This window comes from Theropithecus gelada, chromosome 15 (assembly GCF_003255815.1).
Source record: "Theropithecus gelada isolate Dixy chromosome 15, Tgel_1.0, whole genome shotgun sequence".
NCBI classification, from domain to species: domain Eukaryota; kingdom Metazoa; phylum Chordata; class Mammalia; order Primates; family Cercopithecidae; genus Theropithecus; species Theropithecus gelada.
Window position 1 is genome coordinate 49383992 of NC_037683.1, and position 61293 is coordinate 49445284.

Genomic DNA, 61293 nt, shown 5'->3' on the forward strand with positions numbered 1-61293 from the left:
CCATCAAACACATTGTTGGCATGTATGAGATGTCAAAGGATGTTTCCGTGGACTGGTTGCATATACCCTTCCTTAGTCCTCCAAGGAAGCATATACATAAACCTCTCCCTAGCCAAATGGAATGAAGGGTTTGTTCATCAAACTCATTTTGTTCTTTTCCTGAAAACATAGCTAAATTACATTTTCCAGCATTTCCTGCAGTTAGGTGGGGCCGTGTGACTGAGTTCTGGCAAATGGAATGGGGATGGAAGACTTGCAGTCCTAGCTCCTAAAATATCCGACATTATCCCCCATTTTTTTTGTCTCTCCTCCCCACCCACATCTGGTGGATGTCGTTGCTCAGGCAGACCATGGGACCCTTTATCATTCTGCATCGTTGAATGTCTGAGAAGAGCCTAATCCTCCACCCTAATCCCCATAACCTGCAATAGACTGTGATGGGGATATGAAATACACTTTTATCATTCTAGGCCAATGAAAATTTGGAGTTATTTGTTAATTACCCTGATCAAGACAGGAGAGAAGAAACTGGGAGAAGGAAAGATGATAATAGGAAAGGCAATGATTTTCTTCAGAGACACATGTGAGCATTCAAACTCTTTTCTTCAAGTTTTGAGAGCAAGTACATGGTTTATAAATACTGAAAACATCCAGCAGAACAGCTATAAGTAAAACCATAACATTCTGTCTGACAGAATTTACTCTTGTGGAGTCAGAGGCAGTCTGCAGCTGAAAATGATGAGGCTTGGAAAGAGGTGCTTCCCACAGCTTTAGCCATGGTGAGTGCAGTGTGAGGTGTTCACCACCTGGGAAGTTTGGAAACAGGGCCTTGTCAGTTTAGCCCCCAGATGTTTACTAATGTTATCATACATCGTTTCCTGCTAATCAAGCTTCTTAATGAACTCTATTCCAAGATGTCCTGCAAAGATATGGATGTGCCTGTTTCCAATAACAGATATTTCAGGTATATTCAAGCTATGCAGAGTGGGATGTTGTGTAAATTTTTCAACTGAGCCATTTGTGAAAGCAAATATTGGCATAGGTTTAACAGACAAAGAAGCCTCTAGATGGGCAAAAGAAGCAAAAATCACTGAGCCATGGAGGTCAAAGTTTACAGAGGCAGTAGGACTTGGGTAAGACTGTCTGCTAGCAGATAGGAAGAAGTCAAGGAGATGGTAGTGAATACGGTGATATTGTTGGGGGACAGAAATGCAATTGCTCCATAATGTAGGGTTGAGGTAGGGGGAGAGGGTGAAATTAGGTGGTATAGGCAAAATAAAGGCAGGTGACTAAAAGCCTTGAAAACTATCGGTGGGATTTTTCATCTGTTTGTTTGTTTGTTTTGAGACAGTCTTGCTCTGTCACCCAGGCTAAAGTACAGTGGCACAATCTAGGTTCACTGCAACCTCCCCCTCCTGGGTTCAAGCGATTCTCTTGCCTCAGCCTCCCAAGTAGCTGGGATTACAGGTGCACACCACCATGCCCAGCTAAGTTTTGTGGTTTTAGTAGAGACGAGGTTTCGCCATGTTGGCCAGGCTGGTCTCAAACTCCTGACCTCAAGTGATCCACCCGCCTCAGCCTCCCAAAGTTTGGGATTACAGGTATGAGCCATTGTCTAGCCTGGGATTATGATTTGAAGCTAGAGGCCAGAGTTCCTGGGTCAGTCAAATGCAGGCATACCTTGTTGTATTGTGCTTCACTTTATGACACTTCACATAAGTTGCATGTTTTACAAATTAATGGTTTGTGGCAATTGTATGGCAAGCAAGTCTTATCTGCACCATTTTTTCCAAGAGCATGTGCTCACTTCATGTCTATGTGTCACCTGTTGGTGATTCTTTCAATGTTTCAATCTATATCAGTATTATATCTGGTATGGTGATCTTTCATCAGTAATCTTTGTTGTTACTATTCTAATTGTTTTATGGTGCAATGAACCACACCCATAGAAGACAGCAAACTTAATTGATAAATGTTCTATGGGTTTTGATTGCTCCACCAACTGGCTGTTTCTCCACTGGTTCATGAGGTTTAAGGAAAGAAGCCTTCTCCATAACAAAAGTGCAAGGTGAAGCAGCAAGTGTTGATGTAGATGCTGCAGCAAGTTAACCAGAAGATGTAGATAAGATCTGTGATGAAGGTGGCTACACTGAACGACAGATTTTCAATGTAGACCAGACAGTTTTATATTAGAAGAAGATGCCATCTAGGACTTTTATAGCTAGAGGGAAGTCAATGCCTGGCTTCAAATCTTCAAAGGATAGGCTGACTCTCTTGTTAGGGGCAAATGTAACTGGATACTTTAAGTTGAAGCCATTGCTAATTACCATTCTGAAAATCCGTAAAGAGCCGTTAAGAATTTTGCTCAGTCTACTCTGCTTGTGATCTATAAATGGCACAACAAAGCCTGGATGATAGCACATCTGTTTACAGCATCATTTACTGAATATTTTAAACCCACTTTGAGAACCACTGCTTAGAAAAGGAGACTTCTTTCAAAACATTACTGCTCATTGACAATGCACCTTGTCACCCAAGAGCTCTGATGGAGATGTACAAAGAAATGAATATTGTATTTATGCCTTCAAACACAGCATCCATTCTGCAGCCCATGGATCAAGGAGTAATTTCAACTTTCAAGTCTTATTCTTTAAGAAATACATTTCGTAAGGCTACAGCTGCCACAGATAGTGATTCCTCTGATGGATCTGGGCAAAGTAAATTGAAAACCTTCTGGGAAGGAATTTACTGTCCTATATGCCATTAAAAAGATTTGTGATTCATGGGAGGAAGTCAAAGTATCAATATGATCAGGAGTTTGGAAGAAGTTGATTTCAACTCTCATGGATGACTTTGAGGGGTTCAAGACTTCAGTGGAGAAAGTAACTGCAGATGTGGTGGATATAGCAAGAGAACTAGAATTAGAAACTGGAGCCTGAAGATGTGACTGAGTGCCTCAATCTCATGATAAAGCTTGATAGATGAGAAGTTGCTTCTTCTGGATAAGCAAAGAAAGTGGTTTCTTGAGATGGAAACTGTTCCTGGTGAAGATGCTTTGAACATTGTTGAAATGACAACAAAGGATGTCAAGTGTTACATAAACTTAGTTGATAAAGCAGCAGCATGGTTTGAGAGGATTGACTCCAATTTTGAAAGATGTTATTTTGGACGCATAAACAGAAGACAGCCGCATTTATATACAATGCTCAAAAATACTTTTTATAAATAGTAAAGACTTTTAAGACTCTTAAGTCACATCTATGAAGTAAAAAATGAGGGTCAAATTGTATCAATTACTATGTAAATTTGTATTATAATCAGTTGAAATTATTCAGACCCCACTTTTTTTTCCCTCCAAAAGCCATCTATCACCCAAGAAAATCAACTAAAACTAAGGAGAAAAAAGACAAAATTAGTTACTCATGGTGGGAAAAGAGAAAAGAAGGAAAGTAAGAACAAAAATAGAACATATCTTTCTGGAAGATTTTAGAAAACTTTAGGCTTAAACACTTGGCCTCTGAGGTTCCATGAGATGCATCATTTATGAAATGTAATTTACTAGGTTGAAATTAAAGAATAATCTCTTATCTAAGAATACTAGATCTTTCCTCAAAAAACTAAAAATAGAACTACCTTATGATCTAGCAATTCTACTTCTAGATATATATCCAAAGGAATTGAAATCAATATGTTGAAAAGATTTTTATCTGCGCTCCCATGTTCATTGCAGCACTATTCACAATAGCCAAGATACGAATCAACCTAAGTGTTCATCAGTGGATGAACAGATAAAGACAATATGGTATGTATACACAATGGAATGCTATTCAGCCTTAAAAAAATACGGAAATCTTGTCATTTGCAACAGCATGAATGAATTAGAGGACGTTATACTACATGAAATAAACCAGGCAATCAAGACAAATACTACATGATCTCACATATATGTGGAATCTAAAAAAAGTTGAACTCATGAAAGTAAACAGTAAAATGGTAGTTACCAGAGGCTGGGAGTATGGGGGAGTGGGTGGACAGAGAGATGTTGATCAAAGGGTACAAAATTTAAGTTAGGCGAGAGGAATAAATTTGTGGGATCTGTTACACAGCAGGGTGCCTATAGTTAAAATAGCATATACATCAAAATTGCTAAAAGAATCAATTTTTTCTTTCTTTTTTTTTTTTTTTTTTTTTTTTGACAGAGTCTCACTCTGTCACCCAGGCTGGAGTGCAGTGGCATAATTGTGGCTCACTTTAGCCTCGGCCTTCCAGACTCAAGTGATCCTCTCATCCCAGCCTCCCAAATAGCTAGGACCATGGGCATACACCACCATGCTGGGCTAATTTTTTAATTTTTGTAGAGATGGGGGTCTCACTATGTTGCCCAGGCTGGTCTTGAACGCCTGGGTTCAAGTGATCCTCTTGCCTCAACCTCCCAAAATGCTGGGATTACAGGTGTGAGCCACTGTGCCCAGCCAAAGAGAGTAAATTTCTAATGTCTCACCACAGAAAATTAGTAAGCGATGGATATATTAATTAGCTTGATTTAATCATTCTGCAGTGTATTCAAAACATTACATTGTTCCCCATAAATGTATATACTTATTACAATTATTATTTTCTAGAGACAGGGTCTCACTGTATTGCCCAGGCTGGTCTCAAACTCCTGACCTCAAGCAATCTTCCTGCCTTGGCCTCCCAAAGTGCTGGGATTACAAGCGTAAGCCACCATACTAATAAAGTGTTTTGAAAAAGATATTCGATCCTACAAAGTTAGTTGTCATTCGAGTCCCTAAAAGGCAGTGCAGCTGAGCTTTTGATTATATGCCTACTCTGGCTTTCTTTAGTTTATTCCCTGTTGATTATTAATAGCTTTATAGAAAAAAATAAACTTGTATGATGTTATAATAACAGTGTTTTTCAAAGTTAAATAATGTAACAATCCCTTTTAGAGGAGCAAAAAATTATTGAATATCTTGTGTTAAATTATTTTTATTCCTTCAAGTGTTCATAAGCATCAAATTACATATACACTCAGTGTATAGTTTGTTTCAACCATAAAACTGAAATTAATTTGCAAGCTAAATGCAAACAAAAACATAAAACTAGTAAAATTCAATGAATAATATTTTCATAAAACAAAAACAATGGTTTGGGTTGAATAGTGGAAAGATGCATTTGGAGATTTTATGCTTCATTGTGTATTACATTGACTTTGAACACTCCAGAACATTATTTGAGTCACGGGCATTGTTTTTATTTTTCCTTTTAAATAATGACAATTTTTAAACTAATTTTTGAACCAATTCATTGTTTTGAAGAGCTGATCTGCTTCATAGCACCCTCCAAGTTGCAATAGTAATAAAATACTTGAACAATTAAAAGTCATAATAAATGCTTTTCCATTTGGCCTATTTATTACCTCACTTACTAAAGGAAGTGTCCTGTGAAGGGTGCTATGAGGTGACTCTCTTCACCACCTCCCTACATCTGGACGACTATGAAACCTTTATTCATATAAAGTGCCAGAACATTACAGGGCCTCCTCTTGGCTCCTACACAATTGTAAACACTCATACGGTTTGGGTGTTTGGTTATAAGGTGGTTATCCAAGTGATCTAGAATATACTCATGCCAGAGTTTTAAAATGATCATTGAAATGAAAACACAAAGTTCAGAAACTCTTGCAGAGAACTCGAGGGCTCCTGTGTTACAAAGTTAGTGATTTTAATCAGTTGCTCTTTCTTTTGTTTTGCTTTGTTTTGTTTGTTTTTGTTTTTGAGATGGAGTCTTGCTCTATCGCCCAGGCTAGAGTGCTGTGGCGCAATCTCAGCTCACTGCCATCTCCGCCTCCCGGGTTCGCGCCATTCTCCTGCCTCAGCCTCCTGAGTAGCTGGGACTATAGATGCCTGCCACCACGCCCGGCTAATTTTTTTGTATTTTTAGTAGAGATGGGGTTTCACCGTGTTAGCCAGGATGGTCTCCATCTCCTGACTTCGTGATCCGCCTGCCTCGGCCTCCCAAAATGCTGGGATTACAGGAGTAAGCCACCGCGCCTGGCCAATCAGTTGCTCTTCCTGAGAGTTTCACTGGCACCGCACCACTTGCCACTGAGAGTGCGGGGGTCCAACTAGAAGTCAAATTTGAGCAAATGAATATTGTTTTCGACTACTAAATGTTGCAGACGTCAGACAAGTGATTCGGCTCTACTAATATAAGAAGGATATGAAGACAGTGGTAGTCAAGCCCATTGTGCTTCCCGGATGAAAACTAATATTCAACTAAAGGTGCAGCTCACAACTCTGTCTCTGGTACACTGTGTGTGACCGTCTGCCCTATAAGTAGCAAATTTCACCATGAATTGCTGATGCCGTTAGTTTCTGTGTATCTGCAAAACACTGACCAGAAAAGTTCCACAGTAGGGATTTGTAGGAGAATGCCCTCGCTTATGCATCTTCACAGATTTTTCTGATCAACATGAGCAAGTTTGCCTCCTTGTCCCCTTGAAAATAATAATGTCTTGTATGGTTGGATGAAACTTTTTTTTTTTTTGGCTTAAAAAAAAAAAAGAGCCGGGCGCGGTGGCTCAAGCCTGTAATCCCAGCACTTTGGGAGGCCGAGACGGGCGGATCACGAGGTCAGGAGATCGAGACCATCCTGGCGAACACAGTGAAACCCCGTCTCTACTAAAAAGTACAAAAAAAAAAAAAAAAAAAAACTAGCCGGGCGAGGTGGCGGGCGCCTGTAGTCCCAGCTGCTCGGGAGGCTGAGGCAGGAGAATGGTGTAAACCCGGGAGGCGGAGCTTGCAGCGAGCTGAGATCCGGCCACTGCACTCCAGCCTGGGCGACAGAGCAAGACTCCGTCTCAAAAAAAAAAAAAAAAAATCTTACAGGGAGATAAAGGAATTTCTGGATAAATTAATTTTTTTTTTCAATTATGTGGGACAAGTGGTACTTAAAATGAAGATAGGACCAAGGCCCTTAAACTTTTGACTGAATGATGGAAAGGGAACTTGGATGTGGAACTTCCATCTCCATTCCTGATTGCAGACTCAGTCTGACGGGGAGGTCTTGCACTCAAACCTGCCTTCTCTCCACAGCCTCTGAAATCCACGGCCTGTGTGCCCCTATTAGTACACTCTGCCAGGGGGCAAATGAAGCCCCCTACTGGCTTGTAAAAACATAGATGGAGGTTAGACCCTTATTAGATGGATCCAAAGTTGAAGAGGTAATCTTATTGACAGAAGACACCTCCTCATCTTATTTCCTGGCCCTCTCTCTTCCCTGCCCACTGTGCTTTAGCTCCTTTGAGTTTTGTGGACTGGTTACTGAGGCCTGAGATAAAATGGGATTTACTTGTATTTATAATTTTTCAGCAAGTTAGAGTGCCCTCTGGTGGGAATGTCTCCAGTAGTTACCCAGGTCTTGCAGACCATTTGAATTCCTGAGTCCACATTTTCTGCTTGTGCTAAGCTGAACACGGTCTCTCACTGCTCCCTTTTTATTCAACAGCCTCATGAGTTTCACAGCCAGAGATAAGTGAGAAAGGACGGAAATGCGGTCGGCAATAGCCAGTGATATATTTTTCTAAGCAATATTGATTTTATGTTTCTTTTCAAATGTGGTAGTGGTGGGGAGTGGGGGGAATGTAGTGATTTCCCAGAGTAAGCCAGAATGATGGTTCCAAACTCAAGAAATACTAAATGTATTTAACTCCACTCGCAAAGGAAACATTTGGGTTATCAAATGACTCATTGTGTAACTGAGAGTCCTGTTTAAAGTTTTTTTCTCTTTCCTTCCCGTTCCTTGTCTTGCCTTTAACAATGAGATAATAGTCTTTACTCTCACTCTTTCTGCCAGGCACCACCTTGCACAGTGTTTCCCTTATCTAATTACGTGTTTGCTTAGAAGTTCCAGAGACTAAATCTTGAAGCAATTCAGCTACTATGGGATTCTCCCCCACCTAGAGGTTACTTCATGGCTGCAGTTAATTTGCAACCTGGCTGTCCCAGAGATGGCACCAGCCCACACACCAGATGGGGCAACAGCTCAAGATAGTCATTAGAGCAAGTCACATAGGCTGACACCTATCACCACTCCTGCATGCCCATCATACCAAACTCCCCTTTAGCCTTTACTCCTGATCTAGAAAGCTGAAACGGTTTCTTTAAGGCACTAGCTTTGGCCACTTTTCCACTGCTAGCTCTGAAATAAAGTAACTTTTCTTTAGCTGTAGTTCATCCTTGTTATTGGCTTTGCAAGTGGTGAGCAACTGAGCCTGCACCTGGTAACAACTGGGGACCTAAATATAGTATTTCCTGGGATGTTTAAGCACTCAGGGGCTTACTTTCCCTTGAGTATCAATTGTTCAGATCTCACCATAACAAAGTTGAGAGTTCCAGTCTAAGTAGGTTGCAAAATTTTAGTCCAAAATGTAATAAGACAGACTGAGAATTAGTAATAGTTTAAATACACAATTTAGTTACTACTTCAAGGCATTTTTTTTTTTTTTTTTGGTAGAGACGGGGTGGGGGGGGGTCTCAGTATGTTGCCTAGGCTGGTCTCGAACTCCTGGGCTTACACATTCCTCCTGTCTCAGCCTCCCAATGCAATGGAATTATAGGCTTGAGCCACTGTGCCCAGCCTCAAGGCATAATTTTTTAAAAATTTTATTTAGAATATTTTTAAACATTTACAAAATAGTATATGAGAGACTATAAAAAGCCCCCATTTGCCTATCAGATAGCTTCAGCAGTTGCCAACTTATTACTAGTCTTATTTCTCTATGCCCTCTTCCTCCTTTCTCAAATATTCAGATGTAAACTTCAGACCTCATACCCTTTCATCTGTAAATATTTCAGAAGATATCTCTAAGAGATTAGAACTTCCTTTGAAAAATATAACCACAAATCATCATATACAAAAACTTAATGACAATTCCCTAATACCACATCGAGTAATGTTTAAATTTCCCTCTGTCCTTTTAATCTATGGATTCTCCTCTCTCTCCTTTCTTTTTACTCAATATATTTTTTAAGAAACCGAGTCACTTATATGCAGTTCCTACAATCTAGATTTATCTCAGTGTATCATTTTGGTGTTGTTTAAGGAGCTCTGTTATTAAATAACTAGTTAGATCTAGGAACTTGATCAGATTCAGGTTCAATTTTTGTTTGGCAAGGCAACTTCACAGGCTAATGAGGCAGCTTTCCACCAGGAGGTGCAGTAGGTCCCTTTTTGAGATGTCTGCAGTTATTGATGGATAAACTACTGCATTGATTTCTTAATAAATGAACAGTTGCAAAATGGTGATATTCTAACTGTGCCATCCTGTTTTCTTTCATTAGCTTTTTAATGATTCTTTGAAGAAATTTCCCCTCATGAATCATTTTGTTACTTTAAGATGCAATTTGTATAGGGAGCCTGGAAAAATGCTTGGGTTTTTTCCTTACCAGTTTTCAAAATGAGTTGGTTCTTCTGAAGAATAGAGAGGAAAAACAAATCCAGTTTCTCTCACTATAGTCTCACAACCCACTTCTGACACTAGAAGTAGGGGTGTTCTCCTCTCCTCTCCTCCTCGCCCCCTGACCTGCCGACCTCAAGCAAGCAATCAATTCTGCCGGAGACACCAGCTGGGTGTCCTCTAATTCAATTCGGTTCTGACACTATCTACCTGGAGACAGTGTTACAGGACAGAGAAATATGTTACAGGAAAGGGCTCCCAATCCAGACACCGAGAGAGGGTTCTTGGATCTCGTGCAAGAAAGAATTCAGGGCGAGTTCACAGAGCAAAGTGAAAGCAAGTTTATTAAGAAAGTAAAGGAATGAAAGAATGGCTATTCCATAGTCAGAGCAACCCTGAGGGCTGCTGGTTGCCCATTTTTAATGGCTATTTTTTGATGATATGCTAAACAAGAGGTGGATTATTCATGCCTCCCCTTTTTAGACCATATAGGGTAACTTCCTGACGTTGCCATGGCATTTGTCAACTGTCATGGCGCTGGTGGGAGTGTCCGGTGAGGATGACCAGAGGTCAGTCTCATCACTATTTTGGTTTGGATGGATTTTGGCTGGCTCCTTTACTGCAACCTGTTTTATCACCAAGGTCTTTATGACATGTATTTTGTGCTGATCTTCTATCTCATCCTGTGACTTAGAATGCCTTAACTGTCTGGGAATGCAGCCCAGTAGGTTTCAGCCTCGTTTTACCCAGCTCCTATTTGAGATGGAGTTGCTTTGATTCACACACCTTTGACAATAGCATCAGAACCCACAGGTTGAGGGCTCAGCCCCACAAGAGCTCTTCCCGCTTCAGATCTGAAGTAATAAGTTGTCACCAATTTTTCTGTCCAATTGGCTATAAATTGGGGTTTCTATGACCGCCTGCTCTGGCTTTATTAATTTGTTAGGACAATTCACAGAACTCAGGGAAACACATTTCTGGCTTACTGTTGTAAAAGATATTACAAAGGCTACAGATGAACAGTCAGATGGAAGAGGTGCACACAGTAAGATATGTGGGAAGGGGTGTGGAGTTCCTGCCACCCTCCAGGAACCTCCATATGTTCAGCTATCCAGTCTTTTTGGATTTTTATGGAAGCTTCATTACACAGGCATGACTGATTAAATTATTGGCCATTGGTAATCAACTCAACCTTCAGACCCTCTCTCCTCACCAAAAGTTGAGGCAGTGGGGCTGGAAGTCCCAACGCTCTAATCATGCCTTATTCTTTCCAGTGACCAATTCTCATCCTGAGGCTATCCAGGGAGAGCCAGTCATGAATCATTAGCATACAAAAAGACACATCACTTTGGAGATTCCAAGGATTTTAGAAGCTGTGTGCCAGGAAATGGGAAGAAGACCAAATATATATTTTACAATATCACAGTTCCCTAACATCATCCAAAGGTGACGAGTGAGGTTTTAAAAAATCATTATGAATTCATGTATGTGAATATATTTGATATTTTTCAGTCCACTGAAGTTATTATACTTGTTGATGCTCAAATTTTCCTATCTTTAACCAGTGGGAACCTATTTAAGTTGGCTACCAAATCATTTTGACATAACCCTACCGGCCTTTAAAACTTCCCTGCTTTCTGACATGACGAGATGTTCCAGGCTTTCTTTACATTTCCTAATCCAACCCAGGCCTGGGGTTAGCCATTTTTCCAAGGCAGAGGTTCTCAAAGCTTGGCCTAGGGCCTCTTGTGATTCCTTGTGATCCTTTTATGGGGTCCATGATGTCAAGATTATTTCATAATAAGAGTTACCGCTCATACCCATGGCCCCAAGGATACTGAGGGTCCCAGGACCCCTCTCAGATACCCAAATCCACAGATGCTCATCTACCTCGTTAAAAGAAAAACTGTAGACAAATTAAGTTTAACAAAGTTTAATTGATCAAGGAAAAAGCAATTCACAAATTGGGTCCTCAGAATCACAGCAAATTCAGAGAGTTATCTCTGCACAGTTGGAGAGATTTTAAGAATAGAAAAAGGAAAGTAAAATACAAAAAAACAGAAGAGGTACAGAAACAGCCAGATTGGTTACAGCTTGGCGTTTGCCTTATTTGGTCCTGGTTTGGACAGTTGGCCACCTGTGAGTGGCTGAAGTATGGCTGCAGTGATTAACTGAGATGCAGTTATTGTTACAGAAGTATGTCTCCATTAGATTTTTCAGTTTGCTTATCTATTAAGTTAGGTTGCAATCCCTAAGTAAAAACTCAAGTATGCAAGTATGGAGACTTTCTCGGGCTAGATTTTAGTTTGGTTTAGCACCCTCATATAAAATGGGGGAGTATTTGCATATAACCTATGCACATCCTCACATATACTTTAAGTCATCTGTAGGTTATGTAACTGGGTACCCCAATTTTTCTAAGAAAAAGATAATGAGTTATTATTATTTTTTTATTATTTTTCTTCTTTTCTCTTCTGTTTCTTGCTATTCTCCACTTCCTACTAGCCCGTTTGAAATGCAATTATAACCTTTTACCTCCCCTTCCCCAGACACTCCCTACAGGGAAAGTTCATCTAACAATGTACTTAGAAGCTCCAGAACAAACTCTCACCTACCAGACAATTGCCTCAAGCGGTAACAGTTGATTTACAACCCGAAGTATACCTGATGAGAAACCCTCTCCCACCAGGAAAGTTTTTGGCCATTTTTATAACTTATGTCTGCGCATAAAGATGCCAACTTGACTGACTAGTAGATAAGGTACCAAGCTACCATGTGGACTTCCCACCCACTTGCTGTCTCCCCTGCCTTTCAAAAGTACCCACTTTCTGCTCCAAAAGTGAAGCAGTACCTTTGAGGCTGGAAGCCCATACTTCTTCCCCTAAGCTATCTTTGGAATACAAAGTCACTTTCTTTATACCAGACCTCGCTCTTGTTAACTGGACTCTACAAGTATTGAGTGACTAAACCTGTGTTTCAGTTACAATTACTTATAATACCTAATACAATGTCAATACTCTGTCAATAGTTGTTATGCTGTATTGTTTAAAATTCATATTACTTTTTATTGGTTTTTTTTTTCCTGAATAGTTTCTATCTGTGGTTGGCTGAATATGTAATTGTGGAACCCACAGATACAGAGGACTGACTATTTGCCCTTTTTATTTTACCCTTATAAAGTCTCATTCTCTCACAAATATACATGGGGATTTTCAGAGGCTATACGATGTGTTACATTATGATGGAATGCAGAGCAGTTATAACAATTCTGCTGTCATTTATGAAGCAAGACATTAAAGACATTTACAAAAATGTAAAACAATGGCATTCTTCTCACTAATTTTTTAATAAGTACATTGTTACTTTAAAATTTTTAATTTCTAATGCAGTAAACATCAATAGATTTAACCCACATAAACAAAAGCTCTTTGGGATCTCCAACAATTTTTAAGAATTTGAAGATTTCTTGGAAGCAAAACTTTTGAGAACTGCTGCTTCAAGCAGTCCTAGTCCCTTTCAATGGAAAATGTACATGAGAGATCACAATCTAAGAACAAAAGATGCTCATGATTACTGGTTTGGCAATTTCTTCTAGGCCATTATCAACAGGCAGAGCTAAGACAAAAGGATATACATTTTTTAAGATAACATACAATATGAGTTCATACTGATTCTTTCTGTTCATAATTTAAGACTATAGGATTTTTACTTAAACACATATAATTTATATACATATCTCCTTTCTCCCATACCAAAAAATACCAGTTTTTAGAGTACTCATGTAAACAGTGATTTTCAGTGTCAGATTAACAATACCATGATCAACACCACTATCCCCAATATGATTACTTAAAACAGGTTAAGATTTTTTAAAGTTTTTCTTTGTCTTTGCAGGTTATCTCACTGTAGATTTACAATAATTCAATGGTTTAAATTTATAATTGATCTTTGAAAAAAACAGGTTGAACTTCAAGGGTCCATCATATGTGGATTTTCTTCTGTCTCTGGCACCCCAAGACAGCAAAACCAACCCCTCTCTTTGCCTCCTTATGATTTTCTTAATAACAGTTTATTTTTTCTGGCTTATTTTATTGTAATAATATAGTATATAGTACATATACAAAATGTGTGTTAGTTGACTGTATGTTATCAGTAAGACTTCTGGTCAACAGTAGGCTATTAAGTTTTCGGACAGTTGAAAGTTATATGTGGATGTTTGAGTGTGCCGAGTGGAGGGGACTGGCACTTCTAACCCCATAATTGTTACAAGGGCTATTGTATTTAGAATGATGTGTACCTTTGAGATTATGCCACCAAGTGGACCAGTTAGAGCTACTGGTTTTTACTTGATTTTTTTATGGACTGCTTTTTGTAAATTTAATTTTGTTTTATAATGATATTGCTAAAATTAAAACTTTAGAAAAATTAAATTTAGCAGAAATTAATTGAGCAATGACTAATTTGAGAATCAGACAGCCCTCAGAACCACAGGAGGTTCAGAAAGTATCGTTCCACAAAGAGGCCAGGCAGCACTCATAGAAAAAAAACAGAAATGAGATACGGAAACAGCTTGATTGGCTACAGGTTGGCCTTTGCCTTATTTGAACATGGGCTGATCAGTCGACCACCTGTGATGATTGACTGAGACTCAGTTATTTGTTACAGAAGTATATTCCTAAGTTAAGCTGTGAGTTAAATTGCATACTAAGTTGGGTTGCAGTTCATTATATAAGGGCTCAAAATAGGGAGACATCTTTAAGCTAAATTTAGTTTCACAATGTGAAATATTTACTTGGTTCTAAAGTCAAATGTATGAAGTAAGATGTTTCCAGAGATGTCTAGATTCTATCCCTGTCTCCTCTATCCTATTTATTTCCTCCACCATAGGTAACATCTTAAAAAACCTCAATTGTTTTCTTTCCCATTATTTTGAAATTTTAAGAAAATATGTATATATATTGAAATTACCACCATCTTTTTCTTTTTGGGTAAAAGCATACTGTATAAATTCCTATCCATTTTTTTTTTCACTTTATAATGTATCCTGGAAATCACACCACAGATGTATATAGAGTTCTTCCCCATTACTTTTCTCAATTATATTAGCATTTCATTGCTTTGTTGTGTGAAAGTTTTTGGGAAGCCACTGTTTTGGACTAGCCTCATGCACTAGGCCCCAGCAGACCAGACCAAATCAGAATGGAGTCGTTTGTGCTAAGTACAACGTAACCAAACTGAACTTTGAAATGGGCCAGTTTTCCAAAAAATGGGAAATTCCCCTAAGCCTGAGTCAGTGAAACAAGGAAGTTCCTTCTGCTTTAACTCTAAGAGAAAAATAACTTTGAAACGACGAGTCTGCTTTTTGTTCTGTTTCTGCTTTCTTCAGCCCCTGTTTGCCAATAAAACCAACCACCTCTGCTCAGCTGATCAGAACACTCATTCTACTTTATAGAATGGGGTGTTTTCTGAGTCTAGAATCACAAATAAGAGTCAATTAAGATTTTTAAACTAATTCATTGTAACGCTGTCTTTCGACTGTTGTACTATAATTTATTCAAGCATTCCTTTATTTAGGAATTTGGGGGTAATTTCCAATATTTTGGTATTACGAATCATGCTGAATAGTCGTGCATGCCCTTTCATATTTTCACCACACTTATTTTTGGGTGAAAGCATGAATGCATCCATGCAATTTTGCTAGATATTAAGCTACTCTTTTCACTATTTCTGTACAGATGGAGGGACAGATGAGACAGCTGCCTGGGGCACTTCAGCAGTTACTGGCACAGCTGGGATTTGAACTTGGATGTTAACTATTTTCATACACTCTCTAGGTCATTCCAAGGTGGCAGAGACAAGCAAATAATTTCGTATCTGGACAGCATATTCACTGAAACACTTATGCTTATCCTTCCTGCTCCCAGGATACAAGTTCTTCCTTAGCAAAACCTCCAGTCCTCTAATTTAGCATACTTTCGTCTAATCTGTCACTTTCCTCAGGCCTCACAACTAAGAGCACTCCTCGTCCCCACCCGGTAATAATCTGGTGGGGTATAGCGGCGGTGGGCGGAGAGACAATTGAAGGTGGAGAGCTTTGCGCATGCCCGGACACTTAGGACTCTGGGGCCCCTGCAGAGGCAGGACCAGGATGTGACGTAATAACCGCGCGCGGCGCCCGGCGTTCCTACAAGGTCGCTTTGCAGAGCAGGAGGGAGCTTAAGTAACTAGTCCCTAGTTCGAGGGTGGGTCGTGTCCTTTTGCCCTGGTACCAGCGGAGACATGACGGGGTATACTCCGGATGAGAAACTGCGGCTGCAACAGCTGCGAGAGCTGAGAAGGCGATGGCTGAAGGACCAGGAGCTGAGCCCTCGGGAGCCGGTGCTGCCCCCACAGAAGATGTGGCCTATGGAGAAATTCTGGAATAAGTTTTTGGAGAATAAATCCCCTTGGAGGAGAACGGTGAGTGACAGACCTCTCCGGTCCCCCCTCAACACACCTCACCGCGGCCAGCAGCCCGGACACTGAACGTCCGCTCCCTGCAGCCACACCAAGGACTGATAACCGCTCCGTGCTGGGAAACACTGGCCAGTCCCGAGAGCGCTCCTGGAGTCCCGGGAGGCAGGAGTCCGGGAATATGTATGGCTTTGAGAGAATCATGCCTTTTATTGTCAAGTACAGTGAGACGGGGGCGAATTTTAATACTTAGGATTTCCAGGACGCTGCACATTTGGTTCTCTTTTGACTGTAGAAATCTTCCTTCAGAATAATAGCCAAGGACTCGCTAGAATTAAAATTCTGTGATTTAAGTATTTGAGGACACTTGTCTAACTTTTAAGTGTGACGTTCTAGAGATCAAGTAACACAGTATCCAACTACCAGAGGGCACAGCCAGCCCCTAGCTGGTAGTACAGCCCCATGTGATCCCCGTAAAAGACAGGGTCCTGTTGGTATGCCTTGTGAGTCACATTCAAGAGCTACCTTTCTAAACTACCGTTCTGTACTTTTAACACAGGGTTTCGTTAAAAAATGACATTTTGGACTTTGAAGAAAGTCACTCATTCAAGAAATTTATTTTCAAGGCCTCTGGGTATTTTCTTGAGGTCTGTTATGGGTGATAAACATCTCAGAATTGCTTTCAGTTACCTACAACACTTACTGATAGTAGTAATAATACTAAGTAACACCTGGGTGCTTGCTGTGTACTTGGCACTCTACTGAGGGTTTTACAAGTGTTACTTCATTTCTTTATTCCTGCAAGGTAGATATTCCTAATCCTCACTTTAAATGTGAAGAAACTGAGGCCTATAAAGATTCAGTGATTTGCCGGTGGTCAGGGAGCTAGGAATTGAAGGAGTTCATATTGAAATCAACATGTACCTATTTCTTACTGTGCTACAAAGTCTAGTGCAATAGAATTGTTGAAAATTTTTTCTGAGAAAGTGGTATTGGATACTTATTTATGGTGGTAAAATTAAACTCTTCTCTCACCCTTTGTATCCCTGACATTATCGGGATATTGGCAGTCACTGATTTAAGTTGACATCCCATCCATCAGCCAGTGATAAAAGGAAGTAAATAAATTATCATGTGTTGAAATTCACCTTACCTTAATGTATTCTTTTATAATCATATCTGTTATAATTCTTAGATTCTTGATTGTCCCTTCCTTGAATGGATAGGTGTTTTGTAATCAAATTGGAGGACATGGGAAAGTTCCATTTTTAGTTCTTTTTTAAAATAGTGTTGCAGAGGGCATTTTGGAGTGAGTTTGGGACACCCATCTTAGTATGTAAAATGTCCTTTTTCCAGCATTGGTGTTGTCAAGGTTTTCTGCCTTATACTTAAAATAATGTGAGTGCCATTGATCGATAAATAAGGGAGATGACTATACCTGAAAAATTATGAGGTTTGATTACTCTGGTTAAATACATTAAAATTATTATTTCATTAATTTGCTCTATTTTATCTTTAACAAACTTATAATAAGGGTATTTTTTTAAGTCTTTAAAAAATCTATAAATGCCTTGCTATAGTCTTGCAAAATACTACTTAAGCATTTTGGTCTGGACTTTGTAGGTATCTTCTAGTGGACTCTGCATTTACTAAGAATATTTGAGTAGATGAGGTTACCTACAAACTATAAGAAAATATGTACCATTTAGAGTTTTGTAAAATAATAATGACATTGTTACATCATTGATGCCTTTTGTTCTGCCATAAATATGAAAAATGGGATATGTTTATTTTGTGTATGTGTTTTTTCCGCCAGGTCCATGGGGTATACCAAAAGGGTATCTTTATTTTCACTCATATACTTGTACCTGTCTGGATTATTCATTATTACCTGAAGTATCATGTGTCTGTAAGTATGTCCTCTTCAGAATTTATTTTTATATTGTCCAAAATTATTTTCTATGTGGATATCTTACCCTACTTAGTGGAAATAATCTGCCACTTATAAATGGATTTTGAAGTACTTTGAATTCTCTTAGGTAAAAGGTTTAATGAAAGTTACGTAATTGGATATGGTTTTTTAAAAAAATATTGTGACTAGTTTACAACTTGGAATGGATTTCCTCATAGAAATTGGTATTTAAGAGATAAGAATGTAGTGACCTAATAATACTAGGGTAAATTTGGGGTCATGAATAGGAAAGGAGAAAAGAATTTCTGCTCCTTTTAAAAAACCTATATCTGGTATAAGATGAAAATTCAAAATAGACAAAGCTTATCTTTGTCATCATCCCATTTCTGTTTCCTTCATTTTTTCTGATTCTTCACAACTTTTATTTATTTAGAACTCAGGATGTCCAGATGCCTGCACTTTTTCAATGATACAGATCTTGCATGGGCTGATTGAACTGAGCCAGTCATGGTATTTTAAATGCTCAGTCTGGTGCAGGGTGTTGGATCCCAGGCAGAATGAGAAGGGCGTGCATTTTGGGAAGTGGCGTGGCAGAGGGAGCAGTGGAGTGTTGGAACACAAAAGAGTGAGGAGGGCATTTGTATACCAAGAGAGGGGTGTTAGATCCTGAGTGGGTTGCAGGGGAGAAGGGTGAGCACGTCTGTTCGGGGGGCAACAGTGGCAACAACCTAGTATGGGATATTAGTACCTGAGCAGAGGGAGGAGGACATCTGGAAGAAGGATGGTATGAGGCAGTGAGGCAAGTGGTAACTTAGAGTAAGATGTCAGAACCTGAATGAGGTGAGGCAGGTATTCATGCTGGGATGTGGTTGTGGTGACAGGAGATGGGTTATATATAGGGAGATTGGTCAGATACAGGCATACCTCAGAGATACTACAGAATTGGTTCTAGACCACTGCAGTTCCAAAAGTATTCTTTGGTTCTAGACCACCAAAATGAGTTACACAAATTTTTTGGCTTCCTAGTGCATATAAAAGTTATGTTTACACTGTGCTGTAGTCTAAGTGTGTAATAGCAGTATGTGTAAAAGAACAATGTATATGCTTTAATTTAAAAATACTTTATTGCTGGGCCATGTGCGGCGGCTCCCACCTGTAGCCCTAGCACTTTGAGAGGCCAAGGCAGGAAGACTGCTTGAGGCCAGAAGTTCGACCAGCCTGGGCAACATAGTGAGACTCCATCTCTACAAAAAAAAAAAAAAAAAAGAGCTGGATGTGATGGTCCACACCTGTAATCCCAGCTACTCAAGAGGCTGAAATGGGAGGATTGCTTGAGCCCAGGAGGTCAAGGCTACAATAAACTGTGATTGCGCCACTGCACTCCAGCCTAGTGCCAGGGTGATATCCTGCCTTAAAAAAGCAGGCCGGGCACGGTGGCTCACACCTGTAATCCCAGCACTTTGCGAGGCCGAGGCGGGTAGATCACGAGGTCAAGAGGTAGAGACCATCCTGGCCAACGTGGTGAAACCCTACCTCTACTAAAAATAAAAAAAAATAGCTAGGCATGGTAGTGCATGCCTGTAGCCCCAGCTACTCGGGAGATTGAGGCAGAAGAATCACTTGACCCTGGGAGGCGGAGGTTGCAGTGAGCTGAGATTGTGCCTTTGCACTCCAGCCTGGCGACAGAGCGAGACTCCGTCTAAAAAAAAAAAAAAAAAAGAAAAAAAAACTTCATTGCTAAAAAATGCTAACGGTCATCTGAGTATGATCTTTTTGCTAGTGGAAAGTCTTGCTTCGATGTTGATAACTGCTGACTGATCAGGGTGATAGTTGTTGCAGGCTGGAGTGGCTGTGGCAATTTCTTAGTATAAGACAACAGGTTGGGCACGGTGGCTCACGCCTGTAATCCCACCACTTTGGGAGGCCAAGGCAGGTAGATCACGAGGTGAGGAGTTCAAGACCGGCCTGGCCAAGATGGTGAAACCCTGTCTCTACTAAAAATACAAAAATTAGCTGGGCGTAGTGGTGGGTGCCTGTAATCCCAGCTACTCAGGAGGCTGAGGCAGGAGAATCACTTGAACCGGGGAGGCAGAGGTTGCAGTGAGCTGAGATTGCACCACTGCACTCCAGCCTGGGCAACAGAGCAAGACTCCGTCTCAAAAAAAAGAAATTTTATATATATAGATATATTTGACAACACTGCTGAGGTTTGCCACATCTATTGACTTTTATTTTCATGAAAGATATCTCTGTAGCATGAGATGCTGTTTGATAGCATTTTACCCACAGTAGAACTTTTGGAGTCAGGCCTTTGAAACCATGCCGCTGCTTTATCAACTAAGTTTATGTAATATTTGAAATATTTTGTTGTCATTTCAACAATGTTCATAGCATCTTCACCTGGAGCAGATTCCATCTCAAGAAACCACTTTGTTTGCTCATCCAAAAGGAGCAACTTCTCATCTATCAAGCTTTATTATGTGATTGAGGCACTTCAGTCACATCTTCAGGCTCCACTTCTAATTCTAGTTCTTTTGCTATATCCACTACATTGAGAGTTCCTTCCTGCACCGGTCTTGAACCCCTCAAAGTCATCCACGAGAGTTGAAATCAACTTCTTCCAAACTCCTGTTCATGTTGATGATACTTTGACCTCCTCCTATTAATCACAAATCTTCTTAATGGCATATAGGATGGTAAATTCTTTCCCAGAAGATTTTCCATTTACTTTGCTTTGATCCATCAGAGGAATCACTATCTTTTTTTTTTTTTTTCTTTTTGAGACAAGGTCTTGCTGTGTCACCCAGGCTGGAGTGCAGTGGTGCCATCTTGGCTCACTGCAACCTCCGCCTCCCAGGTTCAAGCAATTCTCCTGCCTTAGCCTACCAAGTAGCTTTTGAAAGAAAGTGAGAAACATGCAGCTCTTCCTTTTATTTGAACAGTTGGAGGTCATTGTGGTATTATTATTTGGCCTAATTTCAATCTTGTTGTGTCTCAGGGAATAGGACGGTCCAAGGAGAGGGAGAGAGGTGGGGAATGACCAGTTGGTGGAACAGTCACAACATACAACATTTACTGATTAAATTCACTATCTTATATGGGTGTGATTTGTGTTGCCCCTAAAATTTATAGTAGTAACATCAAGAATCACTGAGTGCAGATTACCATAACAAATATTAATATAACAATAATGACAAAGTTTGAAGCCAGGCGCGGTGGCTCACACCTGTAATCCCAGCACTTTGGGAGGCTGAGGCGGGCAGATCAGCTGAGGTCAGGAGTTCGAGATCAGCCTGGCCAACATGGTGAAACCGCATCTCTACTGAAAATACAAAAATTAGCCGGGCGTGGTGGTGCACGTCTGTAGTCCCAGCCACTCGGGAGGCTGAGGCAGGAGAATACCTTGAACCTGGGAGAATGAGGTTGCAGTGAGCCAAGATCCTGCCACTGCACTCCAGCCTGGGTGACAGAGCGAGACTCCATCTGAAAAAGTTTGAAATATTGGGAGAATTACCAAAATATTGCACAGAGATGGGAAGTGAACACATGCTCTTAGAAAAATGGCACTGAGTTTCCGGGTGTGCTTTGCAGAGCACACCTGGTGTAGACCCCAGCAGCCAGGGCCACGACCAGTTGAGCAGCTGGCCAGCAGGTGCCACTCCCTGCAGGGCCTAGAGGCCTTGAGGACATCTGCAGTGCTCCAGAAGCCCAAGACCGTGACGCTGCGGGCCCTGTGCAGCCAGAGGAAGTTTGGCGTGGTGGGCAGGAGCTGCAGGGAGGTGCTGCACAAGGGCTGCCTCCGCTTCCAGCTCCCTGAGCACGGCTCCCGGCTGTGCCTGTACGAGGATGGCATGGAGCTGACCGAAGACTACTTCCCCAGCGTCCTCGACAATGCTGAGCTCCTGCTGCTCACCCCGGGCCAGGCCTGGCAGGGATATGTGAGTGACATCGGGCGTTTCCTCAGTGCTTTTCGCGAGCCGCACGCTTGGCTCATCCAGGCCGCCCGACAGCTACTGTGTGATGAGCAGGCCCTGCAGAGGCAGAGGCTGCTGGCCGACCTCCTGTACAACATCAGCCAGAACATCACAGCCGACAGCCAGGCTGAGGACCCACTGTGGTTTGAAGGCTTGGAGTCCCAATTTTGGAATAAGTCTGGCTATCTGAGATATAGCTGTGAGAGCCAGATCCGGAGTTACCTGAGAGAGGTGAACTCCTGCTCCTCCATGGTGGGTGCAGAGGTTCAGGAGGAATTCCTGCAGGTCCTCCGCTCCATATGCCAGAAGCTCCAGTCTGTGCAGTGCAATGGCATCTACTTCGACAGAGGAGCCAAGGGTGGCAGCCGTCTCTGCACACCGGAAGGCTAGTTCTCCTGCCAGAGTCCCTTTGACATGGATGGCTGCTTGTCGAGATACTCCATCAACCCCTAAAGTAACAGGGAGAGCAGGATCCTATTCAGCACCTGGAACCTGGATCACATAATAGCAGAAACGTACCATCATTCCTACACTGGGTGGAAGCAATTAAAGAACAAGATGGAAGAGAAATGGACTAGGAATATTTTTATGGCCTGCTTTTTACGTCAGAGAACCTAAAATTAGTGCACATTGTCTGCCATAAGAAAACCATCCAAGACCAGCTATGACCTGAACAGAATCTACAAATCCGAGACAAGGTTGAAGAGGAAGTGGCCTGTGCGAAAGTGCCAGTGACACGTACACACCACATTCTCGTCTTTGCTCGAGGCCTGACGTGGGCATAATGTTAACAGGTGCCTTTTTTTTTTTTTTTTTGGGTCCAGTAGCTCCTGGAAAAAAACCTTAAAAAATATTTCCAGCAAATCTGATTTCAGTACATTTCTGAATCGTTGTTTGTTTGTTTTTTGTAGCTGGAGTTTCACTTTTGTTGCCCAGGCTGGAGTGTAGTGGTGCGATCTCGGCTCACTGCAACCTCCGCCTCCCGGGTTCAAGTGATTCTCCTGCCTCAGCCTCCCAAGTAGCTGGGATTACAGGCATGTGCCACCATGCCTGGCTAATTTTTGTATTTTTAGTAGAGACAGGGTTTCACTATGTTGATCAGGCTGGTCTTGAACTCCTGACCTCAGGTGATCCACCTGCCTCCCAAAGTGCTGGGATTACAGGCGTGAGCCTCCGTGCCTGGCCTGAATCATTTTTTATACCTTCTGACAGCCCAACTTCAAGAGGACAGCTTTGGGGTACTCACTGGACGTATGGTGAGTTGTCAGTAGGGATAAGAATTGTCCTGAGCTCAGGAATTCTTCTGTTCTCTGGTTTTACCAATATATGGTTTGCGCATGTGGTGTGGTCACCATACTAAAGCGGTGTTATGGCTGAAGTTAGCCACTCTTGTTTGAGGGACAAGTTGTTTATGCATCAGCCGTCTCTTGGGTCTCCATTTCCATGGCACATGGGCAACTCCATCCTTTTTGACTCTTCTAAATGCCCAAAAGAGAGGTGTCATGCTTTGGGGTTAAGATGTTTGTACTCCATAAAGAACATACAAGGACGTTCACTGCTGGCTTTTTTTTTTTTTTTTTTTTTTTTTTGTGAGACAGGGTCTCACTGTGTCTCCCAGCTGGAGTGCAATGGTGTGATCTCGGCTCCCTGCAACCTCTGCCTCCTGGGTTCAAGCGATTCTCCTGCCTCAGCCTCCCAACTAGCTGGGATTACAGGTGTCCACCACTATGGCTGGCTAATTTTTGTATTTTTAGTAGAGATGGGCTTTTGCCCTGTTGGCCAAGCTGGTCTCGAACTCCTGACCTCAGGTGATCTGCCCACTTTGTCCTCCCAAAGTGCTGGGATTACAAGCGTGAGCCACTGCACCTGGCCTGCTGAATTGTTTATAATGGCAAAAAGTAGGAAACGTCCCAATGTCTATGAGTAGGGCCATAGCTATTATGTCGAACTACATGAAACTGCCGTTCTTCTAGACCAAAAATGGTGAGTGATGATTAACTTCATAATTCAACCTGATACATTTACATAGTGCTAACTATGTTGCAGTTTCAAGCTTTTATGAAGAAAGTGTTTCTATATAGAAACTGGAAGCTGTTCAGTGCAAGGCAGCTGAACCCTGCCACTGCTCCATTTGTCATAGTTACTATCATCTCAGATAATATGGAACTCATGTCAGCAGTGCAAGTGGTGGGTGCACAGAGACAATCTGGAAGGAAACATGCTGATCTGAACAGCAGTAATCCTGGGGGACATGCGGGTGGGACTGAATTAGAGAGGACTCATTTTCTAAGTCATGTATTTTATGATACTTGAATTTTTTTGAAATGGGCATTTATTTCATAACATGTTATAATGTACTTTTTTAAAAAAGTCATTTTGTAATATTTGAATTTTTACATTTGTTGTATAATCAGGAAAAGCAATAAAGATTTTTGAGAAAAAAAAATGGCACGGATAGAGTTGCTTGTCTCGGGGTTACCAAAACCTTCTCTTTATAAGAAAACACAATATATGTGAAGTGCAGTAAAGCAAAGTGCAATAAGGTGAGGTATGCCTGTGAGTACATATGTTGATGATAAAGGGACCCAGGATTCTCACTGCCGGAAAAGGGAGTTATGTATGTGAAAAGGAAGAAAAGCTTGTGGTGGTGGAATGGAATTGGAGGTACTGGTGTGAACTCATGGTTTTTAAAACGTATTGATAGACCTAGAAATAGATATAGATGTAAATGTGGATGTGTGTGTATCTGTGTGTACATATTCTCTAGTTCTGTCCACTGAGAGGGCCTCTCCTTAGTAATTAGCACACTTAGAAGCCAGGTCTTATTTTCTAAATACAGATATCCACTGAAAGGACCCAGAGCTCAGAGCAATGGCCGATTCCAGGGCGGGAGGAGAGAAAGTATAAGATGAACTTGGAACATATTATTGTGCCAGAAAGTAAAGACGTGTTGAAAGAATGATGGGAACATATTTCAAAGGACACAGAGTCAGTTTGCAAGGATTCCTACTAGGGCAATTTGAGCATCAAAATAAATAATGATAGTAATAGATGATAGTCACCTGAATAAAATGAAAATCCATGAGTGTAAACTGATATAAATTAGTGAAATAATAAGTGGGTAGAAAAGAAAGCTTTTTGATGCAATAATTTGCTGAATGATGGAAAAATTACCATTTGAGAATCATCATAGTAATATTTAATTCAGCTAAGGAACATCAAAAGATGCTAACATTAGTCTGGGCACAGTGGCTAACACCTGTAATCCCACCACTTTGGGAGGCTGAGGTGGGAGGACCACTTGAGGCCAAGAGTTTGAGATCAACCTGGGCAACATAAAGAGACCCCATCCCCATCCCTACAAAAAAAAAAAAAAAAATGCTGAGTAGTCCCAGCTATTCATATTCAGGAGGCTGAGGCAGGAGGATTGCTTCAGCCCAGGATGTGGAACCTGCAATGAGCTACAATTGTGCTGCCCATTGTACTCCATCCACCCTGGGTGACACAGTGAGACTCCCATCTCAATCAAAAAGAGAAAATTCAGAAAAAAAGGAGGATGCTAATACTAAGTTTAAAGTACTTATCCTCAAAGTACTTATTTGTTACAAAGGGAGAAAGAGTGTCTTTGTAGTAGAGAAATCTGGCAGATGACACCTTAGTCAAGGGGTCTAAATTAACATTATCGATAATGGGGCAAAGTGAAATTATGTGTTACTTGATAGGCTGAAATAAGAACACAGCATTACTTTTGTGATATTCCTGCCAAAGGTGCATAACCTGAATATAATTTGTTGATTAAATTCACATGAGGAAACAGAAGATAAACCCAAACAGAGGGGCTGTTCTGCATCATTATAGGCATTATACCTTCAGGAATGTCAAGAACATGAATGTTAAAGAACAGCTTTAATATTGTTCTAGTTTGAGGAAGAATAAAGAGGTATGCCAACTAAATGCAATTCTTCATTAATAGGCATAATTGCATTATCTGTAAGAACAGTGATGGTGTTGGCAGTCAGAATTTTAAAGAGCCTACACAATCAATGGAGAACATGTCATGTAAGGGGATTTTCTGGTAAGTCCAAACAATTATTGAGACAATTGGGAAAATCTGAATGGATTTTTTTAGACCAGGTAGAGATAGTAATGTGTGAGTGTTAATTTCCTGATCTTGATAGTTGTATTGTAATTATTTTAAGAATATTGTCTTTGTAGGACGTACACTAGAGTAATAAACTAGTCAGCAATTTACTATAAAGTGATTCAAGGAAAAAATTCTTTTTTTTCATTCTTGCAGCCTTATGTAAATTTAAAATTATTTCAGAGTAAAGACAGAAGTTAAGGACTGCCTAACAAATTATAGCTAATGCAATGGATATTGGCTTTTCTGTTAGCCTATTGACAGGAGAGTGAAACAACCAAAATTTTGGGGGGTTTTCAAAACACCTCTGCCCCCAACATGACTTATTCTCTCTGATTGTGTTCTCTATTGATTGTGTAGGCTCTTTAAAATTCTGATTGCTGACATCTTTATTCCGTGTAATAAGCAGATTAAGCCCCTTGATTAACAAATACGGAGTGCCTAGCATGTCCTCTTCCTTTATTGCTACAGAAAGAATATACAAGACCAAATTCCTGATCTCAAAGACTTCATAGTAAAGTTGGAAGATAGGTATAATTTGGGAAAGAGTATGGAGGAAAAAAGTTAATTCCTGTTAGAAGCAAAGATATGGAGTCAGTAATGAACGTGGCCATATGTACTTAAGACTGAGGAGCTGACTAGAATGGAAGGTCTGTTGACTAGGTAGTCTGGAACCAATTTCTGGAAGGTCTTGAAAGTTAGATGAAGTTGAACTGCATGTGATAGACAATGGGAAGCTTTCCATTTTTTAATGGGAGAGTGACTTGAATGTGATACATTGAGGAAAATGAAGAAAAACATTGAAACGTAGGGTGAATTGAAGGGAAGAAAGTTCTGACAGCGGGGCAGATCAGCTGGAGGCTGTTGAATTTTAGTAGATGTCAGTTGAGAATCTGGTTAGGGTGAAGATAGCAGGGATGAAGAAGAATAAAGCCAGAGACACTTTGGAAGGAAGAAACACCTGAAGTTGGTGGTTGATTAAGTTGGGGATAAAACCAAAGTTCACAGTCATTTATCACTGTAAAATCTCTAGCCTTGGAAATTATAAGTAGGGTATTGGAAGGGAGGGCTTTCTGATGATAGGATAGAAGTGAATTTTTTTAGGCTGGGTGCAGTGGCTCATGCCTATAATCTAGCACTTTGGGAGGCTGAGGTGGTGGATTGCTTGAGCTCAGGAGTTCAAGACCAGCCTGGGCAACATGGCGGAACCCCATCTCTACTAAAATACAAACAATTGGCCGGGCTTGGTGGCGTGTGCCTGTGATCCCAGCTACTCAGGAGGCTGAGGCAGAAGAATTGCTAGAACCCAGGAGGCAGAAGTTGCAGTGAGTCGTGATCGGGCTACTGCGCTCTCCAGCCTGGGCGATATAACGAGACTCTGTCTCAAACAAACAAAAAAAAAGAGTGAATTTTTTAGGAGCGTCTGCTGCCATGGCAGTTTTGGAGATGTCCAAATGGACATTGCCTGTCTTATGTGTTACAAACATGAGATTATTAGTTCTAAGAGGAATTAGAGTTGGGTTAGGGGATTTTCACATTACAAACCAACACAAACTCTCTCTACAACCATCGAAAAGGGCTAACAATTTATATCTCTAAGGGTCAGAGAATAGTTTAGATTTCTGTTGTTGATGGGCTTAAAAAAACTTTATGTTCATAAAAAGGCTACTTCATTTCATTATACATGTGTTATGTTTTCACTATTTTGGCATGTAAGACCCTAGAGAAGAAAATATATTACTTTCTGTCACTGAAAGTTTAACATCCAAGAGGGATTTTTATGTGCAGAAAGAACTGGTTACAGTGACTTGAAATACAGATTAATATTCAGTTCTTTAGTTTCAAATATAAAACATAATTTTTTCCTAATTCTTTAAATTCAGTTTTAAAATTCTATTAAACTATGCATCTAGTAAAATAATAATCTCCTTTGTTTTTACCATCTTTGGATTAATTGAAGTTGAACTCTTCTGAAACAATTCCATTTACAAACATAGCCAAATTCTCTTAAATATTTTCAATTGTATTTATACATTTTGTGTGTTCAATTTTATTTTGAAGTATTTATATGGTAAGTTTATGATTCTAAGAAGTAATTTTTTTAACCTGAAATCACAAATCTAAATCAATTATGCATTGTACCTAGAATCCTAAACCTATTTTTTTAAAACCTCTGTTAGCCAGATTATCTTATACATTACAAACTCTAACCAACAGAATGTATGGAATATACCAATGTTTTCAGAACTTTTAAAAGTTGACACATTCACTTATTTATACTCTGGGTTTAACTTCCTTTGTCATGTCTAAATTTAACTACATTTTTCTGGGATCTAAAAGACATTTTTAGGAGAAGCAAATTTAACAAGCTCCAGTTACTAGGTTGGCAATTCAATATAGTTATGTGGTTCCTTATCTGAGGGTTCACACTTCCAGGTGATTTTTCCTGAGCCATAGATGGACATATTTAGTTAAACATTTTGTGTCAGTAGAGGTCCCAGAGCCACTCACTTACCTTACTTTTTCTCTTGATTTGGGTATGTAAAGGATTGCATCTTCAGTAAGATTGCAACCAGTTTGCTTCGGCTCACTCCTTTGCTGCCTAATTGAATTTTGCATCTCTCAGATGACTTTTCAGTGTCTTTTTGCCTTTTGGCACGTAAAGACATTTTAAAGTCCTCACATTGTATTCTGAGTTTCTCTCATGTTCCAGTTCTCTATGCTTTATATCATGCCAATAATCTTTTAAATTTTGAGCAGTGGTATCTTGTGCAGATGTATATGCATTAAAACTACATGTATTCAACAATTACTTATGTAGTACCTCTTATGTGCAAGGCACTGTTTTAAACACCAGGATACAGCAGTGAACAGAGCAGATTGAGTTCCTCCCCTCATGAAATGTTTAGTTTTAGAGACTGGTAATAAGTATATAAACAAAGAGGTATATTATGTTATAGGAGAACAAGTCTATAGAAGAAGAATTAAGCAGGGTAAAAACTAGAGACTGATAGGGCTTGCTATTTTAATTAGGCCTCTCTGAGGGAGTGATCTTTGAAGACAAATATAAATGAAATGAGGATACAGGCCAAGCAGTATTTAGGAGAAGAACATTTCAGGTAGAGGAATCTTGAAGTACAAAGGCCTTGAGGCACAAGCAGGCTTGACTGAATTGGCCTCCTAGGAAGGGAGCCACTGTGGCTGTAGTACAATGAGTGAAGGAGAAGAGACTGGCTTTTTCTCTAAGAATTATGAAACTTTGAGCAGCATGACCTATCTTAAAAGAATCAGTGTACTCTGCCTTGAACTGTGGAGAATAGACTTTTCATTTGCATAGGAGGGCACAAGTGGAAGCAGGGAGGCTAGTAGGTGCTGTGTGGTAGTTGAGGTGAAAATATGATAAGGCTTGGACAAGGGTGGTGATGAGAACTAGTTGGATTCAGGGTATATTCTCAAGATAGAATCAACAGGCTCTGCTGAGGAGTCAAGGTTTCTGGCTTTCATAACTGGGGGAATAAAAGTGCCATTTACTGAGATGAGGGACATGGGGAGGAACAGTTTGGGGATGGGAGAAGTTAAGTGTTAGACCTGGTTAAGTTTGAGATGCTTATTTGATAGCTAAGTAGAGATGTTGAGTAAATAGTTGGATATGTGAATCTGGATTTCTGTGAAAGTTTGGAGCTTAAGTTAAAATTTGGGGTATGACCTATTTCTTATTTTCAGAAGAAACTCAACACCATAATTAATACAGAGTTAACTTTTATTACAGGAAAAACCATATGGCATAGTTGAAACGAAGGCCGGAATATTCCCTGTAAGTCTTAAAACTTCTGATTTTTCTTTCGTTTATTGTTTTTCTCTCTCCTTTTCCTCCCCTTCCAAGCAATTATTAGATTAAAATGTTCTTTCCTTCTCACTTTCAGTTTAAGTCCCTGTTTTGTGTATTCTTGTTAAAAAAAAAAAAAAAGGAAGAAATAGCGTAAGGTAACAATTACAGTTCAAATGGGAAGTGAGCACATTTATTTTCAACCTGCCTGTAAAACGTGTTTTGTGACCTTGATTGTCCTAAAGGGAGTTGAAAGTACCAAAAGTTTTTCACTGTGTCCTGTTTCATGTTGGGTAAAGAGCTTAGGGCACAAGCCGAAGCAAACATCCATGCATGGTGACAGCAACTGAATTTCTGTTATTAATTCAAAACTCTCATGTCCTATGGCTTTGTACTTCATTTTCAAGATTTGACCTTAAGTTCTCCATCTGTGAATTTAATATCCACTAGTGAGTGTTTTAAATTTTATACTATGGGCTGGGCACAGTGGCTCACGCCTATAATCCCAGCACTTTGGGAGTCCGAGGCGGGTGGATCATGAGGTCAAGAGATTGAGACCATCCTGGCTAACATGGTGAAACACCATCTCTACTAAAAATACAAAAAATTAGCTGGGCATGGTGGTGGGTGCCTGTAGTCCCAGCTGCTCGGGAGGCTGAGGCAGGAGAATGGTGTGAACCCGGGAGGCGGAGCTTATAGTGATCCGAGATCACGCCACTGCACTCCAGCCTGGGCGACAGAGCGAGACTCTGTCTCAAAAAAAAAAAAAAAATTTTTTTATACTATGAATGTGTGAGCTATAGTACTAATTTGAAATGAGTTATTTTAGCATTAAAAGATGACTCAGTAGTTGGTATTTTTACTAGCCGTTTGTGAGGTTATTATTTAGCATAGTAGAATACATACTATGTTCTTGTCTATTTCTAGTCACAGATGATGAATGAACTATGATAACTCAAAATTCCTTATTTTAAATAACAAAACTTAGTGTGATTCTTGCTTTAATCAAATGACTTAGTCACAGTAATCATTATCTTTTGCAACAAGGGAATTTTAGGAAGGGCCACCAAAACTGGCCAACTGTCCCAGTTGGAACGCTGCTTTAGAAAATAGTTGGGGGAGTGGCCGGGCACAGTGGCTCATGCCTGTAATCCCAGCACTTTGGGAGGCCGAGGTGGGTGAATCACGAGGTCAGGAGTTCAAGACCAGCCTGGCCAACATGGTGAAACCCCATCTCTATTAAAAATACAAAAATTACCGTGCGTGGTGGCGGGCGTCTGTAATCACAGCTACTGGGGAGGCTGAGGCAGGAGAATTACTTGCAACTGGAAGGCGGAGGTTGCAGTGAGCCGAGATCGTGCCACTGCACTCCAGCCTGGGAAACAAGAGTGAAACTCCATCGCAAAAAAAAAAAAAAAAAAATAGGGGGGTATCAGGGGCTCACGCCTGTAATTACAGCACTATGGGAAGCCAAAGTGGGTGGATCCCTTGAGGCTAGGAGTTCAAGACCAGCCTGGCCAACATGGTGAAACACCATCTCTACTAAAAAAAAAAAAAATACAAAAATAAACCAGGTATGGTGGTACACGCCTGTAATCCCAGCTACCTGGAGGCTGAGGCACAAGAATTGCTTGAACCTGGAAGGTGGAAGTTGCAGTGTGCAGAGATTGTGCCACTACACTCCAGCCTGGGTCACAGAATGAGACTCTGTCTCGGGGGGGAAAAAAAAAAGAAGTAGGGGCCGGGCATGGTGGCTCACACCTATAATCCCAGCACTTTGAGAGGCAGAGAGAGGTGGGTCACCTGAGGTCAGGATTTTGAGACCAGCCTGGCCAACATGGTAAAACTCCATCTCTACTATTAATAAAAATACAAAAATTAGCTGGGCATGGTGGTGCATGCCTGTAATCCTGGCTACTGGGGAGGCTGAGGCACAAGAATCGCCTGAACCTGGGAGGCACAGGTTGCAGTGAGCCAAGATTGTGCCACTGCACTCCAGCCTGAGCAACAGAGCACCCTGCCTCAAAAAAAAAAAAAAAAAAAGTAGGGGATTTCTCCTTTTGTTTTATTGTGTAACATTGATGTGTGTTATAGCCTAGATAGTCTCAAAATAGGAAATTATCTTGCTGGTTTTACCAGTTGGGCAATTTATATTTATTTAGTCTTCCATTTATTCCATTTAAATGTTCATTTATTTTGCCATTACTGTTCAAAGGAAAAGGAGAGCTCTATTCAGAAGACCATATCAGGGATCCTGTAGCATTTCTCATATTTCTGTATTTTTTGCCACTGTGGTTCTTTCCTGTTTCTGTGCCATGACCCCTTTGAGGAACTGAAGAATGCTCATTGTATGTATGTTTAGAATAGGACAAGTAATAACAAACTTCCAAATCCCAGTGGCTTAACAAAACAGAGGTTTATTTCTTGTTGACATAACCGAATACTGTGGATCAGGTGATCCTCCTCAATCTTATAGCCGTGCCTCTCGAATATGAGGTTCCAAGATCGTGATAGAGAGGGCAGGATGTCTCAGGGGATGATTTTTAGGGTCTAAGCTTACAAGTAGCTCACATCACTTCTGCTCAAATTCTGTTAGCTAAAACTCACTGTCATCTTCCCAAATATTATCTGTGTGCTCTTTGCTATTCCCCAGGCCCCTGTTCATGGAGTTTCTGCTACATTCCATATTTCTAGTCACCAAACAGCTCTTTGCTTCTTTCTTTACCCATGCATAACACACTTAGTCCCTCTCCTTAGGGAGAAATCCCCAAGTCCCATTCCATCACTGTACCCGGCCTCAAATCCATGATCTCTAGATGATGTACATGGTATGTCAGGTTTAGACACGACTTCTGTTGATCTGAGGATCAGTGAACTAAGAGAGGTTAACTATATCCTTGTCCCCCAACCACACCCATTGTTCAGTAGTATAATTTGGATAGCATAGTAGTCACTGATTCTTGGCAATTCTGAAATCTCACTCGTAACCCCTGTGTGTGAGAAATTACTTGAATGGGCACTGATTTTGTTTTCTTGAAAGAACACCTTTGTCCATAGTTCTTCCTGGTTCCTGGCTCTGTCCAGGGGGTTTATTCTTTTCATTATCTACCTAGACCACATCTAAGTGGTATTGGGAAGCATGCCCTCCTTAGGTGCCATATGGGCTTCAAAATCTGCCACCTGCTTGCAGGAGGTTGAATGCCAGAGGTGGTTTTAATTTCAGACATTCTGGCAGGATTTTGTAAACTATATGTTTGGTTTCTTTGTCCATCCATTTCCCTTAACATTTGGAAGCATGAAAAGAAAAATATTTGGTAGGCATCTAATGTGTTTACTTCTAGTCAGTTTCTCATGCCAGTATCTGTTTTTCCTATACATAGTTACCAGCTTCTCTCATTTCTTTGTCCTTATGCATCTGCCTCTCTCACCTCATTGGCAGCTATGTGGAGGCCATCTGAGGCAGACTGGTTCAAAGGCTACCTTCATTTTAAACTGATCTTTGCTATAGTGCTGTGTCCCTCTGTTTGAATTTTATTGGGCTTCTGTTGCTTAGATCTTTTGTGTTAACTTACTGTTCAGGAATTCTGAAGTAGTCTGATTTTCCAATATCACAAGGTCCTGATTTTTTATTTATTTTTAAGATAGAGGGTCCCACTCTTACCCAGCCTGGTTTTGAACTCTGGGCCTCAAGCATGCCTCCTGCCTTGGACTCTCAAAGTGCTGGGATTACAGGCATGAGCCACCATGACTGGCCCGAATTTTTAGATTCTATTAACTTTTTTTTTTTTTTTTTTGGTCAGGAACATAAAAGTCTCTAGCGTGGACCAAAGGTGTTCTCTCTTCCTGTCTATTTTTGTCTCCTCTCAAATCAGCCACTTTTTGCCTGAGCAAAAGTACATGCTTCTTAAAGTACATTCCCAAGGCAGCCAATAGGATCCAAACATATACTATAAACCTTTTTTTCTAGCTACTACTTTTAGAACCTCAAGTTCATTAGGCAGTCTGCTTCCAAGTTATAGGACATATTTTGCTAAATAGTTTGCCACTGCCTTTTGTTTCCATTTTTATCTTTGCTACCAGACTGCTAAGCCAGTGCCCTATAGCTTGATTTTTATTACAGCAGCATTAGTGCCACTTCAAGGCACTGATTTCTGTTGGGATAATGCTAGCTATGAAAACAAATTGTTGCCCAAATGTATAATGGCTTAAACATAATATATTTTTTCATTGGATTATAATCCTGAGCAGTACCAGTCAGGGAATGGCAGGAATTGGGGTGGGGATGGGGACAATTCTACTCTTCCCAGTCATTCAGGGACTGGCAGGCTAACAGAATCTGTTATCTTAAACACATGGCTGAAACTGAAATGGAATAATCTTACAACTATACAGCTTGTCAGTGGAGGTCCCAAGATTCTTACCACTTGGTTCTGGCTTCAAAGCCCATGCCTTTTTGCCCACACACTATATCAAGAATTGAAAAGACACCTGGACCAGTTACCTAGCCAAAGTTTGTATTCTGTATTCAATATGTAAGCCAATCAGAAAACTGGCGATTGCTTAACACATTCAGTTGCTGGGGGTACATTACCTCCTTATCTGGAACTGCAGATGTTTCCTTGCAACTTCTTTCTGGGGCCTCCATTTATTGGGGCCATACAAAATAAAAGATTATCCCTTTATCCCTTAGAGAACACAATTTTCGTGCCCTTTTCGATTATTTCGTTTCTGAGTGAAAATTTCCCTATTATTTCAGTGTACCTGAAGATTTTGAATACTGATTGTTCAGATTTAGACAGCTTCTACTTTGTCTAGGGTCCTTTTAAAGGGAATGCCAGAACTCAAGTACATTTTCCATGTGAGATGTGATAAACATGGAACAGAATAGAACTATCACCTCTGTAGACTTAAGATTTTTCTCCTAACTATCTTTGTGTTCCTAGGGTGATACAATTCTGGAGACTGGAGAAGTAATTCCACCGATGAAAGAATTTCCTGATCAACATCATTAAAGATTATGTAAAAACTTAAAAGGCTTATGAGCCTAAATTTGTTCCTATATTACCATATTTACTGAATTTTCTGGAAAAGTAACTTTAATAAAGTTTAATCTCAGAAATTGTCATATTTCTTTTCCAGCATTGTACAATTTGAGACTCTTTGAGTAATTTAATAATAAGTAAAAAGTGGACATGCTAAAAAAAATATGAGAAACCACCTACTGTTTCTGGTCATTCTTGACTTGGAAAACAGGGTATGGAAAAGTATTCAGTTACGTACTAGTTTGTTTGTTTTTTTTTCTTATACAATACTTTAATTTGGTATCAGGGTATGCAACAGTGAATTTTCGCAATAAACAAATATAAGAACAGAAATTCCATGCACTTTTGTTTTAAGGAAATCTTCCAGCTAGGCACAGTGGCTCACGCCTGTAATCCTAGCACTTTGGGAGGCCAAGGCGGGCAGATCACGAGGTCAGGAGATCAAGACCATCCTGGCAAACACAGTGAAACCCCGTCTCTACTAAAAATACAAAAAAATTAGCCGGGCATGGTGGCGGGCACCTGTAGTCCCAGCTACTCGAGAGGCTGAGGCAGGAGAATGGTGTGAACCCAGAAGGCAGAGCTTGCAGTGAGCTGGGATAGAGCCACTGACTGCACTCCAGCCTGGGCGACAGAGCAAGACACTGTCCCTACCCACCCCCCCCAAAAAAAATAAAAAGGAATCTTTCCGAGTCATTTTTAAAGAATTTAGAAACTTCATTGAAAAGCTTATTTGCTGTTAATTTTGTCATGAGAATGTAAAATACTAAAATTTCTAAGTTAAAAATTTGCATATTAGTGCTTGTTACAAAAGATAATGCAAAAATAAACTTGGGAACTTTGCATTATGAATTTTATTTTTAAATCTACATAAGCATGAGGGAAAGAACTGTATTTTCAAAGAATTAAATCCAGAGGAGTTACAGATTTTCATTCGTCCCAAAGATTTTGTCTGTGTATTTCTTCCTTAGCTGTCGTCTTGCAGACACCATTGAAGCATAGATGATGCAGCCCCAGTTGATTAAAACGATGGCAAGCAGCAACTAAACCAAAAACTGCAAAAGAGGTGTGAAATGTGCCTGATATTTCTGCAAATTTGCATACTAGTGCTTGTTACAAAGGATAATGCAAAAATAAACTTGGGAACTTTGCATTATGAATTTTACTTTTAAATCTACCTAAGCATGAGGGAAAGAACTATTTTCAGAGAAGTAAATCCAGAGGAGTTACAAATTTTCATTCGTCCCAAAGATTTTGTCTGGGTATTTCTTCCTTAGCTGTCGTCTTGCAGACACCATTGAAGCATAGATGATGCAGCCCCAGGAGATTAAAACGATGACAAGCAGCAACTAAACCAAAAACCAAAAGAGGTGTGAAATGTGCCTGGTATTTCCCCCCGCCGTCAGGTTACCGTGTGCCATTGCTAAGGTGGGAATTAAAGTAACAAACTCGAATAAATGGGGTTCCAGTGGCGGGTACACCCAGCTGCCCTTACGTAAGAAGCGGAAGATCGTATCCTCCAGGAAGAGGCGGAGTCGAGGTGAGGGAGTGAAATGCTTAATTCAGGAATGGATTTTGGAGTTTCTGGGTGCTGAAGAAGTAGAGCCTTTCTGCCTGCAGGCCCAGTGAGTCGACACGGTGGGGGCCCGCGAGCCCCGGGACTTACCACAGAATAAATCCAGTCCAGCGTGCGACGACTCACTGGCTTCATGGTAAGGAGGCGGCAGCGGTTCGCGGGAGCTGGCGGGAGTTGCGGGCCTTACAGTAACCTCCCAGGCGGTGGCTGCCCGGCGGCAGCAGCCATCTTTTAGCCGGGCACGAGCGGCCTCCCACTCGCTTCGTGCAGAGGTGTCGCCGGCCTCTTCCGCCCGGAGTTGGTGGGGGGGGGGGGGGGGATCACGTGATCGGGGGCCTTGCCCGCCTTTTAGAGGGAAATAAACGAGAAAATGTTAAAAATTGCCCTTTTTTTTTCCCCCTTTTTTTGCCAACTAGAGAGAGAGGAGATAGGCGTACCTCCACTGGTTTTCTTTATAGTTGCAATGCAGTATTAACGCAGGATGAGGTGCTGTCGTGTCCATTGAAAAGTTTATTTGAAAAACAATCCACGTTTTAAATATTACGTCGGGGTCTAAAGCTGGAAGAATTAATGCTTTCTCCCCCGGCCCCCCCACGCCTCTCCACATCTGATACCACACGATTTAGATGAACGTTCGCCTGTACATCTTTGACGTAAAAATACCACCCACTCTTTTGTATGTGACAGATCGTTGTGGGAACCCCTGTAAATCGAGCCGTTCTTCACAAATGTATAGCATGATATATATCTCTAAGAAGAAATATGTGGGATGCGTTACCCGCCATAATGTACCAGTCAAGCAACAAGTGTTTTCTGAGCGTGTCTGAGATTCTTGAACGGCCGCGCATGAGATACTGAGCCCCGAGCACGGCAGTTTGGCTGGCAAGCATACCAGGTTCAGCTCTAGAATGTTTGGGACGCTCACATTTGAGGCCTGAGGAGTAGAATCTGGCAACGGGCCGCTTTAGGCTCTAGACGTTCTTTATACCTCGCAGTTATCTTAAAAGAGTTTTAGTCTAGATTTCAGGGAGTGGGAAGGGGAAGAGCGGAGAAAAACGTGGTCTGTTTAGGGAAGAGTCCAGGCCCTGTTTTGTTAGGTTGTCCTGTTTCTCCCCAGCCTGGAGGGGATCCCTCTCTGAAGATTTTATAGGATACTGGTTGGGCTCTGGTTTTGGATCCCGTTGGACTCCCGGTGTTGCTTCCGGGAGGCGTACAACAGGAGGTGAGAGACTTCAACTCCGTGTAACAGTTCCCTTATCTAGACACTAGAGACAATTTCGTAAGTTCCCGCAGAGTTTGGTGAGGTTGAAACGACATCGAACTAGTTGTCGTGTTTTCCGGGTAAGTTAGGGGCGAACATTCAGTCAGTGTCCCCAGCGGCTGAGTACCAGTAACAAGATGGGGAGGGTCGCACTGCCCTCATCCCGGGTCTGGAGCGGCGGGGGAGGGGCCGCGTTTCGGCAGGCGCGCTGAGCCCCGCCCTCGGGGCCGGCGCCCATCTCCTGCGCATGCGTGGCGAAGGCGGGTGTTGTGTTTTGACGCGCCGGGAGCTGGTGGGTGGGTCTCACTCTCTGCCCTGCTTCCGAGCTGCCATTGGTGATGAGCGCTTTGCGTCACAGGGGTCGCAGCCGCCGCTGGGGTCTCCGCTGTCTCGCGAGGAGGGTGAAGCGCCCCCGCCTGCTCCCGCTTCGGAGGGTAGGCGGAGAAGTCGCCGGGTACGCCTTCGCGGATCCTGCCGTCACCGACCTAGCTTTCTGGGCTGCCGGGAGCTCGTGGCGAGCGCCCCAGCCAGGCCTGCGCCTGCATCCTCCGAGGTGAGTGAGATTCGGAACAATGGGACGTGGGGGTCGGAAGGGTCGGATGAGCTGACGCTCCCGCCTGGAGCGGCGCCTTGGGACCCGAGGGCTGCGGTCTTGGCCTGCGGGGCCGTCCGGGCCTCAGCGGGCCAGGGCCAGGGCCCCCGGGCGGCTTCTGCGCGCACCTGTGGATTGGTGCGGGCGGGCGAGGGTTGCGCTTCCCACAAGCGCTCCCGAGGGGCGCGAGCCTGCCCGTGTACTGGAAAGAGCTTGGTCTCAGGGAAAAACGAAAAAGCAATGAAACTGAATCGTGGCGTCACCCTTACAGGATATGTGACCTTGCCTAGGTCCCCTAAGCCCCTGAGCCTGTCTGTAAAATGGGAATAACAATATTTAAGTTCGTTGTAGTTATGTAATGCTCATGGTGCCTATCTTAGGTCTGTCTAGTGGCAGTTCTGAACCAAAGCAAACGACTATCACCGTGGCTTTTGGACTCGTCTGTGCTGTGTTAAACATTCTGAGCAGAAATTGCCCGTGACTTGTTCATGCATCCAGTTACTGCAGCTTTCCTCATGGGTTGCTGATTGTAGGCTGGAAGGGGGCAGTGCTGAGATGAGCCACATAGTGATTTAAGAGGAAAACGGAGTAGACCTTTTGATAGGTAATTTTCAAGATTATTTAAGATAAATTAAGAAACAGCTGCCCGAGATTTTAGTAGTGGTGAGAACTTTCTGGGTTTTGTCCATGAGATGCAAAGAAAGCTATACAATCAGCTAAAATCAATCATGCTTGTCTGGAATGAGTGGTTTTAGAGGGGAACGGTTCCCAACCAATTCTTATTGCAGGAATTGGAATTCAATTTGATAGGATCTGGTCAGCAGATCGCATAACTTTTGTATCTTCTTTTGGAATTGATTAAAATGCATTTCAGAGAGGTACAGTGATTTCTTTAAGGTGGCAAGAGGTAGCGAACCTGTTTATTTTTAATACTTGGGTGATCTATTTCATCTACTCGTGAACGCTGTTTAGTCACTTTGCCTAGAAATATTAAGTATAATAATTATATTAAGTATGATGATTGTTTTGTTGTTACAGACTATCCTCTGTCTGGGCCCTTATAATCAGTTATGGGTGATGAGCTACCAAAATTCACTTCGTGTTCACGTAACATAGAGAACAGTGTTGAGGTCTTACTGTGCACCAAGCACTGTGCTAAGGGTTTTCATGAAATATGTTCCGTCACACAACCACCTTTTCAATTCCATTTTAGAACTGAGAAAACGTGAGATTTTGAGAAATAACTTCCTCCAGATCACACACCTAATAAGTGGTGGTAATTCTCGGCCTTGGCTCTGCGTCAGAATTAACATCACTCCTGCAAATGTAATCAGCAGATGATTAAATTTTATATACAGTGTATGCCATAGATGACTTTGGTAATAAGTCTGACTTTAATTCCACAGAGCAGTTCTACTTCGTTTATATCATTGTGCAGTTTTTCAAATATCCAGTCTCCTGAAATGTAGATTCGAGCTTCCTGATTCTTTATCTCCGCCATCCATTTTCCCTAGATGTGTGTCCGTATTAATTATCTAAAATTTTCCTGAATTGTGACATGAAGGGTTCTTATCCTTGTTAAAACCAGATTTGAGGATTTGGGAAAGGGAAGTTTTGGCTTAATCAGTTTGTACTAAAGATGGTGAACTTCATTTAGGATTTGAGAGACAGTTTAGAAAGTGCGACTGGAAGAACTGATTGTCTCCTGTGAGGAAATGAATAGTCCTAATTCCTGGAGTGCTAGGATGGAGAAACTTTTACACAGGCTTCTTACAGAACCTGAAGCACTGTGTTTTTCATCGGGTCTACCCGATGAAAATTTAAGAATTGCTACTTAAATTCAGAACTTCTCCTGGAAATCAACCACTTTTGTGTGTGTGAGGCAGAGTTTCGCTCTTACTGCCCAGGCTGGAGTGCAGTGGCACAATCTCGGCTCACTGCAACCTCTGCCTCCGGGTTCAAGCGATTCTCCCGCTTCAGCCTCCTGAATAGCTGGGATTCCAGGCATGTGCCACCACGCCCGGCTAATTTTTGTATTTTTAGTAGAGACGGGGTTTCTCCATGTTGGTCAGGCTGGTCTCGAACTGCCGACCTCAGGTGATCCGCTGGCTTCGGCCTCCCAAAGTGTTGAGATTACAGGCGTGAGCCACCGCGCCCGGCCAGCAAATCAACGACTCTTAATCTGTATCTAGTCATTCCAGTTTTTATGCCTTCATTTGTATTTTTAAACAGCTTTGTTAAGATTACATTTCGGGCCAGTCACGGTGGCTCACGCCTGTAATCCCAGCACTTTGGGAGGCCGAGACGGGCGGATCACGAGGTCAGGAGATCGAGACCATCTTGGCTAACACCATGAAACCCCGTCTCTACTAAAAATACAAAAAAATTAGCCAGGCATGGTGGCAGGTGCCTGTAATCCAGCTACTGGGGAGGCTGAGGCAGGAGAAGGGCGTGAACCTGGGCGGCGGAGCTTGCAGTGAGCCGAGATCGCACCACTGCCCTGCAGCCTGGGTGACAGAGCAAGACTCTGTCTCAAAAAAAATAAAAAATAAAAAAAAGATTACATTCCATCCATAAAGTTTACCCGTTTAAAGTTTGTAAGTCAGTTATTTTTAGTATATTTACAGAGTTGTACAACCATTACAATAATCTAATTGTAGAACATTTTCGTCATCCCAGAAATAAACCTCATTACTGCCCCAGCAGCAGCCACCAGCCTTATTTCCTCTCTATAGATTTGCCTATTCTGGACATTTCATATAAAAGGTATCATACTATATGTGGGTTCTTGTGAATTTTTTTTCATTCATTTAGCATAATAAAAAGGTTCATCCATGTTACAACATGGTACCAGTACTTTGTTCCTTTTTATTGCCATAAAATTCCATTGTATGGATAGACCGCATTTTATTAATCTGTTAATCAATTGATGGGTATTTGAGTTTCTCCTTTTGAGGTATTATGACTAAAGTTGCTGTGAATATTCATATACAGTTTTTTGTGTGGACAAGTTTTCATTTCCCTTGGGTATATCTAGGTGTGTAATTGCTGGGTCATAGTTCGACTTTATTTGCATTTTAAAAAACATTTTAATTTAGTATTTAGTGATGATTTTGAAAAGCTAATTACTTATTTGATGATTTACATGCATTCCAATTGTTTGATGTTTCTTTTTATTTTTTAAAATAGAGACTGGATCTCGCTTTGTTGCCTAGGCTGTCTCAAATTCCTGGCCTCAAGTGTCTTCTGCCTTGGCTTTCCAAAGTGATAGGATTACAGGCGTGAGCTACCGTGCCCCGCCTCTTTGATGTTTCTGATGAAGACTGCTTGTTTGTTTATTTTGAAGCGGGGTCTCATTCTGTCGCCTAGGCTGGAGTGCAGTGGTGCAATTATGGCTCACTGCAGCTTGGACCTCCCAGGCTCAGTTAATCCTCCTGCCTCAGCCTCCTGAATAACTGGGACTACAGGTGTTCCCATCATGCCTGGCTAAGATTATTCTTTTCAGCTAATGATTCCTGTGTAGAAATATAAGAATGAGTTCTAATTTGTTTGTTTGTTTGTTTTTAACCTATTGTGGAGGACATTACCAGTCATTCATTCACCTTTTACTGTCAAAGTGGGTTAACAGGCTTATAAAACTGGAGAAGGGAAGGGTAAGGTTTCATTTTTTTTTTTTTAATCATACTTTGTTGAGATTTTATTTTATTTGAACTTCAAGTTTACTACCTAATAATTCCCTTTAATACATTAATTTTCAGCTGTAATTTTTATGTGAAATGGAAGTGTTCAGAAAACACTAAAATTCTATTTCAAAGAACTAAGTGAAGATAACATGTATTAACTTGGAATTCACAGGTATTTTTTCCAAGTCCAGTAATCCCTTCATTATATAGAGGAGAAAACTAAAGTCCAGAGTAATGTGGTTTTCTTCACATTAACTAGAGCTCGTTCTAGGTGAAGCCTGGTCTTCAATCCAGATCTTTTGATAATCTCTTCGATTCCCTCCCAACTTTTCTCTATCCCTTCCCTCCACCACACACACAGTTTCTGAACTGAAAGGTTTTTATTTTTATATGTGTGTTTCTTTAAATTTCCTGAGTGGGCAGATTAAAAAATGTTAAAAGTAGAGGGAAATACTGAGAAGATTGTGCAGTATTAGGGTTTTAGAGTGCTTATGAACAAAAAAGCAGTATGATGTATTTATAATTCTGCTTTTCCAGACCTTCCAGGACAGTGATTTTTTGCATTTTCAGTCCAGTAAACAGAAGACTAGAAATATCTGAACCCCTGAAGAAAGACTTGTTTAGCATTAATTGATTCTCTATTAAGTTATGGTTCTGAGAAAGCCAAGATGCCCTAAAGTGCGCAAGTTTAATATGAAAACTATGGTGGAATACTTGTATTTCACAGTCATGAGTTTTTGTTGTGGGTTTTGTTTATTGGTTTTTCTTACCTCTTTAGAAAATTACCATTCTGTTATTTGATTAACTTGACCCCAGTTGACTAGTGATGGAACTTCCTGTGATAAAGGAGGTGGAGGAAGATGAATATTAGGCCCCGGGAAACAAAGGGCCTAGTAGTTTTTTGTTGTTGTTTGTTTGTTTTGAGACGGAGTTTCACTCTAGTCACCCAGGCTAGAGCGCAATGGCACAATCTCGGCTCACTGCAACCTCTGCCTCCTGGGTTCAAGCGATTCTCCTGTCTCAGCCTTCCAAGTAGCTGGGATTACAGGTGCCTGCCACCATGCCCGGCTAATTTTTGTATTCGTAGTAGAGACGGGGTTTCACCATGTTGGCCAGGCTGGTCTTGAACTCCTGACCTCAGGTGATCTGCTTGCCTTGGCCTCCCAAAGTTCTGGATTATAGGCATGAGCCACTGCACCCGGCCCCCCAGTAGTCAATATATTCAAAATGGTTAGTATAAAATGCAGCTTTGGGGTTTATGAGATAAAGCTAAAATGCGTACTAGATTTCAGCTCTAGCAAAGTTTTGAGCCAATGTAAACTGATAAAACAAACTAATCTTTAATATTCTAGTCATCCTTATGGGAAAGGATAATAGGGAAGGGGACCGAAAACATGATTTCAAGATATTTTGTGGCCTGACTTTTGGATTAAAGAAAAAAAGCTAAAGGAAGGCTTATTGGGAATGCTGAAAGGAATGAGAGATAAACTGAATATAATAGTGTAGTAATAACAGTAATACAGTGTAGTAATAATAACAGCTAACATTTACTCAGCACCTGCTGTCAGCCAGGCACTGCCTCTTGGCTGCTTTTTCATTTATTATTTAATCTTCACTAAAAGTTTCCTGTGCTTTTTAAAAATTAGCTTTCTAAGGTTGAAAAAATAACCTTTCACTAAAAACCATAGGATTGGTTTAAACAGGTGAACTTTCTGGTATGTAAGTTATATCTCACCAAAGTTGTTTTAGAAAAGTACATATAAAATACTATCACAGATAAATCAGTAGTCTGTATTGTTAGTGGCATATGTATATGAAAGGTGTAAAGCCGTACATAGAAATAACATCAACTGAGGACTGTGGTGTTTTTGTTTTTTGTTTTCTACAGAGTGATAGGAGGGGAAGATAAGGGGCATAAGATAAGTGGTGGATACATGGATATTTGGTACTTTTTTTTTGTCTATGTCAGATATTTCTCAAATTGGTTTTAAAAAGATTAGTAGAGTGTTAAATAATATTTGAGAACTTTACTATGTACTGGGTGCCTTTTCTAAGGGCTTTTTACATCTTCACAAACCCTGTGAGGCAGATTCTGTTATCACTGACTTGCGGATGAAATTAAAGCACAGATATACTAACTGGCACATAATTACGCTGGTAGTGTGGAACCAGAATTCAGTCTTAGGAAATCTGACTTCAGAGCTTATGCTTTAACCACTACATTACTATGCTACAGTGCCCCTTTATAATACAACAGAAGTAATGGGTCACTTAAGTATTTTCACCAAAATATGTTTCAAGGTCTTTATTTGCATTTTTGTTGAGACTATTTAGTCATTCGTCTGTTTTCAGGTTACTGATATATTTCTTTCCCTTTTACAGATAATGGCATCAGCTGCTAAGGAATTTAAAATGGACAACTTTTCACCTAAAGCTGGCACTAGCAAATTGCAACAGACAGTACCAGCTGATGCATCTCCTGATTCTAAGTGTCCTATATGCTTGGATAGATTTGATAATGTGTCTTACTTAGATCGCTGCTTACATAAGTTCTGTTTTCGCTGTGTACAGGAGTGGTCAAAAAACAAAGCTGAATGTCCACTATGTAAACAGCCCTTTGATTCTATTTTCCATTCTGTGAGGGCGGAAGATGACTTCAAGGAGTATGTCCTAAGGCCTTCGTATAATGGTTCTTTTGTCACCCCTGATCGACGATTTCGCTACCGTACAACTCTGACGAGGGAACGAAATGCTTCTGTGTATTCACCTAGTGGTCCTGTGAACAGAAGAACAACAACTCCACCAGACAGTGGAGTACTATTTGAAGGGTTAGGCATTTCAACAAGACCTAGAGATGCTGAAATTCCTCAATTTATGAGACAGATTGCAGTAAGAAGGCCAACTACCGCAGATGAAAGATCTTTGCGGAAAATTCAAGAACAAGATATTATTAATTTTAGACGAACTCTCTATCGTGCTGGTGCTCGAGTCAGAAATATTGAAGATGGTGGCCGCTACAGGGATATTTCAGCTGAATTTTTCCGTAGAAATCCAGCTTGCCTTCACAGATTAGTCCCCTGGTTAAAACGTGAACTTACAGTTCTTTTTGGAGCTCATGGATCTTTAGTGAATATTGTCCAGCATATTATCATGAGTAACGTTACTCGCTATGACTTGGAGAGTCAGGCATTTGTGTCTGATTTAAGACCATTTTTACTTAATCGAACTGAGCATTTTATACATGAATTTATCAGTTTTGCCCGATCTCCTTTTAACATGGCAGCCTTTGACCAGCATGCCAATTATGATTGCCCTGCTCCTTCATATGAAGAAGGCAGCCATTCTGATTCTTCAGTCATAACAATATCTCCAGATGAGGCTGAGACCCAAGAGCTGGATATTAATGTAGCCACTGTTAGTCAGGCACCATGGGATGATGAAACTCCAGGACCATCTTACTCAAGCTCAGAGCAGGTGCACGTTACTATGTCTTCTCTTTTAAATACTTCTGACAGTTCAGATGAAGAACTTGTCACAGGAGGAGCCACGTCTCAGATACAAGGAGTACAAACCAATGAGGACCTAAATAATGACAGTGATGATTCTTCAGATAATTGTGTCATTGTTGGGTTTGTTAAACCACTAGCTGAGAGGACCCCAGAACTTGTTGAACTGTCCTCTGATTCTGAGGACTTAGGTTCTTATGAGAAAATGGAGACAGTGAAGACACAAGAACAGGAGCAATCTTACAGTTCTGGTGATAGCGATGTTAGTAGATGCTCATCTCCACACTCTGTCCTTGGAAAGGATGAAGAAATAAATAAAGGTCATTGTGATTCTAGTACAAGAATCAAATCAAAGAAGGAAGAGAAACGATCTACGTCATTGTCATCTCCCAGAAACCTGAGCTCATCTGTAAGAGGAGACAGAGTATATTCTCCATATAATCATAGACACAGAAAGAGGGGAAGATCAAGAAGTTCAGATTCACGTTCTCAGAGTAGAAGTGGGCATGATCAGAAGAATCATAGAAAGCATCATGGGAAGAAAAGGATGAAAAGTAAACGATCCAGAAGCAGGGAAAGTAGCAGACCTAGAGGGAGAAGAGACAAAAAGAGATCAAGAACTAGAGATAGCAGTTGGTCCAGAAGAAGCCAAACTCTGTCTCTAAGTAGTGAAAGCACAAGCAGATCAAGGTCTCGTAGCAGTGATCATGGTAAAAGAAGATCACGGAGCAGAAATAGAGATCGTTATTATTTAAGAAATAATTATGGAAGCAGATACAAATGGGAGTATACTTATTACAGTAGAAACAAGGACAGGGATGGGTATGAATCATCTTACAGGAGGAGGACTCTGTCCAGAGCTCATTATTCTAGACAGTCTTCAAGTCCAGAATTTAGAGTTCAGTCCTTTTCTGAAAGAACAAATGCTAGGAAAAAAAATAATCACAGTGAGAGGAAATATTACTACTATGAAAGGCACAGATCAAGGAGCCTGTCTAGTAACAGATCAAGGACTGCATCTACTGGGACTGACCGGGTGAGAAATGAAAAGCCTGGAGGGAAACGAAAATACAAAACACGGCATTTGGAGGGTACTAACGAAGTGGCTCAGCCATCTCGTGAATTTGCTTCTAAAGCAAAGGACAGTCATTACCAAAAATCTTCATCAAAATTGGATGGAAACTACAAAAATGAGAGTGATACCTTTTCGGACAGCCGATCATCAGACAGAGAGACAAAACACAAAAGGAGAAAAAGGAGGACCCGGAGCCTAAGTGTAGAGATAGTCTATGAAGGAAAAGCTACTGATACAACTAAACACCATAAAAAGAAAAAGAAGAAACATAAGAAGAAGCATAAGAAACACCATGGAGATAATGCTTCACGTTCCCCAGTTGTAATTACCATCGACAGTGACAGTGATAAGGATTCTGAAATAAAGGAGGATACAGAATGTGACAATAGTGGTCCTCAAGACCCTCTACAAAATGAGTTTTTGGCTCCTTCCTTGGAACCATTTGAAACTAAAGATGTAGTTACAATAGAAGATGAATTTGGTGTGCTGGACAAGGAGTGTGATATTGCTACACTTAGTAACAACTTGAATAATGCCAACAAAACTGTAGATAATATTCCATCTCCAGCAGCTTCAGTTGAACAAACTCTCGATGTAAGAGAAGAGAGCACCTTTGTTTCTGATTTGGGGAACCAGCCCAGTAACATTGTGTCTATTCAAACTGAGCCATCAAGGCAGTTGCCATCTCCACGGACATCATTAATGTCAGTATGTCTTGGTAGAGACTGTGATATGTCTTAAAACTGGCCAAAGCATTTCATTGAGAATTCTGATGGTATAAAAAGAAAAAAGGAACAATGTCATCTACTGCAGTCTATTTAAAGATGACGTTTGGCGAAAACTCTCTTCCTCACAATATTTTAAGTGATTTTTTTTTTTTTGGTGTTAATTTGTAAAAATCATTATTTGTTCAAAATGTATGTCCCACCCTCAAAGATATGCACTTTTAAGTGAAGAAAATGATACTGCTAGCAGTTTATTTAAAACTTGGGGTCCTTTTTAAATAAGAAAAATTATATAAATTTTAGAAGTTATTTCATAAAGCCATACGGTATTGACATATTTTTAAGGTAGTCAATGAGTATTTTTGAATTTTTTTTTTTTGAGAGTTATTCTGGAAATGTGTTATAAGCTAGGAGAATCCCTTTGGACAGTCTTTATTTTTCTTAAAAATTTATATGATTCAAAACCATTTCTTCAGGTTAAATTGAGGCATTTTAATCTGCACAGTTTATCTTCTGCCAAAATAAAAATTTACTATTTCCTTTATATACTTGTTTATCTGGACTGCTAGTAAAACAAATGTGTATTCAACAAAAGAAAAATAAAACACACTTTCAAACAAGAATCAGACATTTTCCTATGCAGTATTTTTTTTTTTTAAGTTTATTTCAGTAAAGCTAAAATCTTGGAAGTAGCTAAGGGCTTAATTATCTCATAAATACTGACCTTCAGGTGAACAAATACTTTATAGTTTTAATTATTTTAGTTTTTTGAGTATCTCATTTGCTTTTTATCATCAGTAAAAACAGCATTTAACTTGCTAAATAAACATGAAAAATCCTTGTCATACTTATTTTACATTGGTAGTTCTTTTATATAAAGTGGTTATGTTTTCTCTTGTTTTAGGGATGATAAAATTACATCTATGCTGATGTAGGATTGCCACTGAACAGTGGAGCTTGAGTTGAATCTTAATTCAGCCTTCAGTTTGCCTCTGCCTTGTTCCCATATTCATTCTTTATTCAGTAGAAATTGCAATGCCTACTATGTGGCAGGTTCTGCTAAGTTTTGCTTTTTGTTTTTTTGAGTTGGAGTCTGGCTCTGTTGCCCAGGCTGGAGTTCAGTGGTGCAATCTCACTTCACCACAACCTCTGCCTCCCGGGTTCAAGCAATTCTCCTGCTTCAGCCTCCGGAGTAGCTGGGACTACAGACACGCACCACCATGCCCGGCTAATTTGTGTGTTTTTAGTAGAGGCAGGGTTTCACTATGTTGGCCAGACTGGTCTCGAACTCCTGACCGTGATCCACCCGCCTCAGCCTCCCAAAGTGCTGGGATTACAGGCATGAGCCACCACACCCGGCGGTTCTGCACTAAGTTTTATCAAGAGAGCAAAGCAGATATGCTCCTTGCCTTCATGGTGCTTATGGACTGTTAAGACAAATATTTATGTAAGTATAACATTATCATATGTTCTCTGAGGAAAAAGTATAATTCCCTTAGAAGTGAATGGGAACCTAATCATGATTGGAAGTAATAGTTGAATCTAGAAAACAAGCCAGCATTAACTGGGGGGAGGAATTGCTGTTGGCAAAGGATTCAAAGGCTGATGAAGAGACTAGTATATTCCAAGAACTAACAGCAGGATTAGACAAAGGACAGAGGGTGGGAACAGTCTTGGTAGGCCATGTTTAGAATCTGTTTATCCTAAGGACAGTAGAAAATTGTTTAAGGAGAATCTAAAATTGATGTTGGCAATTTTTAAGTAAGCTCAGACATTGAGAAATTGTGGGAAGACTATAGTTGATCAAGAAATACACATTTGAAATTGTAGTTACAGTGTAATTTTTCTTAAGTATTAAAAAAAAAAAAACTATTCCACATGGTAATTTCACATCATGTTTTCCGTTAAATATTTAATGAAAACAATACATGGCACCATCATCCTTTTGGGTGTTGAAGCCAAAAATTGCCAAGTCTTGATTCATCCCTGCCCTTCAGCCCCCCTCATTCAGCTTTCAAATCCTTAGCACTAATGATTTTTATGATATTTCTATTGTGTCTATACCATCCACATCCAATCTGGGTAGCCAAGATCTCTCATCTGTGCTACCATAATGGTCAGCCTGCATTCATTGTTGGTCTACACCCACTCCTTCCCCCATCCATTTGTGATGCAGCACTGAAAAGATTTTTTTTTCTCTTGAGACAGTCTTGCTCTGTCACCCAGGCTGGAGTACAGTGGCATGATCTCGGCTCACTGCAATGCAACCTCCACCTCCTGGGTTCAAGCGATTCTCCTATCTCAGCTTCCTGAGTAGCTGGTATTACAGATGCCTGTCACCACGCCCGGCTAGTTTTTGTATTTCTAGTAGAGATGGGGTTTCACTATGTTGGCCAGGCTGGTCTCGAACTCCTGACCTCAGGTGATCTGCCCGCTTTTGCCTCCCAAAGTGCTGGGATTACAGGCATGAGCCACCGTGCCCTGCTGATCTGTGCCCTGATAATGAAAATTTCATTTCATCCGCTTCTTAAAATCCTTCAGTAGCTTCCTATTTTCTTAGGATATTAAAAGCAGACAAAAAATCCAACAGCGTGATATGGTTTATAGATTTCTGCCTAATTAGGCTCTGGCCCATCTTCAGCATTTCTGTCACTTCATTTGGGCTCATGCCACGCTAGGCTGCTCCAGGGCTATGGCGGTGCTGCTCTGTACTACATGAGAGCTTTCATTCGTGGCAGTTTTCTTCTGCTGGAAACTGAACTCCACCCTGGCTAAACTAGATTTGTTAAAAGTGTGCCCTCTTCCCACCACCCCAAAACTGCTTCAGACAACTCCAGGCTCCTTCAGACCACTCATCACAATTAGCAGTTGATTACTAAATGTCTTATCTCCCACCAGTCGGAAAGTTCTGCGAAACTGTATCAGTGTACTGCTAGATTCTTTCACTGCTTGACAACCGACATGCTTAAAACACTGAATGAATGGGACCTGGAAAATTTGAAAATGGGCTCAGGCCTGCTATAAACTTTTAGAATAATAGTATATTCTTTTAATATGTTCATCTGAATTCAGTGTCCATGCCATTTTATTTTACCTCGGGTTCTCAGTGTAGTGACTTTGTCATTTAATCTGTGTAAGGAAGTATAACTAAACCATTCATGCTTGCTTACTCATGATCATGATCCTGAGGTTCACAACACGAAAATTTGTTACTACTTTTTACCTCCTAGTCCAAGTAATGAAGTTCAATAGTCCCAAATTTCTAGGCTAGCCAATCTAAAGGGCCTCCCTAACTCATCCAGTCTGTAGTAAAGATGTGCAGTGTGCACAAAGGGGCTTACAGGAGGCAAGCTGACAACTCACACTTGCTGGGAATTCTTCCCTTGTGAAGAATAATTGCAGTCCCCTGCCAGTGTAGGATGTAGACATGCTGAGCAAGCCAGTAGCACATTTCTGGATGCAGAAAAATTTTTGGAAGGCACTTGGGGGTGCTGGAACCCAAGTGTGATCTGGTTTAGGCTGTTGCCACTCCCAGTATTCCCACCAACAGGGGCAAGGAATGGGAAGTGGAGAGGGAGAGGTTTCCCTTTATCAAAACTCTTGATTTCCTCAGCATTCAGTGTGGATGCACCATTTAGAAGAGTATATAGAGTTTAGAGGGGTATAAAATCAAAAGAGTTTTTTGTTTTGAAACTTAATGGGAGGGAGAGAGGAGCCTTTTTTTGGGAGAGAGCCCCTTGAGAACTGTTTCATTAGGTTGACTAAGGAAACAGTTCCTGAATGGGAAAGATGGTCCAGAGCACAGAGAAATAAAATTAGCAATGGACAAGCAAAGGCAAGTCTTACTATAAAACGGCAGGAGGTAAAAACAGAAAAAAAAGTGTTTGTGGGTAGATGCATTAAGATGAGGTAATACATGCCCTAAAGCCTCTCCTTTGTCTATGAAATAGAAAGAATGCCATCTTCTGAAAAGGTTGGATCATGAGTAGGATTGAGTTTGAGAGGAGTGGAAAAAACGCCCCTTGAAAGGCACAAAGAGAAGGTTAAGAATCGCTGATTAGTGTTGAGGCCTCACCTGAGATGGGATATTTAAATTTGTGGGACACTATGATTTGTGACTTCTTTTTGTCCCACCAGCATTCAGCATTGGAAGAAGCAGAAACTAATGTTGGACCTATAGTATTCATTTAGTATTTGTACTGAGCAAATGAATAAATGGATGGATTTATTAGATGTTCTGGATGTCAGCAGTAAAAGGATGGGCAAAGGAGTTGAGGGATAGAGTGGTGAGAGTAGCAGAATTGATGCATTTTGTTATCTGGGCTGAGTAGGGAGGGAAGTGAAGCTATGAGATGGCCAATGTACTTGGAGAACAGAGAGATTATCAAGGGATTCATTTTCCAATGGGGTTCCAGTAGATACAAGGGCAGGAGTAAGAAGACAAATATATATATATATATTTTTTAGAGAGTGCCTAATTGTAGGTATTGTTGGAAGTAGGTGACTAAAATTGAAGCAGGTGGAGCTGAAGGTAACTGGAATTGAGAATAATGATCAGCGAGGCTGTAGGTATATCCTCAACAAGAAAAACATTCTGTGATGGCAGGAGATACAGGGTGGAGAAGAAAATAGTTGTGTTGTGATTTTATCTTCCTTTAACTATATTTGTGTTCCTCCACAGCAGCTGGCATGCAGAGAAGATTTAAAATGTGTTGAATAAACGATTATTTCCTCATTCTTGGTTCTTAGTCAAAACCTAAATCAGTTATTAGAAAACTGTGGGATATGGCCATTTTTAAAAATACAGTAGGATTAGTTGTTACAATGTCACGAAAATTGGTAAGTTCTTTCCTGTTTTACCTACAAAGATATTGGGTGATCATAAATACCATTGGATCTGTCCTTGAAGAAAGCAAGAGGCAAGGAAATGGAGTTCAAATTAGGCTAAGCTCTGAAGCCAAATTCCTACCTGTAGAATCCGTAACTGTGGTTGCTCCAGAACATTGGGTAATATAATTTATATAGACACAAGGGGGCAAAGTTAGGGATCTTGTACAATTTGCTTGGAGTAGGCTGGTTCCGGCTTATCTGCATGACTATTTGCACTGTAAATAGGTAAATAGTTCTCTCCTGGACAAGGGGATATCCCTTTGCTTTTCTATCTGTAAAACTCATTTTTTTTTTTTTTTTTTTTTTGAGACGGAGTCTTGCTCTGTCGCCCAGGCTGGAGTGCCGTGGAAAACTCATTTATTCATCAGGCATTGAGTACATAGAGTCCAAGAGTATTCTAAATGCTAGGGATATAAGGATGAATAGGATGGAACCAACAGGAATCTTAAAGAAGGTAGGAATGGAACAATCAGATTTGTTCCTAAGAAACAACTAGTAGTAATGTAGCATAAGGTTTGGAGTAGGGAAAGCCTCAGAAAAAGACTTTAAGAAGCTCTTGTCTTGACGCAGTGGTTCATGCCTGCAGTCCCAGCACTTTGGGAGGCTGAGGCAGGAGGATCGCTTGAACCCAGGAGTTTGAAGCTGCAGTAGCTTCAAGTAGTAGAGATATATTTCCTATCTCTAAAATATATCTCAATTAACTTCTTACACTCTCTGCCACAATGTCCTTATCTATGCCTCTCATCATCTTACTTGAGGGCCACTGCACTCCAGACAGGGTCTCACACACAAAAAAAGGAAAAAAAAAAAAAAAAAGCTCTGAAAAGTAGCTCAAACCAGATATCAGAAGGGCCTGTACAAGAACAGGGATAATAAGGATCCAGAGAAAGGGCTAGATTGGAGATTTCTGAGGTACACGAGACAATATTTAGGTACAATTTAGATGGAGATGGGCTGTGTAGGAGAGGGAAAAGTCTAAGATGACCAGACCTTTTTTTTTTTTTTTTTCCAAATGAGAGATGCATGGTGATACCAGTATCTATGGTGAGAAATACAGGAACAGGAATAGTCTGGGGAAGAAAATGAGTTCAGTTTGAAACTAAGCAGCCTAGAGTTGTGCTATAGTAGCTGCTAGCCCCATGTTGATATAGAGTACTTAAAATGTGGCTGGTAAAACCTAGGAGTTGAACTTTAAATTTTATTTAGTTTTAAGTAATTTAAATAGCCACTTGAGGCTAGTGGCTACCGCATTGGTCAGTAGAGGTATACAACATTCCCACTATCACAGATGAAATAGAAGATACTCATCAGGAGGAAAATTTCCAGTGGGAATCTGAAAATTGGAGTGTGAATCTTGGAGGCAAGGTTGGGGCTAGAGAAATGATTTAGGAGTTGCTGTGAAACAGAGTAGTACTGAGGCTGTGGGAGCATGAGATACTCCAGAGAGAGGAGGTAGAGCAAGAGAAGCAGACATAAGTGAGAATACTAGGGAACATAACATGAAAAGTTGGCTGGCAACAGAAAAGAAGCTTTCAAAAGAGGCCAATAAGCGTTTCCCATATATTTTATTTGCCTCTTCAATTTTATGTTGTGTCTCCTGTATCTAAAACAGTGCCCTCGTCACTATGGAATGTAAACAGATTTTTTGAGAGGTTAATCTTATTTTTAGGTTCTTGGGGGCACCTTACTCTTACCCTCATGTGATCATTATATTAGAAACCGCTGCTTTGGTGGAGCAGGTTAAGCTGCCTCCAAGGAAATCTAGTAGGATTTTTAGACAGAATATATGACCGGGAAGTACCATCTTTAGATTCTACTCTATCAGTCACTCTCCTTTGCTTTCCTTCATGTCCAGTTATGATTTTCCAGATAATGTTTTAATCACTCTCCTTGCAGTACCCTCCAACTCGCTTGCCCTTCTTTCATCGTTTACCTACTTTAGGAGTTGGGAAACGTTTCCTCTAGGGCCATGCACAGGCTGTGTCACATAATCTTTGTTTTTTTCTACACTTTTTTTCAAATTGAGGTGGAGCTTTGCTTTGTTGCCCAGCATGGTCTCAAACTCCTGGGTTCAAGCAGTCCTCCCACCTTGGCCTCCCAAAGTGCTGGGTTTACAGGTGTGAGCCACCATGCCTGGCCTACAACACTTTTTAAATGTTAAAACAATTTTTAGCTTTTGGTCTGTACAAAAACAAGCCATGTGCCAGATTTGGCATGCAAGCTGTAGTTGGCTAACACTTTACCTGGCAAGATCTCAGTCTGGATGAACCCATTTCTTCAGTTGTGCCTACACGCATGCTTCTAAGTATCGTGAAGGAAATCAGTAACTGGTAACTGTGCAGATTGGTGTATATCAGCTTCCTATGCTGTACAACATTAGAGGGCAAGTTTTTGTAGTATTCTTGCTCATTGTATTTCACATAATGGCTGTTTTACACCTTTTTCTCCTCAAGCCTCCTATTTCTCTCTACCACCCATATATTTTAGAGATAGGATTGAGTGACTGGCTGGGCAGTTATGATCAGCACAGGATCAAACACAAACCCTGCCTGTTTACCAAAACCAGTATCTGCATCATAGTAGTTCTTAGAGATACTGCCTGCCAAGATTGTCTTGACTGCCATTCTTGTGTGTCTTCAGTCAACTTGTGGGTCGGCTGCTCTAAGGCTTCAGCCAGGATTACTGGGCTCTATGTGTTTTCTTATCCTCCAGCACATTGGCCTGAGCTTGTTTACATGGTGATCTGACCAACTCATCTAATATAAGCAGCCCCATTACTCATTATTCCTTTATTCTACTTTATTTCTCCTCACTGCACTTATTACTATGTAACATCTACTTTTCTGTCTGTCTCCCGCACTAGAATGTGGTAAGCTCTAAAGCCATATTCTCCACTTTAGTCATGGTACTACCATTCTCCTAGTTGCTCAAACCAGATACCTGGAATGTATCAATTTTTTCTTATTCCTTTCATCTGCCAGCCACTCAATCCTATCTCTAAAATATATCTCAATTAACTTCTTACACTCTCTGCCACAATGTCCTTATCTATGCCTCTCATCATCTTACTTGAGTCACCTCCCAACTGATCTCATTCTGGATAGGAGCCAGAGAAGTTTTTAAAAAATGTAATCAGATTATGTTATTTCTTGCTTGAAACCCTGCAGTATGGCCGGGCGCGGTGGCTAACGCCTATAATCCCAGCACTTTGAGAGGCCGAGATGGGCGGATCACGAGATCAGAAGATCAAGACCATCCTGGCTAACATGGTGAAACCCCATCTCTACTAAAAATACAGAAACAAAATTAGCTGGGCGTGGTGGTGGGTGCCTGTAGTCCCAGCTACTCAGGAGGCTGAGGTGGGAGAATGGTGTGAACCTAGGAGGCGGAGCGTGTAGTGAGCCTAGATCCCACCACTGCACTCCAGCCTGGGCGAAAGAGCGAGACTCCATCTCAAAAAAAAAAAAAAAAAAAAAAAATCGAAAAACAAAAACAACAAAAACCCTACAGTATGTTCTCATTGCACTTCATTCCTTGCATTAAAGATGCTGCTTACTGGTTCAGCTCCGCCGCAATACCATTTACCTCTCGCTCACAGAGTTCCAGCTACAAGCATCTTGCATTTTTCACTTTTTTTTTTTTAAACTCTTTTGTGCATTCTGTCTCCCTGTATGGAATACCCCTTTACCTGCCTTACCTGCCTTTTTTTTTTTTTTGAGACTGAGTCTGGCTCTATTGCCCAGACTGGAGGGCAGTGGCATGATCTCGGTTCACTGCAACCCCTGCCTCCCAGGTTCAAGCGATTCTCCTGTCTCAGACTCCCGAGTAGCTGGGACTACAGGTGCGTGCCACCACACCCAATTTTTTGTATTTTTAGTAGAGATGGGGTTTCACCATGTTGGCTAGGCTGGTCTCGAACTCCTGACTACAAATAATCCACCCACCTTGGCCTCCCAAGTGCTGGGATTACAGGTGTGAGCCTCCGTGCCCCGCCTACCTGCTTTTTTTGAATAGCTAATTCCTTCTCAATCTTCAGGATTCAGCTGAAATGTGACCTCCTCAGAAAGGTATTCCCTTACCACTGTATTGAAATAGTTTCCTCCATGTCACTTCACATTTGGCAGTTACTGTTTGTGTTTTTACATCTTTATTGTGTCTTCTTCCTCCTTCAATCAGACTCTAAGCTCTTGACAGAGATTTTTTTCCACTTATCTCCATATATCTAGTGTTTTTCACACTACCTGACATACAGTAGATATTCTGTAAATGTGCTGAGTAAATTAATGCCCAGGTGAGGAGACGGTCCAAGACTGAGATTTTTTTTAATTTTTAATTTTTATTTTTAAGTTCTGGGGTACATGTTGCAGGATGTGCAGGTTTGGTACATAGGTAAATGTGTGCCATGGTGGTTTGCTGCACCTATCAATGAATCATCTAGGTATTAAGCCCAGGACTGAGATCTTACCATTCTGTGACACTCCCCTTCTTCCCTGGCCTTGGTCAAATTTTACCTATGAATCTGTCAAATGATTCCATTTCTGGAACTTCAGTTCTTTCAGATATAATCTATATTATAATTGTTGATGTTTTCTAAATCCGTTGTTATTCAGGTATACATTATTTCCCACTAGTAGCATAGAAGGAGGCATGTCTTTACCTTTTTAAAGGAATTTTGGATCTGATTTCTTTTTCTCAGCTAAAACCCAAATCCAGGTATTGGCAGAGTAGCTTGCATGAGATAATAATTATAAACATAGATAAAACATAAGGGTATAAAGAACTTGAAGGTACTGGAGGGCAGTCAAAAAGCAGAAACTGGAGGGAATTAGACCCTTGAAAGATGGAGATAACACTGTATGAGAACAGTTTCTTTGGCATTTCATCTGAGGGTCATCCCTAGTACATAGGGAGAATAGAATGCAAGCAGAGAGCCACAGTCATTGTTTCACAAGATGGACCCTGGGGCTGCTGAGTGACTGCATTTTGAGGGAGATATTTCAGAAAGTAGACACAGAAAACAAGTCCTAAAGTTTTTATATAACTTTTACTCAAATCTTTACCTGACCCTGAAATGTACATGTGCAGGAAAGATCCCAAAGAGCCCATGTAAGCAATAGCTGGAAAGCTCAAAGGGCTCAATAGATACATTTCAGCCGCCACCACCACAGGGAATATAGAACTTGGAGGTTGAATCCCACCAACTTAGATGGGCTGAGAAACATGTAGGACTTTTCACTGGAACCCATGCAGGGCCACAGCTTACTGTGGAAGACTATGACTTAGGACTAAGTACTTACCTTGCAATAAGGGCAAAACTTGAAACAGACCTACCACAGTGTATAAATAATGCCTTTGTAAGTTTAAAGTGATTCACTGGTAATTCAGTGGAATGCTAGAACAAAAAGTAATACTCTTGAGAGTAAAATAATAGAATCCAGAGATTCTATAATACATCTATAGCATCTAGTGTAAAAAAAAAATTCTAGACATGTGAATGAACCCATAGTCAAGAGAAAAAGCAGTCACCAAAGCAGGTTCTGAGATGGAATTAGCAGACAAGGACTTTAAAGACACTATTAGAAATATGTATATGAACTTAAAGGAAAACATGGTTATAATGAATGAACAGATAGTGGTTCTCAGCTGAGACATGAGAAGTAGAAAAAAGAAACAATGGAAATCCTAGAACTACAAAAAACAAACAAACAAATAAACAAACAAAAACCTGAAATGAAAAAGTTACTGGAAGCCTTAACAGATTGGAGAAGATAGAAGTGAAATGACATTAGATGGAAACGAGTGTTTACCAGAGGCAATGAATAGCACTAGAAATAGCAAACAGCATGGAAAAACAAAAACTATGTTTTTTCTTATTTTACTTAAAAGACAACAAGCTATAACAAGGTTTATAACATTGTATGTATTATATTGTATGTATTATAAGTATGTATTTTATAACATATATAAAAGTACAGTTTCAGACAATGATAGCAAAAAGGATGGGGTGGAATTATATGGTTGTGATGGTCTTATATTTTACCTAATGTGGTACAATATTAGTTCTAAATAGATCGAGATAAGTTGAGGATACACATTGTAATCCATAGTGCAACCATTAAATACACACACACACGAATAAAATAATATATAGAGTGTATACAAATATATATGTATATGTGTGTATGGAGAGAGACCTACAGCTAAAAGAATACAAAGAGTTATAGCTAAAAGAAGTTAAAGTTATATTTGATTAATGTACATCAAAGGAGTCCATTTTACTGGATGACACAGCAAAACCCTATCTCTTAAAATTATTGAATTAAAAATTTGTTGTTTGAAAAGATGCAATTGGTAAATCCCTGGCAAGACTGAATTTCTTTCTTTTCTTTTTTTTTTTTTTTTTGAGATGGAGTCTCGCTCTGTCGCCATGCTGGAGTGCAGTGGCACGATCTTGGTTCACTGCAACCTCCACCTCCCAGGTTCAAGTGATTCTCCTGCCTCGGACTTCTGAGGAGCTGGGACTATAGGCACACACCATGACACCCAGTTAATTTTTGTATTTTTAGTAGAGATGGGGTTTCACCATGTTGGTCAGGATGGTTTTGATCTCTTGACTTCATGATCTGCCTGCCTTGGCCTCCCAAAGTGCTGGGATTACAGGTGTGAGCCACCACGCCTGGCCAAGACTGATTTTTTAAAAAGGCAAAAAGATAATAAGGTCTATCATGAACACCATATGCCAATATATTTAACAATTTAGAGGAAATGATCAAATTCTTTGTGTTATAATATAAACTTTTCCACATTAAAATTTCAAGCTGGCCAGGCGTGGTGGCTCACACCTGTAATCCCATCACTTTGGGAGGCCAAGGGGGTTGGATCACCTGAGCTCAGGAGTTCGAGACCACCCTGGTAACATGGTGAAACCCCGTCTCTACTAAAACTACAAAAAAATTAACTGGGTATGGTGGCACATGGCTCTAGTCCCAGGTACTTGGGGGCTGGGGCAGGAGAATCACTTGAGCCCTAGAGGTGAAGTCTGCAGTGAGCCGAGATAGTGCCACTACACTACAGCTTGGGCTACAGAGTGAGACTCTGTCTCAAACAAACAAACAAAAAAAAATTTAAGGTATTCCAGCAGTGCTTCATAAATTGAGCAGTTACAAACCAGAAGTGGTTTGGGGCTCTGTTAGAAGGGGTTGCAGAGCAAAGAAATTGTTTCATTGGTTAAAGTTTGAGTGTTTGCCTTATTTGGACTATCCAAATGAGAAATTTATGACAATACAACCAATATCCCAGTTAGCCAACTGTGACTGGCTAAACTTAAGTTTCATTTTCCTCATGAGGGTATTAGAGCTACATAAGTCTAATGGCTTACCAATTATTTTAACACTTGAGAAGCACAATTTATCAAAACTGATTAAAGATTAAAAGTCAGAATAGCTTTGTATCTAATTGAGAAACTGAATTCATTATAAAGAATCTTCAAACAAGGAAAATGTCAAGCCCAAATGGTTCTGTTACACATTTAAGGGAAAAATGATACCAATCTGAAGCAAACTCTTGTTTTATGAGACTGGCATAACTCTGATATCAAAACCTGATAAAGGCATTACAAGAAAATAAAATTATTGACTAATATTCCTCATGAACACAGACACAAAAATATTTATGAAAATACTCATTTGGTCATGATATAGCATCCTTTGTATCTACAACCAAATGAGATTTATCCCAGGAATGGTAGGTTGGGTTAACATTCAAAAATTGATCAATGAAATTTGGTATGTTAACAGAATATATGATCACCTCAATAAATGCAGGAAAAAACATTTGAAAAATTCAACACCCATGCATTATAAAAACTCAGCAAACCAGGAATAAAAGAGAACTTCATCAATCTGATAAAAGGTATCTGAGAAAAATTTACAGCTACCATATTATTTAAAGTCATTATTGCTACATTGATTATTTCCCCACTGAAATTAGCAATAAAGTAATGGTGTCAACAGTCACCACTTTTATTTTACTTTCTATAGGAGACTCTAGAAGTTACCATAATAAAGAAAGGAAGCAAAAAGCATGAAGACTGGAAAGAAAGAAGTAAAACTGGCTAGGCGTGGTGGCTCATGTCTGTAATCCCAGCACTTTGAGAGGCTGAGATGGACGGATCGCTTGAGTTCAGCAGGTTGAGACCAGCCTGGGCATCAGGGCGAAACTCCATCTCTACAAAAAAATACAAAAATTAGCTGGGTGTAGTGGTGTGCACCTGTGGTCCTAGCTACTCAGGAGGCTGCGGTGGGAGGATCCTTGAGCCTGGGAGGTGGAGGCTACAGCAGCCTGGTTGACAAAGTGAGACCCTGTCTCAAAAAGAAAAAGTAAAACTGTAATGAAAGGAAATAAAAGGCATAAAGATTGGAAAGGAAGAAGTTAAATTATGTATTCACAAATGACATCATTATTTATCTAGAAAATTTAAAGGAATTTACAGAACAATTACTAGAACAAATAAGTGAAGTTAGCTATGTTGCCTGTTTTAAGGTCAAAAAACAAAAATCACTTGTATTTCTTTTTTTTTTTTTTTTTCGTGAGATGGAGTCTCACTCTCTCGCCCAGGCTAGAGTGCAGTGGTGTGATCTCGGCTCACCGCACCGTCCAATTCCTGGGTTCAAGCGATTCTCCTGCCTCAGCCTCCCAAGTAGCTGGGATTACAGGCGCCTGCCACCATGCCTGGCTAATTTTTGTACTTTTAGTAGAGACAAGGTTTCACCATGTTGGCCAGGCTGGTCTTGAAAGCCTGACCTCAGGTGATCCACCCGCTTCGGCCTCCCAAAGTGCTGGGATTACAGGCGTGAGCCACTGCGCCTGGCCAATCATTTGTATTTCTATACAGTAGCAACAGACAATTTGAAAATGAAATCTTAAAAACAATTCCATTGACAGTATCATCAAATAACATAAAATAGTTCAGAATAGCCAGGTGTGATGGTCCATGCCTGTAGTCCCAGCTACTCTGGATGGCTGAGGTAGGAGGATTGCTTGAGTCCAGGTGGATTCCTTGAGCCCACCAGTTCAAGGCTGTAGCACACTATAATTGTGCCTGTTTGAATAGCCACTGCACTCCAGCTTGGGCAACATAGTGAGACTCCATCTGTAAAATAAAATGAAACAAAACTA

At 40.6% G+C, this 61293-nt stretch overlaps 3 protein-coding genes and 1 pseudogene across 13 annotated transcripts; 3 read left to right on the forward strand and 1 right to left on the reverse strand.

Annotated features, from left to right (window-relative positions):
* Positions 1-15459: 15459 nt before the first annotated feature.
* Positions 15460-35536, forward strand: NDUFB6 (NADH:ubiquinone oxidoreductase subunit B6). Of its 3 annotated transcripts, XM_025358938.1 has the most exons (4): positions 15460-15919; positions 17730-17822; positions 29710-29754; positions 34710-34891. In XM_025358938.1, exons 1-4 carry the CDS (start codon positions 15740-15742, stop codon positions 34776-34778), a joined length of 387 nt encoding a protein of 128 aa, XP_025214723.1. In that variant the 5' UTR covers positions 15460-15739; the 3' UTR covers positions 34779-34891. The 3 variants fall into 3 exon arrangements, with proteins under 3 accessions (XP_025214723.1, XP_025214724.1, XP_025214725.1); XM_025358939.1 differs by lacking the exon at positions 29710-29754 and having other exon boundaries at positions 15616-15919; positions 34710-35536; XM_025358940.1 differs by lacking the exon at positions 17730-17822 and having other exon boundaries at positions 15622-15919; positions 34710-35137.
* SMIM27 (small integral membrane protein 27) lies at positions 20043-38009 on the reverse strand. 7 transcript variants are annotated; one of them, XM_025358942.1, is made up of 4 exons: positions 37163-37253; positions 36475-36729; positions 35987-36157; positions 35788-35863 (listed from the first exon to the last, which is right to left on the reverse strand). In XM_025358942.1, exons 2-3 carry the CDS (start codon positions 36517-36519, stop codon positions 36035-36037), a joined length of 168 nt encoding a protein of 55 aa, XP_025214727.1. In that variant the 5' UTR covers positions 36520-36729; positions 37163-37253; the 3' UTR covers positions 35788-35863; positions 35987-36034. The 7 variants fall into 7 exon arrangements, 4 of the variants coding, with proteins under 4 accessions (XP_025214728.1, XP_025214729.1, XP_025214727.1 ...); XR_003115908.1 differs by lacking the exons at positions 35788-35863; positions 35987-36157; positions 37163-37253 and adding exons at positions 20043-22291; positions 23046-23277; XM_025358943.1 differs by lacking the exons at positions 35987-36157; positions 37163-37253 and adding an exon at positions 37277-38009 and having other exon boundaries at positions 35635-35851.
* On the forward strand, positions 21386-22534 carry LOC112608523 (annotated as a pseudogene).
* Positions 36326-48073, forward strand: TOPORS (TOP1 binding arginine/serine rich protein). 3 transcript variants are annotated; one of them, XM_025358934.1, is made up of 3 exons: positions 36326-36520; positions 38004-38198; positions 44303-48073. In XM_025358934.1, the coding sequence occupies exons 1-3, from the start codon at positions 36518-36520 to the stop codon at positions 47240-47242; spliced, it is 3138 nt and encodes a 1045-aa protein (XP_025214719.1). In that variant the 5' UTR covers positions 36326-36517; the 3' UTR covers positions 47243-48073. The 3 variants fall into 3 exon arrangements, with proteins under 3 accessions (XP_025214719.1, XP_025214720.1, XP_025214718.1); XM_025358935.1 differs by lacking the exon at positions 38004-38198; XM_025358933.1 differs by lacking the exon at positions 36326-36520 and having other exon boundaries at positions 37477-38198.
* The last annotated feature ends 13220 nt before the right edge of the window (positions 48074-61293 follow it).

Coding starts and splice junctions, on each gene's coding strand:
- SMIM27 (XM_025358943.1), bottom strand. CDS start 36,519: ATGAAGCCAGTGAGTCGTCGCACGCTGGACTGGATTTATTCTGTG. Junction 35,852..36,474: donor TGGACTGGATTTATTCTGTG/GTAAGTCCCGGG, acceptor TTTTTGGTTTAG/TTGCTGCTTGCCATCGTTTT.
- TOPORS (XM_025358933.1), top strand. CDS start 37,893: ATGCGTGGCGAAGGCGGGTGTTGTGTTTTGACGCGCCGGGAGCTGGTG. Junction 38,199..44,302: donor CTGCGCCTGCATCCTCCGAG/GTGAGTGAGATT, acceptor TCCCTTTTACAG/ATAATGGCATCAGCTGCTAA.
- NDUFB6 (XM_025358938.1), top strand. CDS start 15,740: ATGACGGGGTATACTCCGGATGAGAAACTGCGGCTGCAACAGCTGCGA. Junction 15,920..17,729: donor AATCCCCTTGGAGGAGAACG/GTGAGTGACAGA, acceptor TTTTTCCGCCAG/GTCCATGGGGTATACCAAAA. Junction 29,755..34,709: donor CGAAGGCCGGAATATTCCCT/GTAAGTCTTAAA, acceptor TTGTGTTCCTAG/GGTGATACAATTCTGGAGAC.